This window comes from Quercus robur, chromosome 5 (genome assembly GCF_932294415.1).
Source record: "Quercus robur chromosome 5, dhQueRobu3.1, whole genome shotgun sequence".
In the NCBI taxonomy this organism is placed as follows: Eukaryota; Viridiplantae; Streptophyta; class Magnoliopsida; order Fagales; family Fagaceae; genus Quercus; species Quercus robur.
In genome coordinates this window covers 41144662-41216263 of record NC_065538.1, presented here as the reverse complement: position 1 = coordinate 41216263, position 71602 = coordinate 41144662, and the positions used below count along the sequence as shown (strand labels likewise).

General features: G+C 34.9%; 5 protein-coding genes and 2 non-coding genes across 10 annotated transcripts; 1 reads left to right on the top strand and 6 right to left on the bottom strand.

Annotated features, from left to right (window-relative positions):
* Positions 1-6573: 6573 nt before the first annotated feature.
* On the bottom strand, positions 6574-14523 carry LOC126725948 (putative nuclear RNA export factor SDE5). 3 transcript variants are annotated; one of them, XM_050430972.1, is made up of 12 exons: positions 14116-14523; positions 12824-13404; positions 12687-12712; positions 11417-11494; positions 9775-9839; positions 9341-9591; positions 8352-8434; positions 8213-8269; positions 7872-7939; positions 7649-7758; positions 7497-7567; positions 6574-7032 (listed from the first exon to the last, which is right to left on the bottom strand). In XM_050430972.1, the coding sequence occupies exons 2-12, from the start codon at positions 13392-13394 to the stop codon at positions 6916-6918; spliced, it is 1497 nt and encodes a 498-aa protein (XP_050286929.1). In that variant the 5' UTR covers positions 13395-13404; positions 14116-14523; the 3' UTR covers positions 6574-6915. The 3 variants fall into 3 exon arrangements, with proteins under 3 accessions (XP_050286929.1, XP_050286930.1, XP_050286931.1); XM_050430973.1 differs by having other exon boundaries at positions 7649-7755; positions 14116-14522; XM_050430974.1 differs by having other exon boundaries at positions 9775-9827; positions 14116-14522.
* Positions 14524-36260: 21737 nt separating this feature from the next.
* Positions 36261-43784, bottom strand: LOC126725946 (rRNA 2'-O-methyltransferase fibrillarin 2-like). Of its 2 annotated transcripts, XM_050430971.1 has the most exons (8): positions 43624-43784; positions 42799-43115; positions 42117-42212; positions 41923-42000; positions 41610-41786; positions 37234-37302; positions 36581-36762; positions 36261-36402 (listed from the first exon to the last, which is right to left on the bottom strand). In XM_050430971.1, the coding sequence occupies exons 1-7, from the start codon at positions 43637-43639 to the stop codon at positions 36586-36588; spliced, it is 930 nt and encodes a 309-aa protein (XP_050286928.1). In that variant the 5' UTR covers positions 43640-43784; the 3' UTR covers positions 36261-36402; positions 36581-36585. The 2 variants fall into 2 exon arrangements, with proteins under 2 accessions (XP_050286928.1, XP_050286927.1); XM_050430970.1 differs by having other exon boundaries at positions 36261-36762.
* On the bottom strand, positions 40576-40650 carry LOC126732026 (small nucleolar RNA snoR60). Its single transcript, XR_007659217.1, has one exon. It is a non-coding gene; the product is annotated as a small nucleolar RNA snoR60 (small nucleolar RNA).
* LOC126732025 (small nucleolar RNA snoR60) lies at positions 40745-40816 on the bottom strand. Its single transcript, XR_007659216.1, has one exon. It is a non-coding gene; the product is annotated as a small nucleolar RNA snoR60 (small nucleolar RNA).
* Positions 43785-48438: 4654 nt separating the features above from the next.
* On the top strand, positions 48439-49193 carry LOC126728182 (spore wall protein 1-like). Its single transcript, XM_050434047.1, has 3 exons — positions 48439-48455; positions 48631-48898; positions 49056-49193. Exons 1-3 carry the CDS (start codon positions 48439-48441, stop codon positions 49191-49193), a joined length of 423 nt encoding a protein of 140 aa, XP_050290004.1.
* Positions 49194-50234: 1041 nt separating this feature from the next.
* Positions 50235-53014, bottom strand: LOC126725945 (stem-specific protein TSJT1-like). The gene is made up of 4 exons (XM_050430969.1): positions 52707-53014; positions 51660-51900; positions 50860-50980; positions 50235-50623 (listed from the first exon to the last, which is right to left on the bottom strand). The coding sequence occupies exons 1-4, from the start codon at positions 52904-52906 to the stop codon at positions 50415-50417; spliced, it is 771 nt and encodes a 256-aa protein (XP_050286926.1). The 5' UTR covers positions 52907-53014; the 3' UTR covers positions 50235-50414.
* A 574-nt stretch (positions 53015-53588) lies between these two features.
* Positions 53589-62106, bottom strand: LOC126725944 (uncharacterized). Its single transcript, XM_050430968.1, has 5 exons — positions 61488-62106; positions 56899-57862; positions 56289-56813; positions 55197-55658; positions 53589-54025 (listed from the first exon to the last, which is right to left on the bottom strand). Exons 1-5 carry the CDS (start codon positions 61982-61984, stop codon positions 53714-53716), a joined length of 2760 nt encoding a protein of 919 aa, XP_050286925.1. The 5' UTR covers positions 61985-62106; the 3' UTR covers positions 53589-53713.
* Positions 62107-71602: the final 9496 nt, after the last annotated feature.

Below are 71602 nucleotides of genomic sequence, written 5' to 3'. Positions count from 1 at the left end.
TTGAATAGGGATAAGTGCATGGGATCATTAAGCTTAATTGCAATATGTTATGTTCAAGATCTTGGCATACAAAATATCTGAATGAAAATATTATTAAAAAATAAATAAATATATATATGCTCATTAGTTCAAAGAAAAAATAACAGTAAAATTCTAAACAATTTAATTTGTATGGAAAGCTGACAAAAGGGGAATCAGTTCGATGAACTAAATCATCTACGTGCTTCATTCTTCTCATATTCTCCTTCAACTCTTCCATGGCTCTCCTCATTTGATCCATTTCTCTCTCCAAGTGTGGCACCCTACATGAAGCAGTACCCCTTAAGTGGTTCTTGCGCTCAACATTTTCTTCTTCTCTAACTTCTTGACTCTAAGCTTGCCCTTCCGTGCATCGATCATGACGTTGCCTCCTCTGGTTGATCTCCCGAGTCAGTACTTGATTCTGACGGGTTAGCTCTGCCATAGCGGCTGCCATGGACTGTATTTGTTGGACGGAAGGTGGTTGCATGACAAGTGTTGACTGGTGAGCGCGGTTGGAGTGGCTAGAAGCATTCCCACTCTCTTGGTGGCCTGGACTAGTGGCCATTGACCTTGTCTAGACCATACAACCTTTTGTCTAAGAAAGATAAATTGCAAAATACAAATTTAACTTTTCCCACAGACCACGCCAACTAATGATACAAAGAAAATTAGTAGGCTGAATGCTCCGGGCTTCATTAGGCTAGTGATTGCTTGGAAGGCCTGAAAAGAAAGAAAGACAAGATCAAAGGTGACCGGGGTGAATCAGCCAAGAACCCTCCAATGCTTAAGTTAGTTTTCCTCTCTAGAACTCAAGAATTCCAACTTTAGGATTAGTGGAAACTTACTTTCATTTGATGTGGATGAGTCCTTATATAGTGAGCTTTGGAGTGGTTACTTGTTTAGTAACTTCCTCAACGTGTATGGAAGTTAGAAGATTTAGACTTAACTTCTACAACTGCTATAGAAGTTAGAAGGTTCAATCTTGTCTTCTACAACTGTCATTAGAAGTTAAGAACTTAGTGGGAAGTTATAGCGATGAACAAGGATTTTGCTCATACTTCAAAATAATAGAATATGGTCCGAATTATAAGCTTTCATACATAAATCCATTCTGGAAATTTTCTAAGTGTTGAGGGGTCGTCCAAGTGCTTCCCTAATGGACGAGCTCAATACCCATGGACGACCTTTCCACGGTAGACAACCTTGTTTTGTTGGGTTAACCTTTTTGGTCCTAGACGACTCTATGGACGAACTGGAGATAGTTCGATTTTTAGTCCACCATCACTTTGTAAAGCCATCTGTGGGGCCCAATGATTTGAGGCCCTGGCCCATTTATTCATTGGGGCCCAAGGCCCGAGCCGAGAAAGGTTATAGCTCAGGCTCGGTAATACGAGTACAAAATAGTCTTGGGGCACAGCTGAGGACGATTTAGTTCTCGGCATGTCCGAGGTCTCACTGAAAGGAAGGGCAAAAACGGTATAGGAGCAGCTTGGAAAAAATCTAAAAATATTTAGGTCAATAGAGAAGGATACGCTGGAAAGTGTAAACGACCAGGGAAAGCTGCCCTTACTGCCATTCAAAACTTTGCACCTGACAGAGCCATACTCTCCAGCTTTTACAACCACCTCCAACCACTCTGGATATGGGTTGATGGGACAAGTATCAGTCCTGGAAAAGTCGATCCTACACGTGGACGAAGGATAAGGAACATATGCTAATATAAAAGGAAAGGTGGGCAATCCAGAAGAGGGGCTGGGAAAAATGGCCAAAAACCAGAACCTCCCAGCCCGCCTCCAAGAGAAAGACTCCCAGGGCGAACACGATTTAAGCCATGTATGAACGCCACGAAAAACCCGCCGTCTGGTGACTAAGGCCTAGCCTTTCAAATCCACGCTCTACAAATGATATTGTTTAGGCCTTTTTACGTGCGAACCGAACACTATTAGGGGTCGTTCCAAATCATGTCCTTACACCATCAATTTGATATTTATTTTTTTAACAACTTTGACCTCAATTAAATTGGTTTCCTTGTACTAATATTACTATGATAATGCCAAAATCATGAAATATTAGCCATGTTATTGGCATGTTAAATGGTTTTTATGCAAAATATGACCACATTTCTATGAGAATTTTTCGTAGGTGTAGAGTATTTTAAATATAAAATAAAAAGTTTTCAAAACTTGTAAATTCTAAATCGTGTCATTTCTATTGAATGCTCAGTTTAAAATATATTATTTTCAAACCTCACTCAAATTCATGGTCCGTAAAAATAAGACCATTGGGAACAGCAGCATCAGAGTTAAATGTCTCAAGAGCAATTGTCACCACACCACCATTGCCTGTTTGGATTGAGCATCATCCATAACTCACCACTCATTACTCAAATCTCAGAACTCAAACTCAATTTCCATAACTCATTTCTCTAGCTCTATTTTTTCACTCACTCAAACTAAATCTTGTTTGGTTTTATATCTTGGACTTTATAACTCAAAATTTTGCATAAAGTGGTGGGACTCATTTACTGTGTTGGGTCAAAACAGGTAGTTACATACCCGTGTGCTCCTTCAAGCTCCAGCCACCTCATCAAAGAACTCACCATCAAAGAAACCCAAAAACAAGCTCCAAATCTGGAAATACAAAACCCATCAAACCCACTTCCTCACAAATATTAACACATTAGAGGAACCAACTCACTATTTTTATTAGCTTCATCCATGGCCCTAAATCTGGAAATATAGAACCCACAAATACCCATTTTGAAACAAACCCCAAAACCCAAAACAAAAATATTTTCTTTAGAATCAAAATCCCAACAAACCACAAAACCCAAAACAAAATTCTTTTCTTTAGAAACATCAAACCCAAATCAAACTCCATTTTTCAAACACCAACCCAAATCTAAATCAAACCCAAATCTTTTCTTTTGGCCCACCAATGGTGAGTGGTGGCGATGGGTGAGACTTGAAGATTTGGAGGGTCATGGTGGCAGCTCATGGTGGTGGCTTGTGGTGCTGCCAGTGTCTAGTTGTGGAGAAGCCTTGGAGATTTGATAATGGAGAGAGAGCAGTGGTAATGAAGGAGAACATTTCCTTTACCAAAAATATAGAAAAAGAAGGGGAAGAAGTTTGTTGGGAGAGTAAATACCATTCTAAATTGATGTGAACAACACAAAGAAGTGGGTCCCATATATTGCGAATAATTACAAAAATGACACCCTAACTCAATTCGCAGAAACAACCAAAATTTGTTTCCAATTTTCATCGCTCAAACTCAGTTTTTTGAGTTTGAGTGATTGAAATTGAGAGTCATGGAAACTTATCCAAACAACTTGAATTCTGGTGGGACCCATGGATTTTGAGAATTGAGTAATGGAAATTGAGTTTTGAGTTATTGAAACAGCTAAACCAAACACCCTCGAAGACAATATGTGTGTACATAGTGAGAGGGTTGTATATATATGGATTTTGTATGCTTAGTAGTGGCGGGTAGATAGTAGATTGTTAAAAAAAGTTATAGAGAGAGGCGATGATTGATTCATTGGGTCTGAATTCCTCTTGCTTAGCGGACAAGGACAATGTGAGTATGTATTGTATGGTCGGTCTTTGGTTTTAATAAAAATTGGACCCAACACATACAATTTGGCTTTTGCAAAATTACAATTCTTATTCGACAAAACATAAACAATAAACAATTAAACATAGAGAGAGAGAGTGATGAGATCAAAGAAGCACTTAATGGGCTGATTCAAGAGATTTGGGCTGATTCTAATGCAGGACATTCCAAGCTTGGCCCAAAAGAAGATGAAGGCGTAATAAATTTAATCCAAGCTATTGAGGGCTGATCTGGCTTAATTGGACGTGATTTATGGCGTGGATTAATGACTGATTGACTTTCCAGCTCCATATCAATTAATAGACATTTTTCCTATTTTGGAGCTTCTAATTTCAGACCAAATCTACCTTAATTTTAGGCTTTTATTATTTAGAACGTTTTTTTAGCTATTTTCCTATTTTGGATTTGCTAATTTCATATTAAATCAACTTTTATTTAGGGTTTTATTATTTAGTACTTTTTTTTTATATATATTTTCTATTTTTAGTCATATCTTATAATAGCATGCACTTGTTGTAATAGAGGATTATTGAATAAAAATTAGAAAAATGTGAGGCTTTGCTCTTCTTTTGGTTCTTCAAGAACTGTGAACTTATCAAGGATTCTTTCTTGCGGCGTTCAAACTTTATACCTTTGCTTCGTGATTCAATTATAATCATTGGGTCAAGGTCTGTTACTTATACTTTTGGTTTGTGTTTCACTTATAAATGTTGGGTCAGGGTTCTATCAAAATCTGAATTTTAGCTTTCTTGGGTAAATATTCCAATATTATTTGTTGGGTCTCAAAGCATGTCATTTGAGGTTCACATCAAGGAGAGAGAGAGAGAAATATGGAAGTACCTATAAATCTGTAATGTAAATGAATGTAGTGAAGGGAATTAGGATATAGGGAAATTCAAACAAGCAAGCACAAGCTAATACGCAAACACTAGAAGAATTGGGTAAGATGTAGCCAACTCTAAGTGTATTTCTTCTTCTTCTTCTATTAAGGGTGTCAGTGTTATCGCCATAGTGAGTGAACTAAGCTGTGTCTCCTCTCTTGTGCTCGTGGTTTGTGGGTTTGGGAATTTTTAGGGGAGAAGGAATTGCCACCGGGTAAAATTCAGACTTGACTGTATTACCTAGTTATTATTTAATTCTTTATTTTTAAATATATATTTCTCATAAATATCATTACTTATAAAACAATTATACATTTATTTATGTTTTTACTTTTATAATTATAACAAATTTATTTATGAAATTATTAATTCCATCATATATGAGTTCAACCCTATTCAAACCCAAAAAAAAAAAAAAAAAAAAAAAAAAAAAAAAAAAAAAACCTAATTATGAACCAATTTCCATTCAAATTTTATGTTTGATCCAATTCTTAAGATCATTCACTTTGTGTTACTTACCGAAAAAAATATTTTTTAAAAAACTATTGCTATATGGTATAATAAATATCAAATACTTTTTTATTTTATATGTGCCCTACAATTAAGCAATGGCTAGTTGAAATTTATTTATTTTATTTTTACCTTTTTACTGTTTTTAGTACCTGATTTTTTTTTTTTTTTTTTTTTGTGGGGGGGGGGGGGGGGGGGTGTTTAGTTTTTCTTTGAATTTTGTCAAGTGATGCTAAGATAGCTTATGTAAACCTAACAGAAATAGGAGAGCTCATTTAAAATGCTCATTAAGCTCCTATATAAATAAGGTGGTAGAGCAAGAAAACCCTAACCCTAGAATGCTTCATAAGGTTTTCTTTTTGAAACCCTAACCTCCTCCTACCAAAGAAAGAGATCTTGTTGTGATTCTTGTGCGCCCTTGAGTTTTGTAACCAAGCAAAGTCTCTAGCACCAACAATTGAAGTTCTTATTGGTGTTTTTATGTGAAACTGCTACAAATCAACTACAACAATTAAAAGGGTTGCTGTGAAATTTCAACCCAAAAACCAAACCCACAAAAACACCGTCAAAATATGGAGATTAACCCAAATACTCAAACAAAAATCAATTCTAAACATAACAAAAGAATAAGATAGAAAGAAAATCTCGAGCACATATGAAAACAAATAAAAAAGAAAGAACATTGCCTAGCCAAGTTAAGTTTAGGGTTCAAGGTGATAATTGCTAGGAGGGAAGAAAGTCTTAAAAGGAGTTTCTCTCTCTTTTTTTCTCAATCCTTACATTTTTTTTTTTACGTGAGTCTCTCTTCTTCTTCTTCTTTTCTTTTCTTTTTTTTTTTTTTTTTTTTTTGGATCCTAAAGTGAAGTTTAGTTTAGGGTTTTGAGATGGTAATTGCTAGGGTTTTGAGGAGGGAAGAGAGAGTCCTAACAAGACTCTCTCTCTCTCTCTCTCACTTAATCCTAAAGTTTTTTCTTTTTTTAAAACCTAATTTTTTTTTTTTTTAATTCTAACACGAGGTTTAATTAAAAAAAATTACAATTTTTTTTTTAATCTTCAGTTTTATATTATATATAGATAATAATAATGATGTGGCAAGCAAAGTCCTAACAAGAGTCCCTCTTTTTTCTTAATCTCAAAGTTTTTTTTTTTTTTTTTTTAAATTCTAACGTGAGGTCTAATTAAAAAAATTTATAATTATTTTTTTAATCTTCAGTTTTATATTATATATAGATAATAATAATGATATAACAAACTCTGGAAAAGTCAACAAAAAGTTAAAGGTTTCGATTATATATAAGGGAATCAGATGTCAAGGGATTTTTCAACATTTCCAAAAATCCTAAAACATTACTCCATACAACACCACCTTATTTCATTCCCCAATCATTTACTTACCAAACAAAACAAAAGCAACTGTTACAAAGAGTGAAGACTGAAGACATTAAACACTATCAAATATAGTTGAAATTATTTATTCCCTTTATCTTAAATAAATGTGATAATTAAATGAGAATAATAATAATAATAAAACTATAAACAGTAAAAAGAGCAGAAAGGTAAAATGATATATTAAATAATCCAGAAAAACACATTGAAACAAAGTCATTACATTTCAAAACTTTTTCTCGAGTCATTGTGTCCCACCCTCCTAAAGATCGTTTGTGCTTACTTATCAGGTTCTTTTGGTTCTTCAAATTCAACTCCTTCAGTTTAAATACAACAGAGACAAAATATGACATATGAAGAACTAGTCGGCAATAAACTTCTAAGCCTTCAAAATGTACCAAAATTTCTCATAATTTAACCTTTCTAGTGATTCTCAATTGATAATAATTTTTTTGTATCAATTGATAGTTTGTGAGAAATCAACTTGATTCTATAATGCATATTACTTTTTGACAAAACTCAGTTGTTTTCGGTTGATATTATCTAAGTGGATTAGTATCACTCCAGCATTTCCTTCTTCAGTCCACTTAATTGATTCCCTCTCCAATAGCTTCAAAACCTATCAAAATAAAATAAAATATAGTTACCAAATATTGCAATGAAAGCACAAGGCCCAGGAATGAGAACGATGAAATAGATAGATAGCACAGAATAATTTTTCTTAAAGGAGGATTCAAGGTGCTTCAAGATTCGAAAACATGCAGTTTATTATATTTTAAACACAAGTTGAATTATATGACTAGCATTAAAATATATACTTATGCGCAAGTTTAATTAGATTGAGGAGGTGACTTTGTTCTAGGGAGTAGCCTAGCATGAAAAAAGGTGAATGACAGAAAAAATAGGGTTCAAAAGCAATATTCTAATGCTGGACAGTTCAATCATCATTCTGAACTTCCATTTGAATTTGTCAGATTCAAAACTTGCTCTTCACATCATTACATTAGCCCAAGACAGTTACTAATTGGAGAAGCACTATCCCCACTAAGATGAACTAAGATTAAACAAATCAACCAATCTCACCTGACGTCTACGAGACCCTTTTGTGATATCTTCATCATTTGTCTCAATGATGACTTTAAGGTCCTTGATAGCTGAAAGGAAAGACAACGCAAATCATTCCAGTCAATGTAAAACAATTCACTAGTGAGTTATGACTGAGAACAATTACTTACATGGGATGCGTGAAAATGAAGAAATATGACACTTCAGAAGACGTAACGCCTCCTTGGCACCATGGTCATGCAAGTCAAGCAAAATTTCATCTTGTGAATCCACATTTCTGCTAATGAACAAAACAAAAAGAACACTATATCATATGGATGCTTATGAAAACCCCCCATCCCAAACAAATGATAGAAAAAAAAAAAACGCAGCCTAAATAAAAAGACAAATCACCTAGATTCTAAAATCTTTTTACTGGATTCTTCATCTGCTTCACGAACCTTTTTGTGAAAAAAATGTCCCTGCCATTCCAGGAGCATTCACAATAAAAACTATTTAAAATCCTGTTTAAAATTCTCATTTTTTGTTTCAGATGGAAGACACATATCTGAAACATCTTCATGTATATTAATGGTTCAATATGAGCCATAATGAAGAGCAGTGTGAAATTAAATCAATTTGTGATAGTATTTTAAGTCACAAGAGACTGGATGAACTAAGACAAATCAAACACTGTTGCTTAAGTCTCACCCAAACACATATATGACATAGTGACAGTAAGATGGAATTCTTACCTGTTCTAAAAGTTTTTCTGCTCGAACGTGATCCCCCTCAGCAAATGCATCAACAGCCTGACAAGGAATGATACCCTTAATTTATAGTGAAGAAAACTGGATAGAGAGCATAAACAGGAAAATGTAAAAGGTGACCTACAGCTGTATAATATTCCTTCATGACGCCCCTATACTCCTTGACAGCTTTACGAAGAATCTGGTAGTTTTCCTCTTCATCCACATCTACAATTCATAGCAACCTCTAAGTATCGAACGTAATTCAAACTCAGAAAAGACGTAAACATAAATTTAGAAGATAACTGAGTTATGCAACATCTAAACAACTGATATTTATAGATTTACGCAAAATCATTTATATGCCCAGATGACAGGAATAGACTTGTTTTTATGGCCTTCTACTTACAAACCATTGCCACCTTTTTCCCAAGACATATAAACTAGTAACCCGTAAGATCATTCCCTTTAAAGGAAGACAGACAAATGATTCAGCACGACAGCCTAGCTTTGTGAGAATGTATATGTGACATATAATCTAACTGAAGCAACAAAGCCACAGAAAAATCAAAAGACAAATGATTCAGCACGACAGCCTAGCTTTGTGAGAATGTATATGTGACATATAATCTAACTGAAGCAACAAAGCCACAGAAAAATCAAAAGACAAATGATTCAGCACGACAGCCTAGCTTTGTGAGAATGTATATGTGACATATAATCTAACTGAAGCAACAAAGCCACAGAAAAATCAAAAGTCTAAGGCCACATCGGAGGTCAGTGTGTAACCTTATTCAATTTCTTTTTCTTGATAATTAGTGACAATGTATTCTAACATAGAAAGATAATCCACAATTATTTCAGCATCATTCAAGAGATCACATAAACCTGCCAGTATTTCTAACCAGAGCTCATGTGAAAGGAATATCTACAGAAAGAACTTGACAATTTATTTTCATTACTACAGGAAAATATACCAACCAAGACCACAGTGAGCAAGCACACAAGTCCATTAACAGGTAGAACATCAGCTCCATTAGTTTTTAGAGCACCTGTTTCTAAATGTTCGGGACCTTCTACAAGCTCCATACAATATACTCAGGGCATCAAGTTCCCAGAAAACATAGTGCATACCATCTTCATGATCTCTCCGTAAGTATGTCACAGTTTTCTTGTGATCTACAAGAAAGTCCATTGGAGGTCCATCCACCAGTCGCCATGATGTTGCAGATCTCTTTGCTACATTTGTTGTTCTTCCAACTAATTTATTAGATCTCTCTGGAGCATTAAATAAGGCAACCAAAACTTCCTTTTGGAGATCATTTCTCTCTCTAAGTTGTCCAGGTGGTTCTATTCCATTTGTAGATGAAACTCTATTTCCATTTCTGCATGAATGCAAACAAAGTTTAAGAAAAGACCTAGAAGAGAATGTGTGAATTACCTAAAAAACTCCCACCACTTCCCTTTAAAAATGAAGTAATAATATTAATACCAAAACAGTATGTTCACTAGCTACTATAAAAGGGAAGTAACGGAAACAATCAAACCGTCCAGGATGATTTACATACTGTAGCTTTCTTTGATGTGAAAGTACTTCCACTTCTGGACTCACATCTCTAAACTGAAAGATGAACTCAAACGAGAAAGAAAAAAAATATCAAACTACAATAAATTGCTAACTTAATAGCAAATACATTTTTCTTTTCTTTTTACATAAAGGCAAACATTTGAATTTAAGACCTACCAAACCCCACTTTTTTCCACCCAAGAGAGAACACCTAGGGGCAGTTCTATTTCATTTTAAATTAAGCAAAAGTGATAGTCAATGTAAGGCAATGCAGGAAAAATTGTATACAAATAAAAAGAAGGAAATGTATGTTTTATGGGGATACTTATTGCAACAAACAGGACAAGCAAAAATACCTATTCTTAAACAATTACACTACAAAACAAGACAAAAAAATAAATAAATAAATAAGGGCAGACTGGCAGTTGATGATTCCATGTCTTTTCACAAAGATTCGTGTTCAAAGATGCAGCAGTTACACTCTTTATAATTACCTAAAACATAGAAAATGAACACATGCCCCTCAAAAATAAGGACCGAGAGTCTCTTTCCACTGATCCTCAAACAATGAAAATAAACAGCCTCTTCAGCATAATCTGACATTTCAACTAGCCAAATGATAAACCTATATATTCCAACCAAGATTATAGCTAAGTCATGTCCAACCAAAGGTTTACAGAAGACAAATTACATCCAATGAAAAACTTGTAGTTTATAGAACATGTTTCTTCACTAATTCATGTATCCATAATTCCATTAGATATCATATCATATAATATATATAATAGCAAAAGCTTTCTCCTACAATTAATGTTGTGTTGCCACAAAGGAAAAAAACCTATCTAACTTTCAGCCATGCTCACAATTAAAAAGTGATAAATTATAGTGTTTTACAACATCAAAACACTGTTTAATAGTTTCTCAATATATAAAAAACCAACCAGTTAAAATACGGAAAGGCATGAGATTCGAAGGTAGAGAGGGAGATAGACAGAGTTCGTAAGAGGGGCAACCGTTTCGGTACAACCCAAAAAAAAAAAGTGGGGGAGAGACCATTAGACTCCTATAACCCCCACCGGTAAAGTTTTATTTTTTTTCATGAATATAATAGTCATCATCTTTTCTCTCATCATCAAGGATAATATTGAGATGAACAGACCATTAACACTATAAAATCAACACAGTATGCAAAAATGAAGAATTTTCAACCTCTACAGAGTAAATATTTACATTAAGTTCACTTTGCATAAATCAAAGTCAAATGATAAGTATTAATCAAGATTTATTTTCTTTTTTAATTGGAAAGTTACACGAGCACCTGTTGAGTTCATTTTCTTTACTTATCAAAAAAAAAAGGGAGGGGGAGGAGGTACCATTTGAGCTAGAGTTCATTGGCAATCAAGTTGAAATCCCTACGGCTAAAGAAATGCATAATCAAATTTAATTTCAGATCATTTCATTATCAAATCACTTCATGAATTTCTCATGCCTCTGAATCTTATAAGCTTATAAAAGATTAGCTAGTTTCTTATAAAATATTAGAATGGATCCTTAGAGCATTCCATGAATTTCTATTTGAAAAAAGGAGGCATATATAATCTAATTGGCCACTGAATTCTATAAATATTGGCAATCACACTAACCTTTTCAGTACATTCACCAACAAAATTGTTCTTTTTGCCTACAGTCACTGCAGCAAGATCAAGTAGTTTCTCCATGCTCTGAATGGTTAGAGAAAAAACAGAAATTGTAGTTTAGAGATGCTTTTTACTTTTTATCTTAAACATATCATAACAATGACATGCAGATGAGAAAATGACATATATGTCATTAAAAAAAGTTAGAAACAACATGTATTTTCCCAGGAAAATTAATTCACTATCTATTTACTTCAAATGACACTCTGTCAAGTGTCAAGGATATATAACTGTCAGGTATTAGCAGAGAGAATATAAACATGCATTGTTTTAAAAGGAAAAATATAAATTGTAGTCCTTATTGATACCTTTTTTTTTTTTAATAAGCCATGGTCCTTATTGATACTAAAAGCTAATACATATAGAAAGGTAAAATGATGATGCCAAGCTTCCTTAATTACATAGAAAACATTTTCAAAGCATAGGTGAATTAATATGAAGCCAAACAAGATTAAAAGATGAAATTGAGGAAAACCTAAACCCACACCACCACCCTCAAGGAAGAAAGACGGCACTGGGAAGAGAGAACCTGCGGGAGGGGGAGTTGGGGGGGGGGGGGGGGGGGGGGGGGGGTTGTTCAAACTCCCATTTCTTAAATTATCTCTTCTACTGCAGAGAGAATTTCTTGTCCAGCAGTCTTCATTCGACATAGAATCACAAGCAATAGTTATTCTTACAAGGATACTTATCTCCTTTACCTAACAAAACGAAAACCCTTCTTACTTTTTAAATAACTAGTCTAGTAGTCTCTCTTTTTAATTCATGCCTGGTATTCCATAAAAGGCCATAGATAAACTGGGGGCTCTATCTGTATCATATGCTATACAAGGATCTTATGAGAATTGAGCAGTTTCTTAAAAAGGCCTAAGCTTTGTAGCTCTTGGTTCTGCATAGTTTTTTTCCAGGCCTTTGGCTCATTGGGGTCACCATGGAGCCCTTGGACCTTCTCGGTTTATCTAGTCTATCCAGTTCAACTATCCTTAAACTGCCAACAATATCAGCAAGATTATAAGGTAAAATAAGACATGTTTTAACATTAATTTTTCAAAGAGGAAAGAATCAGAAAATTATTGTCAACCAACTCTATAAAGCCCTCCAAAAGCAAGATAGTTCATTCTAATAAATTGTTATTGAGATGTGGCATCACAGAATCACAATTTACCAAAGAATGGATATTTCTTAAGTGAAAGCAATATAAACAGGACAACAAGCATACCTGCTGCATATCAAATCCACAATTATCTGCATATTCATTATGAAGCCTGATTAGTGGCTATGTAAAACACAGTAGGAACATCACTATTTCCAATTAACATCAATTAATTAGACTATTAGACAGAATGAATGGTCTACCAAGAACTTGTCGAATCACATCCCTATCCAGCTGGAACCCATCGCCAAGCATTTTGAAAAGAAAATCTTCCATTTCTTGGTGTAAGTGATCATACTTTGGAGAGCATGACTTAGATTCAACTTCCCAAAGTTCAGACATTGGCATCACCTTTGAGTCCAGTTTAAGCGGTTTCCTCACCATATAAGATCCATTTACTGGTGGTGTGGACTTGATATAATCTTTACCAAGTATGCTTGAAACCATGCCTGCACAAACTGGACGAGTTTTTGGCTTTGAAGCTCTGGAATTTCTTCCAGTCGCTTTATCCGACTTCTCAGAGAAGTTACCACAGGATGATTTTGGAGATTCTTCACCCTTCGCCTCACCATTAGATGCGTTAGTAGCAGCGCTAGAGGTGCTTCCCTGCATGTCATACAAAATCTCACCAGCCAAATCTGCATTCCGGCCTGCCTTGCAAAATGCAGTAGCTATATCATCAAGAGAAAATGTAGGACCAAATGCATCAAGCAAACCCTTCAACACTTGTTCCTCATCATCGTATTTTGGTTCATTTGAACCAGATGCTTCCATATCAGTAACCCTTCACAGCAAAAGAGGGAAAAAAAAACAAAGTAAAAATACAGAAGGCAAAAGTATGCTTTGATACATTATGTTTGAACTGGTAGATATAAGCCACAGTTGAAAGGTTCAAAATAGAAGCTCTTAATAGAAAAGTAATAAAAACAAAAGCAAAGCTGCAGCATCTATAACTTACATACAAAGCTAACTGCTCAAAGCAACAGACAAAACATGGTGACCTTTCTTCCACTTTGATTTTAATCAAGTGACAAATAGAAAAATATATAATGATCCAAAGGGCATACATTCATGTGGACTGGAAATAATGAATTGAAAGAAAGTAACCAAAGATAGGACAGTGAACAACAACAAAAAATAAAAAACAAAAAAAACGCTTAATTAATTGAAGTGTATCTAAGACAGCCTGCCTATTCTCTTATCTTTTCACCAAATAAGTTATAAATCCTAAACAGACACAGACACATACAGAGTCCAAAAATTTCAGGGCCGGGCCACATCACATGTACTCTCAAATTTATCATTTTTGCATTTATTTCATTTCGTTAATCAAGCATTGTCAAAGAACCTTAGCAGAAAGCAACCAACTTTATATATATAAATTATTGGGTTATGTTTTATTATAAAAATGAACTAAAAGCCCAAACTGAAAATGAGAAGCAAAACAAGGAATACAATAGTAATCGAATCCAAACTACCAAAAATCTTCACTTACCGGAATCAAATTGTGAGTTCAAAGACAGCGTTTGAAAGAAAATGTGATCCAATAATCGGAGTTTTCCTATGAATTTCAAAACTCTTGGTTACACTCAAGTACAGTATGAGAGAGAGAGATTACTAGTTGGGAATGAATGTGAGAGTTGAGAGTCAGGTCATGAGGTTTGTGATATATTTATAGGGGGGAAAAAAATGAATAATTGATGAATGAAACAAATAAATGATGAGTGGGTTTTTGTTTGAAGATATAGAGAGGTACTTTTGGCGCCTCTCTCAATTTCACAAATCACTCTCACTCACGCAATTTGCTTTATTGATTGTGGGAAATAAAATGTGAGAGAATTTGAGATTCCCCCACCCCCACGCTGCTTTCCGCTTTCCCCTTCGTTTATAAGTTTCCCAAATTGAGACTTTGACTTGAGAGTGGGACTTACTTTAATTGAGACCTAGGAGGTAGGGGTAATAGCGTTATTTCATTGCAAATTTTTTTAGAAACTATTTCAATGCAAAGTTTAGTGTTAGGCTAATCTTCTCCTTTTTTTAATAAGTAGGCTTAGGCTTAGCTTATTTTCCATGCCTATTTAGCTATAAATAAAAGATAAATACACAGTTATGGCAGGCTTGTTTCTTGCTTAAATAATATCCCTATCACCAAAAATAAAATAAAATAATGGTGAAAAGACTTTTATAATCCGTTTAAATTGAGAGAGAGTAGTGTCAAATTTCTTACCATTCTAATCCAACTATTGAATGGTAGATCAAGGAAGGAATGAGAGATTGGAGAGAGAGGCAAGGAAAGAATAAAGATGAGAGAGAGAGTAGCTATTCCTTACTTGGTTTGAATGTGTTGATGAAATAATGAAAGAATAAGAGAAGAAAGTTAATATATTTATAAATTGAGAATTGAAAAATAGAAGTAGGTTCCAGTTAACTCAACTGGTAAAGTCTCTGATGGTTGAATAAGAGACCTGGAGTTCAATCCCCACCTACACCAAAAACTAATTGGTGTTTTGGTCTGATAATAAAGAGCATCATCTGGAGCGGACACTATAAATTGAAACTCTCTAAAAAAAAGAGTTGAAAAAAAGAATGTTAAATGGTAAGATACCATGTGTATGGATAATTGTGGAAGATAGCTTCAGATGCATCGAGTAAGGGGAAATGGTGGGAGGAAAATGTAAAGGATTACCTTTTGCTTTGTGAGATTGAAAAAATAAATTAGAGAATTTTAAAATGTGAGTTTTTTTTTTTTTCCTAAATAAAGGGGGGGGGGGGGGGGGTTGGTGTGAACTTACTAACCCCACACCCTGTGATGCGATAATGGATAATACCACAAGTACCACTCAAGCAACAATGAGGCGTGCCACTACTTGAATCCCACAACTCATACAAGCACATGTGATGGGGGTAACAAGGGCTTCCTACCCTTGAACAACACCCCTTGAGTTTTTTCAAATCTATCAAATTATGATAAGTGGATGGTATACCAAAATTTTTTTTTTTTTAACACAATTTGGCTCCAAACATGTTTTATGCCTCAGGCTCCAACCACCAATAGAAAAATGTCATTTATTGCACATAATAGGGCACATGTCATCTATCTATTGGTGGTTGGAGCCCAAAGCTTTAAACATGTTTGGAACAAACATTTTCCCCTTTTTTTTATTATTTATTTTTAACTTTAACAATTTACTATATTCCATTTCTAAATTTTCTCAACAATCAAACTCAATTTTAATAAAGAATTCGCCACCATAAAATTTTCCTAGTAGGTAAACACATTCACCTCCAAAACAAGTATTAACCCCAAAATCTATGGGAATAAATTATAAAAAAAAAAAAAAAAAAAAAAAAAAAAAACCATTGTTTTCCACTAATTATGGTTTAGAAATGAAAAACCAAACCTCCCAAAATTAAAATTTACAAATCATTGCAAGTAAAATTCCTATTTGCAACACAAAACTTCAAATAAAAGCCTAAAATCAAATCAAACACACAAAGAAATGATCAAGATTAGGTCGTGATGGACATGGTGGACATCTTAGTGAAGACTCTTCTAAAGGAATCTTCAGCGCCAATCTCTTCCAGACAATCTCTAAAATTTTCCTTGACAAAATCCATCTTTACACATCAACGTCCTTTACAAAATTTTACATACAAAAATATATCTATCTAGAAAATTACAACATGTACAACCCAAATGACTAAATTACTGAATAATTATCTCTCTTTATAATCATAAAAATCATAATATACTAAAAACTCATTACCCATTAACCAAACACTTAAAAACCCCTCCCATTAACTAAAAACTTACCTTTAAGCCTTAGAAAAAAAAATAGTAAAAGAAACCATAGGCAGCTCAATTAAAAGCATATTCAATGCTAGAGAGATAGGGAGAGAAGGGGAGGAACATAGAGAATGATTCGTGTTGTGGTGATGGTGGTGGTGGGCAGGATGGTGAGGCCATAAGAGGGAGATGATAAGACAAGGTCAATGAAGACAAATTCATGGCAGTCATGGAACATCAGCTATAGGTGACTCAACCATGGGGTTTGCCATTTCTGAGAAAATCTAACTAGAGTCTAATTTTACGCCATGTGTACCATCTAATCTAAACTTTTAAATTTTTGTGTCAAGTGAGTAAATTCAATACAAAAATTGGATTTCAATTAAAATTTAATTTTGCATCACGTGTCTAATCTAATCTAAGTTTTTTTAATTTTTGTGTAAAGTGAGTTAATTCAGAGTAGAAAATGAGGAATCCAATATAAATAAATCATAAAAAAAACCTAATCATATATCTAATTTTATATATAAAATTAGAGGAAAAGAGAGTTTGAATGATTTTATATGTATGAGCCATTTTTTGTATACCTAAAAGTAATTCAAATTTATAAGTTATTTATGTAATATACAATGACTATATACAATCCATTACAAACTAGGTAATATATATATAAACCAAAGGTTAGAGAAAATTCAATTAGAATTAAAATTGGATTTAGCTTTTTTTAGCTTTTCATAAAAATTAAATTGTTTAGATTTTTGCTGTTATTTTTTCTCTAAACTAATGAGCATATTTTTTGTATTGTTTCTATTCATATATTTTGTATGCAAAGATCTTGAAACAAAAAAATTGTAATCGAACTAAACGGTCTCATGCACCTATCCCTATTCAATTTAGGAGATACTATTGGATCATTCTATTCTTTTTATTTTGTGTTGTATTTAGTAGAATTTCACGTACAATGATTGTAAATTGATATTATATATGTAGTATCGAATAGTGATTTTCAAAATTATATACATAACAGCAATGTAATGAGAAACTTGGCGTAACTAATATCATGAAAATTGCAAGGAAAAACCATTTTAATACCTCTAAATGTCCTGGTCGAACTATTATCCTATATGTTTAATAACTCGAGCTAACATCAATAGCACCACTTCAATTTATTAGTCATGTGCATAAACATGGGTCATATACTAATATATATAAAAGGATGTGAGTTATCACACTCACACGTTACACATTAGCAAATGTAATTTATAAAACAACGAGTACAATAACGCCAAGAGCTACCCTAAATTTGTATAGCATGAGGTAAATCATGATATGGGCCCGATTATTTGATGATTTTTCCCCCTAATAGGAGATTATTGGATAAATTTTTATATGAATAAGAAAGTGATAGAAACAAAATCATAGTTATTAAAAAATCACTTAACTCAAAATTTCCTTGCTATGGACCAAAGTCCATAGGTGATAAGGCGTGCATTCAAATAATTATTGATTCATGTTTTTCAAAATAATAATAATAATAATAATAATGACTCATTCCTTCATGTAAGACAAGAAGAGAAAAGCAAAGAAGCACAGCCAACTACCGCATACCCTTGGTGCAATGGTCACTCCACAAATATAAGTGCTTGTGGAGTGTGGGGGGTAAGGGTCGGAGTTCAAGTTTGCAAGAGAGGACTTTACACACATATATACTTAAATTAGGTTGAGTAAAATTTCTATCTTATATAAATAAAAAAATAAAAAAAGAAGCAGAACCAAACACACGGATTTCTCATCTTTTTTATGTTCCTTATTATTAATATTTTTATTATTTTAAACCTAAAACCCTATCTCTTTCGCAAGTCATGACTCCGGATTGTCTTCTTCTTCTTTTTTAATAGAGTTTACTTTTTTTTTAGAGAGAGTTTCAACTTATGGCATCCGCTCCTGATGATATCTCTTTATGATTAGACCAAGATACCAATCAGTTTTTTGTGTAAGCAGGGATTGAACTCAGGTCTCTTATTCAACCCCCAAAAATTTTACCCGTTGAGTTAACTAGAACCCACAAATATAGAGTTTACTTTAAAGTGAAATATACACATTTTCTTTGAGTAAATATGTTAGCAATCTAAGGGTAAGGGACACATTTATTTCCAACCTTCCATGTATGTTAGAAAGTGAAATTGTGCTCCATTTTGCAATGAAAATACAATTTTGAGCAATTTGCTTGATATTTAACCGGCAACCATTAAATTTGTATTGCTAGATAAGCAGCAAACCCGATTTTCAAATTAAGTTGGAGGGGGGAAGTGCTTAAGAGCCCTTGGAAACAAAATTGATGAATTGAACTTACAGCTGAATTTTCTTTGATGGATGAGAGCATCTAGTTAAACTCTCCACAAGAAAATGCAACCTCAAAAGGGTTAGATACTTATGAGCTTAATTGATTAGCAATAGCTACTTATTATATAAGGTTTTTTTTTTTTTTTTTTTTTTTTAAAGAAAAAAAATTAATTCCTCTTTTAAAGGCCAAAATTTGCGCATCACTTTCCTCAATATTCTTCTTATGATTTTTCTTTTGGATAAAATTATTCTTACGAATGTTAGTCATTTTAATTTACAGAAACTTTTATAAAATCTATGTTTTTCAAGGATAATCTATGCCACTTCAATAAATTTAAAGAGTTCAACATTATTATAAAAAAAAAAAGATTTTTCAATGAATATAATGGAGATTGAAGACTGAATGGTGGTTCCCTCAACATTTAAATCAATTATTTTCCTTCTCTCATTCATTAGGTGACCACTTGAGAGGGACTATTGATATGTCATATGCCGGTCAATTTTAACTTCCATTAGTGTTCCTTGCACAAGAAGTTTTTTCTTGTGAAAGTCCTTGCACAAGAAGTTGGCTACTCCTGACTTTTTCATCACTTTTGGAGTACTTCATGGATTATTTGACATGATTCTATCTTGGACCGATCTAATAATTTCAGTCTGTGGAAGATAAGCATCTTACCCTGGCTAAGAAATGAAATGATCAATAAAAACTAAAAGAAGATCTAGATCTAGATCATAAACCTTCTACTTTATACAGTCATCAAATATTTGAAAATAGAAAAAGAAAGAAAGATGATAAAGAAAGTAGTAAGAAATTATGGAATAATTGAAAGTATTAGACAATTATCTTATGTTGGAGAAATTACCAATAAAATGATAGTATTTTGGTTACAATAAAAATAGAAATATAAACGAACAATGTTGGATTGAGGCACGGAAATCTCACTCTCTTTAAGGAGATTTAAGCCATCTGCGATTGGCAAAGCCTAGAAACCAATGCAGCAGAAATTCACTTTTGATTTGTCCCCTCCAGGATACGACAGCCCAACAATTCGTTGTGTAGCTCAAACCAACTCTGCATAAGTGGTTGAGCTCAAAGCTCCACCAAAAGAAACACTTTTCTTTGGCCCAAAATCTTTCAAGTATTTTGGATTATTATTGAATTCACTCACTCTCACACAATACTCTTTGCTTTAACTATTTCTCTTCCTTCTCTCTTGATATGAAAATAGTCCATAGCATAACTATATATATAGTCTTCCAATCCTTCTTGTCGGACCGTGTGCCTTACCGATCCATCCAACAACCAATTGGTGAAGGATTAGGGGGCACAAATCTTTTATAGCATTCGATCGCAGACCAAGCCCATTGGTATTAAAGCGAATTGTGAAATCCCTCACAATGCGGCTCCAACGACTTGAACCTATGACCGGGCTCTGATACCACTTGTCGGACTGTGTGCCTTACCGATCCATCCAACGACCAATTGGTGAAGGATAAGGGGGCACGAATCTTTTATAGCATTCGATCGCAAACCAAGCCCATTGATATTGGAGCGAATTGTGAAATCCCTCTCACTTCTCATAACCTACATGTTATTTATTAGTTTAGATTACTCCTCTTAATTAATTTAATTTAACTTACATACAAGTTAACTCTTTCTTTAACAAATTCCACTATAACTCATATCTTTAATAATCTTCAATTAATTTAAGTTTTAACGTAATTTAATTTAAAATGCACTAACATTGCCCCACTCATTTTAATATTAAATTAGGAAAATGAGAGATTACCGGTCAAAGAGGGATTATTATGCATCATGAATGTGTGCTCTGCATTGAACCTTCACTTAGCGAAACAACAATCTCTACTCTAGAGTTAGTAGTGGTCTCCAACTTGAATTATGACTGTCTAGGGGAAATAAAGTATTACTGCTCACACATAACAATCCAGGTGTTGACATAAGCTTTACTAGCTAGCACATTATGGCCCTGTGCTGATCCCAGTTTTCATAAGCGTCTTTGAGAATAAGCCCAATTCTCATAAAGAGTGGCCCCACTCCCACGCTCACATAGGTGAAATCTGTCTAGGGTGTTCCTGTAACTTTGACACCCCACTCATAAGAGCTATAGATTGTTCATTAAGAGTTTTAAAAAACTCGACCTCCTACACGTTACAAGATAAATGCATTTACACCATAGGGATGGCTTTTTTATTTTTTCAAATAAAATTAAAATTAATAATGCATTTTCTTACGACCATCATATGATTCGTTTTTCCCATTGAACTCATTTCTCAAAATCTCTGGTCCCCAAGTTGGGTATCCTCATACATGGCTCGTGATTGTATGGGCTTCAATCCCATCCTCCTTGTTATATTCCAAACCCTTTCTCTTGTTAAGGCCTTAGTTAATGGATCTGCAAGATTATCACAAGATTTAACATATTCTATAATAATGATGCCATTACTCAAATAAGATCTCACAGTACTGTGTTTTCTTCTTATGAGTCTGGATTTTCTGTTATAAAAACGGTTATATACTCTACCAATTGTAGCAATGCTATCACGATGAATTAAAATAGGTGGTATTGGTTTTTCCCAAAGGGGAATTTCATGCAACAAATCTCTCAACCAGTTTTGCTTCCTCACTTGCTGAAGCTAAAGCTATAAGCTCAGCCTCCATAGTAGGGTTAGCAATAATGGTTTGTTTTTTAGATTTCCAACATGTTGCACCACCACTCAAAGTAAAAATGTAACCAGTGGTAGATAGAGGATTACCTGACAAAGTGTTCTAGTCAGTATCATTAAAACCTTCAAGTATAGAAGGATATTTTTTAAAAAACAAACCATGTGATTTGATACCAAATAGATATTTCATAACTCGCTCAATGGCATGCCAATGATTTCAACTAGGCTTGCTAGTAAACCTGCTAAGTACTCCAACTGTATAGGCAATGTCAGGTCTAGTACAATTAGTCACATAGTGCAAACTACCGATTATGCTAGCATATTCCTTTTGATTAACAACATCATTATCATCATTAACAGGAAACAAATGAACATTAGAATCAAAAGGAGTAACAACATGTTTGCAATCATGATAGTTATATTTTCTCAAAATTTTCTCAATATTTTGAGGCTCAAGATAAATTCCATCACATGTTTTTGTAATTTTCATACCCAAAATAAAATTAGCCTCACCAAGAGCTTTCATATCAAACTAGCTTCTAAGCATATTTTTTGTTTCATATATAAACATGCAAATTAGAGCAAAATATTAGTTAGTCCTCCACATAGAGGCTAATAATGACATCTGAGTTTTCCCAAGTTTAATAATAGATGCATTTGTCACATTCATTTGACTTATAGCCACTTTCAATCATGCAAGAATCAAATTTTTCATGCCAATGTTTAGGAGCTTACTTTAAGCCATATAAGATTTAGTTAGCTTACACACCTTACTTTCTTGACCATACTTTACAAAGTTTTCAGGTTGGTCCATATAAATTTCCTCATCTAGGTCCCCATTCAAAAAAGCTATTTCTACATTCATTTGATGAATTTTCAAATCATGTATTGCTGCAACAGCAATTAGCAATCTAATAGATGTAATTCTAGTAACAAGAGAAAAAGTGTCAAAAAAAAAAAAAAAATCAGCTTTTTGCTTAAAACCTTTTGCAACAAGTCTAGCTTTAAATTTGTCTATTGTGCCATCAAATTTAAGTTTTTTCATAAGGACCCATTTACAACCTTTTTTTTTTTTACAACTAGGTGGTAAATCTACTAACTTCCATGTTTTTATTAGAAATTAGTGAATCCATTTTATTATTCACAGCCTCTTTCGAAAATATACCATCAGGTGATAACAAAACTTCTTTTAAAGTAAGAGGATTTTCATCAACATTAAAAACATAATAGTCAGGGCCAAAATCTTTTTCAACTCTAGCTCTTTTACTCCTTCTAAGTTCAACATCAAGATTTTCTTGATTTTGTGAATGACTAGTAGAAGAACTATGCTAAGATAACACATTTTCTCTAACTTATTTGCCCCTACTATTTTTAGATTTAAAAGGAAATTTTTCCTCACAAAAGATAGCATCACTTGATTCAAAAATCACATTATTTTCAACATTTTAAAAATATATAGGTTGTACTGTTTACTGCATATTCAAGAAAAGCACAAGTGGTAGCTCTAACACCTAATTTAGGTATTTTGGGATCCGTTAACCTTACAAAGGCTAAGCAACCCTAAACTTTAAAATATCTCAAACTTGGCTTATGCCCCTTCCGCAACTCAAAAGGTGTAAGTTTAGTCTTTTTATGTGGCACCCTATTTAGAACATGGCAAGCTGTTAAAATTGCTTCCCCCGATAGATTTAGTGGAGCACCTGACTCAATAAACATGGCATTTGTTAAAATTAATCAAAGTTCTATTTTTTTCTTTCAGCCACACCATTAGATGCAGGTGAGAATGGAGGAGTAGTTTCATGGATAATTCCCAAAGACTAAACAAATAAGTTGAACTCAATAGATTCATACTTTCGACCTCTATCATTTCTAAATCTTTTTATTTTTCTATTGAATTGGTTCTCAACTTCTCTAAGAAATTCTTTGAATTTCTCAAAAGCATCACTTTTATTTTTTAATAGATAAACATATGCATATTTTGAGAAATTGTCGATAAAAGTGATGAAATACTTATTTCCTCCACGAGTTAATTTTCCTTCAAATTCACAAAGATCTATGTGAATTAGTTCTGCCAATTCGGTATTTCTTTCAACATTTTTATGAGACTATTTAGTAATTTTAGCTTGACTACAAGTTTCACATTTTTAAATTCTTCTTTTAGTCTTGGAATTAATCCTATGTTACTCATAATTCCCACATATCTACTGTTTATATGACACAAGTGAGTATACCAAAAATTCAAAAAAAGACAACATATAAATAGAACTAGTAGATGATATATTATTTTCAATATTTAGTTTGAACATTCCATCACAAGCATACCCTTTGCCCACAAATAATCATTTCTTAGAGATTACGTATTGATCAGATTTCATTGTTTATTTGAGGCCAGCCTTATTCATCAAATAGCTTGACATTAGATTTTTCCTCATGGACGAAGTGTATAGCACATCTTTCAAAGTGAGCACACGTTTAGAGGTAAATTTCAGCTCAACCTCACCACCCCCAAGTACTTTGATTTTACTAGAGTCACAAAGCATAATTGTTTTTTTTTTTTTCTTCAAAAGGAGTGTATATTTTGAACCAGTTTTTATCATAGCAGACATGCCTATTGGCACCAGAGTCTGCCCACCACCCTTCAACATATTGGATCATATAAATGTCTATAATCATAGCCACTAAAAGCTCTTTGGTAACATTAGCCTGTGGGACAGGCCCATGTTTTTGAAATTTGCAAAATCGAGCAATATGTCCACTCTTGCTACAGATAAAACATGCAATAACTTGTTGGTTATTTGAAGGGGGTCCTTCGTTCTTTTTCCTTTGACTAGGGTTGCCCCTATTTGTGAGGTCTACCACAATTGTTTATATTTTTCTTTCTTGGCCCCAATTAAAATTTTTTAGGAAAATGATCTTTGGGCTAGTTATTGCTTACAGAAATTAAATTTATCTTGGTGGTAGAATGTCCATTACCCTCTTGTGTTATAAGTGCATCTTGTCATCTAGCTTCCTCCTTTACGCGAATGTGAATGATCAAGGATTCTAGGGACGTCTCCTTTTGCTTGTGGCGCATTGATTTTTGGAATTCTTTCCATGATGGTGGTAGCTTTTCAATGATATAGGCCACAACAAGGTTGTCCTCAATCTTTATACTTCCAAATCTAACTTCTGCCACGATCATTAGAAAATCTTGAACCTGTTCGACAACAGATTTGCTATCATTTGATAGCAAAAGAAATGACTAGCTGCATATTTCTTCACACCAACCTCTTCGGTGTCATATTTGCTTTGTAAAGCTTTCCAAATTTTCTTTGCAAAAGTGTATGTAGTATTATAATAATCATAGAAATAATTTGCAAGACAATTTAAAAAATAATGATGACATTTATACTCATCTTGTTCATACTTATCTATTTTTTCTTGGTGGTCATAAAGTTCATCTTCGGTGATATCATCAGTAGAGACCTTATTTGGATTTTTCTCAGTGAGGATGTAGGCTACCTTAAGAAGGCTTAGATAGAAAAGGACCTTGGCTTTCCATCTTTTAAAATGGGCTCCCTTAAAACGGTAGGGCTTGTTGAGATCTTCGACATTGTCATTTGGCTTCTCAATTGTTGGCTCCATTATGAGTCTCCTTAAAATTGTTGGGGAAATTGCCAATAAAATGATATTTTGGTTACAATAAAAATAGAAATATAAACGAATAATGTTGGACTGAGGTATGGAAATCTCGTTCTTTTAAGGAGATTCAAGCCCTCTGTGGTTGGCAAAGCCTAGAAACCGATGTAGCAGACATTCACTTTTGACCTGTCCCCTCTAGGATACAATAGCCCAACATATTGTTGCGTAGCTCAAACCAACTCTGCATATGTGGTTGAGCTCAAAGCTCCACCAAAAGAAACACCTTTCTTTGGCCCAAAATCTCTCAAGTATTTAGGATTATTATTGAATTCACTCACTCTCACACAATACTCTTTACTTTAACTATTTCTCTTCCTTCTCTCTTGATTTGAAAATAGTCTATAGCATAGCTATATTTATAGTCTTCCAATCCTTCTCATAACCTACATGTTATTTATTAGTTTAGACTAGCATGTAGCCCGTGCTTATGCATGGAAACGTTAACAATTGTGATGATAAGATGTTCATCTTGGTAGATTCGGTTTCCACATTGAGCATTATGAATGGAGGTAACTTGACACCAACATTTAAAAATCAAATTGGACACATAGCACAAAATTAAACTAAAATTAGAAATTAATTTGATTCGATTTGAATTCTAAAATTATACTTCAACTTAATATAATATATATGATTATATTTTTGTTCACTTATAACAAATTAACAAAATCTTAATCCAAACACACTAAAAACTATTAAAAAATAAGATTCAAAGAAATCTTGGTTTATTTTTAATTTCTTATTTTGTAGTTTTTTTTTTTTTTTTTTTTTTTTTTTTTTTTTTTTTTTTTTTTTGTAATTTGAGATATTACTATAAGATATAGTTTATAGAATACTTCATCAACATATGAGATTATCGTTGCTGTGGTTATTTCAATTTTGATAGTTAAAAACCCAATTTCAATTATTGGGATGGCAAGCTATAGGCTCACGGTTGTTGGAGTTGTAATGTATAGTGAAGCCAAGAACAAATTCAAATGAAACTTGTGTGTGTTATCATCAAGCTAGCACATTCAATCATCCTTTTACTTGGCATAGGGGACACTATCAAGATTTTGATACCATGGTTCAACCTCTTGCTAAGCTAATGCCTTTAATTTGCATGCATAACTTTTACTATTTGGAAGCTAAAAGATAGTTTCCATTATTATACACCATCAAAATTTAATAGGAAGCAAGTTCTGTACAAAACCATTGATCTCCACTCATTAGGTTGCATTATTAGCTTTTGTTTCAGGGTATTGCTAGACCTAATGGATTCAGTCATTTCTTTTTAACCTTAAGATTCCTTTGTGTCGTGGGTTTCAGTTAGCTCAACTGGTAAAATCTGTGATAGTTGAATAAGAGATCTGGAGTTCATTCTTCACCTAAACGAAAAACTGATCTGTGTCTTGGTCTGATGATACTAAGCACAATCATCAAAAGTTAACGTCATAGGTTGAAACTCTAAAAAAAAAAAAAAAAAAAAAAAAAAAAAAAAAAAAAAAAAAAACCCTCATTGATGTCATACCTTGATTAATTACTAAAATATTTTTCAATATTTTTTTTTAACAAATTCATCGTTAGAATCTAAGTTATAGTGTTGTATGGGAGCTGTACAATGTTTATTAATCTTCCAGACGTGTTTAATAATTATTTGTGCCTTTCACAGAAATTAGGACTTAACATGTTTGATAATTTTTTTTTTTTTTTTTCATGTCGATACTTTTTAAAAATAAATTTGTAACAAAAAGAATACAATTTACATCCAAAATACAAATAGAAAAAAGAAAAAAGCAATATGAATCAAACATCTCTAACTACAAAATTTAATGTAAACAGCCAAAAATTGTTCTTTCTCTGTCCAATGTGAACTTGATGTGGCTGTGATAATAATGATAGAAATAAATTACAGTAAATTATTCCACAGGGTTTTATCCATTTGAACTTTTCATCTATTTAAATGATATCCACATGAAAAACCATGGTTACATCAAATAAATACAAAATAGCTCTTGTTAAGACGCATTTTAATGATTCTCAAAGCACCAAAATAGCCCTTGATATGTGCACAATTTTTTTAATAAAAAAGTCTTACTTCTAATGGACTCTAGATTGTGTGCCTATGTGTGTTTGTAGAAGTGGGATATACAATACATAACTTAAAGCATTTTGGCTCGCTTGGAGTAACCTGAAAAGTCTCATTCAGAGCATGTTATAGCTCTTAAGAGAACTAAAACTAAAATTTTATCTTTTTTTGGCGATTCATGCAGCACAGGAAGTCCAAGACAAAGGCAACGTCATCGGGTTAACGACAAGAACTAATCATTGAGATTGGAATCTTCTTGGAGGCACCAATGAAGCGGTAACGTATGAGAATGTGATGCAAGGACGAGTGGGATTGAACATTGGGTTTGAACCCGGGCTTGCTTTGAGAAATCCAAAAGGAGGAGGAGAGGGCGGTGTGTGGATCTAGTTGGTAGAGTTTGAGAGAGAAGAAGGAAGAGACATGGGATGACGATATGGAATTAGGAGGAGGAGATGAGGTTTTACTTTTAAACTCTTTCTCGTTGGACTTGTCAATTCTGGTAATGGTATTATAAGAGCTCCAGACTCTATGAGTTCACCAATAAAAGCATGCAAGTGAGATGTTCTTGCTTAGGCCAATGAGCATTATCATTGTGGCTTTCTTGGCTTCCGTGTTAAAATGTTAATGTATAGTTTATTTTGGCACAAAAATTAGAAAATTTAGATCAGATACATGGCACAAAATTGGACTCCAATTTATAATTTAATTATATATTTTTTGAGTTTTAGCTAGAACAAGTGGCACAAAATTGAGAATCCAATTGAAATCTAATTGGATTTTCTCTTAGCTTTACTCATTAATATATATGTATATAACTCCTCTTAATTAATTTAATTTAACTTACATATAAGTTAACTCTCTCTTTAACAAATTCCACTATAACTCATCTCTTTAATAATCTTCGGTTAATTTAAGTTTTAACGTAATTTAATTTAAAATGCACTAACATCATATAATAAGCATGTTATGTTTGTTTGAGATCGTGGAATCCATTGATTTTGTAGTCTGTCTTATATAATAAGCATGTTATATTTGGACAAACGCTCACTATTCTTTATTCCTAGGCACCATCGAAATTTTGAAGTTTGTTGTAAACTAGTTATAATTTGGGTGTCAATGAAGATAGCTGGGTCAATTTTTTAATTAATTTTTTTTTCAAAAAGTTGGGTCACTGAGCTTGAGTAGAAAAAGAAAAAGAAGATTTAGCTTGATTTTATTCATTACTGGGTCACAGAGTTAGCAAATCAAATGAAAGACACCCAAGTGCTCTCATGCTCTGTGCATGTGGAGGCAGAGGTAGTCTTGCTTTTCCTTATGCAAGAGTTTTAGTGGCCTCCACCGCGCAGTGAGGCTAGTGTAGGTGACCTCTTTCAAGGCTTTGAGAGTGGGTCTTGATCTGGAAGAATGGCAGACGAGTTGGAAGAACTCTGGAGTAAATTAACTGTCACGGAAGAAGAGGGTGAGGATATAGAACTAGGAAGCGAGAGTACAAGGGCGGCGAAGGAGATTGGGAAAAATTGTCTAGTGATGAAGATACTCACGCAGCGATTCATTGTCCTGGAAGCACTCCGTAAAAACCTGAAGATGCTGTGGAAACCGAACAAGGGCTTATGGATATCGGAGATAGAAGGGGAAATGTTCCTGGTGGAGTTTGGGGATGGTAGGGATAAGAAACGTGTTCTGGAGATGTGCCCGTGGAACTATGAGAAGCAACTTGTACTGTTACAGGAGTTTGAGGGGGAAAGAGTGCCAAAGGAAATCGTTATGAAATGGGTCCCCTTTTGGGTGCAAATATACAACCTTCCCCTAATGAGTATGACTCGTGAATCTGGTCTGGAGATAGGGGGAAAAATTGGGAAGGTGCTTGATGTGGACGTGCCTGAGAAAGGCGTTCAGTGGGGTAAGTATCTTCGAGTGAGGGTTAGTGTTGATGTCACGAAGAAGCTGGTCAGGGGGAAGAAGGTAACCATTGAAGGAGGAGAAGCCAAATGGGTTTTCTTCAAATATGAAAGGTTGCCGAACTTCTGCTACCAATGTGGGAGATTGGACCATGGAGTGAAGGAGTGTAAGGAAAGAACAAATACAGAAAACAGAGCAGGTGATGAGGGAATGCAATACGGTGCTTGGCTCAGAGGTGAACCGGGGAGAAGAGGAGGCTGGGAGCAAGGACGAATGGGGGATGAAAATGATGGAGGAAGCAGGCAGTATAAGGAGGCGACGATGAAAAAGAAGCATGTAGATGACACGCTCCGGCGACAAGGAAATGGGGAAAAAAGCGACGCCCACGTGAGTGGTTCAACCCACTGGCAGGGGGAAGATCCAGTTGGGTGTCCAGAGGAGCGTAGGGGGATGGGACAGAGTGAAGAGACTTGTCACAGTGGAGGTATGGTCAACCTGACATCAGAAAAGGTAACTTGTATCCTTACTCCAAATGCGAAAGTGGGCGTGCCTCCCTTACTGCCCATAGCAGACCTGGAAGGCAACATGCACTGGGAAAGTTCAAAATACGAGGACGCTAAGGAAAAGTCTGGGGCAGGAATGGATAAGGAGAATTCGTGTGTGGAAAGGGAAAAGGAGGCGGGCTTCAAAACAAACACAAGTGGGGCTTGGGCCGAGGATAATTCTAACCCACTTGCTATGACATTTAACCAAGAGAAAGGCTGGGTTACTGAGCCTTTAGGCCCAACTAGCGGCCACTGGAAACATTTGGCAAGGAAAACAACAACGCCAAGCCCAGTTAAGGTGGACTGTACAAGCAAAACAAAACGTAAGGGCCCGGTGCCTTTGCAGGAGCTGGATCCGAACATATTAAACTCAAAACGCAGGAAAGGCAAAGCACAGGTTAGTGAGTTAGTCAGTGAGAATATTGCTGCGGATGGGAATACGGTTGGCGGTGAGGCGGTGGCTGCGATGCAGCACCGCCGAGCCTCATGAGTGTTTTAGCTTGGAATTGCCGGGGTTTGGGGACTCCCCCGGCAATTCATACACTCACCGAGGAGGTGAAGAACCAAAACCCCGTGGTGGTTTTCCTGACAGAGACGAAGGCGAACACCGAGAGGATGAAGGGTTTCCAACAGAAAATTGGGCTTACTTAGGGGATTATAGTACCAAGTGACGGTATGAGTGGTGGGCTTGCGATGCTTTGGAGGGAAGGTACGGATATTAGGTTCAAGAGCTGTTCTCACTCGCATATAGATGTCGTAGTCCATGGAGAGAGCAAGGGGGGTCCGTGGAGAATTTCCGGGTTCTATGGGCACCCGGACACGAGTAAAAGGCAGAGCTCTTGGCAGCTGCTTGAAGCTCTCCATGCCCAAAGTGAGATGCCGTGGGTAGTTTGTGGAGACTTTAATGAAATTTTGCATCCTCATGAGAAGCTAGGATGGAAGGACAGAGATGCAAATCAGATATGGAGGTTCCGAGATGTTCTTAGCAAATGTGGTCTGGTGGACTTAGGCTTTGTGGGGCCGAAATTTACCTGGTGTAATGGGAGGCATGGGGAGCAACGTACTCTGCTCCGTTTAGACAGAATGGTGGCGAATGATGCGTGGCTCCTTCTCTTTCCAGAGGCTAAAGTTTTCCATACTTCAATGTCAGCATCGGACCATTGTCTTCTGGCGCTATCCCTGAACAAGGTGCAGCAGCAAAAGAAAAAAAAGAAAAGGTTCATGTTTGAAGCAATGTGGGTGAGAGAGGCTGAGTGCAAAGAAGTTGTTGACTTGGCTTGGAATTCGTATACAGGGGAATCAGATATGCCTATCCAAGAAAGAATTGAAAGGTGTCAAAGAAATCTAAGAGGGTGGAATCAGAATAAATTTGGGAATGTGGCAAAGAATTTAAAGCAAAAACAAGACCGCCTCCATCAGCTCGAGTCTCTTAATTTGCTTCATGAGACAGCAGCGGAGATTAGTGAAGTCCGAAAGGAGTTAAATGAACTATATATCAGGGAAGAAATAATGTGGAACCAGCGGTCTCGGGTTCTTTGGCTGCAACACGGGGACAGAAACACTAAGTTTTTTCATGCGTCTGCCAGCCAAAGACAGCGGAAAAACAGAATTGGAGGCTTGATGGATGAGGGAGGTATATGGCAGGAGGAGCAGGGGGCGACTGAGAAGATAATCCTGGATTACTTCTCTTCAATTTTCAGTACAGACCACCCTTCGAATTTTGCAGCAAGTTTGGAGGCAGTGAACGTAAGGGTGACCCCTGAGATGAATACGGTGTTGCTGGGAAGCTTTAAAGCAGAGGAAGTGTGGCGTGCGCTCCAACAAATGCACCCCACTAAATCCCCCGGGCCTGATGGTATGTCTCCCATTTTCTACCAAAACTATTGGAATATTGTTGGTAGTAGTGTTTCCAATTTTGTTTTGCAAACTCTTAACACAGGGGTGATGCCTAGGGATATTAATAGCACTTATATCTGTCTAATTCCGAAGAACAAAAACCCACAAAAAATAACGGACTATCGGCCAATTAGTTTATGTAACGTGATCTATAAGTTAATCTCGAAAGTGTTAGCTAATAGATTGAAGAAAATTTTACATGAGGTGATTAATGAAGCACAAAGTGCCTTCGTTCCAGGGCGACACATAACTGATAATGTGGTGGTAGCTTTCGAAACCATGCATTCTATTGGTAGAAGGAAAAAGGGGAAGGAAGGCTTAATGGCCATTAAATTGGACATGAGCAAAGCCTATGACCGGGTGGAGTGGAAGTACCTTGAGGTCGTTATGAGGAAGTTGGGGTTTTGTGAGAGATGGATATCCCTAGTTATGATGTGCGTTACCACGGTGACGTATGAGGTACTCATTAATGGGGAACCTAAAGGGAAAATCACACCTACAAGGGGTTTGCGTCAAGGCGACCCTATTTCTCCCTATTTATTCCTCCTGTGTGCGGAGGGGCTGTCTGCACTGATCAGAAAAAAGGAAGACTTGGGGCTGTTAAGAGGGGTAGGTGTGAGCAAAGTTGCTCCATCGATCTCACATCTTTTCTTTGCGGATGACAGCATTATTTTTTGTAGAGCTACAATGGAGGAGTGCAAGCAGGTGGCTGAGGTCTTAGACATCTATGAGAAGGAGTCGGGGCAAAAGATTAATAAGGATAAAACATCCTTGTTTTTTAGTAAGAATACAAGGGCGGACATCCAAAGTGGGGTGAAGGATATGTTTGGGGCTCAAGTTGTTCAACATCATGAGAAATACTTGGGCTTGCCTCCGATGGTGGGTAGGGAAAAGAAAAAGGCTTTCAACCGTATCAAAGACCAAATAGGCAAGAAAATAGCGGGGTGGAAGGGGAAACTCTTGTCTAATGCCGGTAGAGAAGTTCTAATAAAGGCGGTGGCACAAGCAACCCCTACTTACACCATGAATTGCTTCAAGCTGCCTGATTCCTTATGCTCGGAATTAAATTCTTTGGTTGGAAGTTTCTGGTGGGGAAAGAAAGAAAAGGCCCGGAAGATTGCTTGGGTTTCGTGGGACAACATGTGCAAACCTAAAAAGGAGGGCGGCATGGGGTTTCGTGACTTGAAAGCCTTCAATCTTGCACTCCTTGCTAAACAAGGGTGGCGAATTCAGCAAAATCCTGGCTCCCTTCTCCATAGAGTGCTGAAGGCGAAGTATTTTGTAAAGTCCTCTTTCTTGGAGGCACAGGTGGGGAAGAGACCCTCCTATATTTGGAGAAGCTTGATGGCAGCCATCCCTGTGCTAAGGAATGGAATTAGGTGGTGTATGGGTGACGGAAAGAGCATCAAAATATGGAATGACGCTTGGCTTCCTTCTACGGGGACAGGCAGAATTATCTCTCCCAAGTCTGCTTTAGTCTGTGGGGAGAATGTAGAAAACCTCATGGACCACGACAATGCTGTTTGGAATGAGAGTTTGGTTAGGAATCTCTTTGTTCCTTTTGAGGCGGAGTCCATTCTGAGCATCCCTATTAGCTCTATGAAACCAGCTGACTCCCAGATTTGGGCAAAAACCCCCAATGGCCTTTTTTCCGTCAAGAGTGCTTATAGGGTGGCTGTCCAACACCTGAAGATTTCTAAGAGCAACAATGGAGGTCCGTGCTGCTCCGATACATCAAGAATGGATGCTATTTGGAAGCTGGTTTGGAGTTTAAAATGCCCAAACAAAGTTAAGCATTTCTTTTGGCGGGCTTGCAAAAATGCTCTTCCCACGAAACAATGCCTAGTGCACCGGAAGGTCATTGAAGAGGATAAATGTGATTTTTGTGGAGAGGGTGAGTCATCGAGCCATGTTTTGTGGGGGTGCAATGTCGCAAAAGAAGCTTGGAGCGAGACATGCTTCAAGCTGGACAGTGTTGACAGCCCCCTAAAAGAGTTCCTTGATGTGGTTTGGTTGCTAATGGCTTCGCCAGGCGAGAAGGATTGGGAGAAGTTTGCGGTTACAGCGTGGCTGCTTTGGAACAACAGAAATGCTGTCAGGTATGGGGGCAAATGCAAGAATGGGAGGATCATTGAAGGGGAAGCAAGGAGGTATATGGAAGAATACCGTGCGGCTTGTCTGAATATGAGCAACAAAACCCAGCCAACCACTCGGGGCAAACATTGGTCCCCGCCTCCTCAAGGTATGTATAAAGTGAACGTTGATGCAGCGGTGTTTAAGGAGCAGGGGTGTTGTGGTCTTGGAGTGGTCATTAGAAATGACAGAGGCCAGTTAATGGGGGCTTTATGCAAGAAGGTGGCTGCTCCCTGGGGAGCCTTAGAGGCCGAAGCAAAGGCTGCTGAAGCAGGAATTTTGTTTGCTTGGGACCTGGGTTTGAGGGACATTATGATGGAAGGGGACTCTCAGCTGGTTATGTTGGCGCTAAGGGGCTCCAGTCTCCCTGCTTCGGTCATCCAAAAAGTGGTTGAAGGCTCTCAGCGATGCCTTAGCCTCTTCAAGTCTTGGAGGGCTGATCACACCAACAGGAATAATAATAGGGCTGCCCATGTTCTTGCTAGGAATGCTTTAAATGTTGATGATTGTGTCATATGGGTGGAGGACACTCCCCCTATTATTGAACTCCAAATTCAAAATGATGTACTTTTAATGGACCTTGGTCCGAATCAATGAACTCTGTTATATGTTTGGAAATCAAAAAAAAAAAAAAAAAATGAAAGACACCCTGTACAGCATTATACTTCTTCTTTTTCTTTTTCTTTTTTAATTTAAGGTAGGGTTACTTCTTTTTTCTTTTTCTTTTTTTTCCTGGAGCAATCCAAGGCTCACGGATTACATAACACTTCCAGATTAGGTTCACATGGAAAATTATAAGAAATGGTAACTCAGCAGTTAAGGTTGAGTTCAGGCAATGTCATATCCTCATGGTCATGGTCTTGGTCATGGTGGTACAATTTTATTATATAGCACGAATGACTCACACCAGCACCATGATGCTGAAGCCAGAAGTAGTATAATTGAATCACTTACTATAATCCTATGCACCATCCTCAAATCTTTTGGGGAAATCATTTTTTAAACACTAGTTTAAGTCTTTAATTAAGATTGTAAAAAATTAAGCTCTATAGTTATAAAAGTAACAAATTAAATTCAAAGATTTCAAAAAGTAACAAATTAAATCCCATAGTTTCAAAAGTAACCAATTAAATATTGAGATTTCAAAAAAAAAAAAAAAAAACTTTTGTTTATTTAAGTGGAATGATTGTTTTGGATTTTGAAAAAAGATTTTGATTTTTTTAAAAGGATAGAAAATTTAACATTTTTCATAGAAGACGAGAATTTTAAAGTTTAAGAGTGGAAAAAGAAATTTAGTATAAACTTTAGTGTAAAACAATATTTTAATTATTTTTTTTTTAAATCTTGAATAGCTTTTTTTTTTTTTTTTTAATCAATCTAAACAAAATTTTGGTTTTTCGTTATTGAAAAACTATTTGTTTTCCCTAACTTACCAAATGCGTTTTTTACTTTTGAAAAACAATAAGGCAAACTTAAATACAGTACCTTATGTATTGTTCTTTAAGTACTCTTTTTAAAAATCAGCAACCTATCTAATTACTTAAGTTTACAAATGGCGTTAACAGTCATCTGTATCTCTCTTTTTTCCCTGATAAACCTGATTGAGTTTGGATCTTCCTCACAGAAACTTGCATATAGTTGTGGATTGAAAGGAATTAATTTCCAGATTTCCTCATTTGTATAAGCACATATACAATAAAGCAAAGCAAACAGGTGTTTAGTGCTATCACAGAATTTTATTTTGTACTACAATCACTGGATGATGTGTTGTTATGTTTGGTCTGGACTATTAAGGTTGAGGTTTATACTAGAGACCGGTCAGATTTTTCGGCTTCTTAATGAATCCTTCTTGCTAGAAAAAAAAAAAAAAAAAAAAAAAAAAAAAAAAAAAAAAAAAAAACCAACAAGGTATAGACCTGCCAATACCACAAACAAAGTGAGTTTCTACGACAGGTACCAAAAGGATTAAGCTTAATTTATGGATGAAAACAAAGTTTTTCTCTAAACTAATTTAGAAAGAAACTCTTTTTACTCTTCGTATATCTTTATATTAAGTGTAAAATTTGAAAATCTAATCATTAGATTGAATTTTCTTATTATATATTTCATGCTTGCAAAATTTTAAGAAAATCAAAAATTAATTGTTATATCATCAATCAAATGTTAAAATTTTAAGTTTTTGTAATCTAAAAATGTGTATAAAAAATAAGTTCATTGATCGAATAGTAAATGATATCTAATTTGAACAAAATTTGATATGCATCTTAAGAATATAAGAAACATGAAATTCAATGGTTAGATTTTTAAAATTCACACCCAAAAAAGAGATATATGAAAAGTTTGAAGAACTTCTCTCTAAACTAGTTTAGATAGAAACTTTGTTTTATGCATGAGGTATATCATCATAAAAATAATTTAAAAAAAAAAAAAAAAAGAAAAAAAAAAGGCCAACAGATTCATTGAGCAGCCCTTATCAAAGGGCTACTAGAGTTCAATTTCTCATTCTGCATTGAGATCAACAAGAATTACTTCATTGTAATTCATTCATGCCAATAACAAACAAACAAACTTGCAGAATCAATGAAGCAAGAGAATTTGTAAAATGGCTCAACTGAGGTTCACATCACTTGAAAAGCCAAGCAAGCAAAGAGGCCTGAAATGTGATACAGAACATAAATAATTACTTCCCCTGAAATATGATTATCCTCACCTCACATCAGCTTTTAACGAAAACACCAACAATTCCTATAGGAAAATAGGAGAGAAGAGCAAAACAAATTAATAAAAGAGTATACCCCAAATTGAGCGTCCAAGAAAAGAGTAGATAGAACCAAAAAAGAAACCATCAAAAGACCAGTCAGCTAAACATAGAGTTAAGATTCAACTTATAGGCATCAGCTTTTGATTCTTTTAGATGGCCTACATTTTCTAGGCGGAAGGTTTTGATTTTTTGGGGACACGGTAGCCACCAACCACACAAGCATGGTCACGCTCATAAGGTTCAAGGGTAACTTGTTCAAATGGTTTGAACTGATCCTGCTTTAGCTTATTCACTTCGCTCTGAAAAACGGCCACAGCAGGTTGTGTGGAATCTATGCAGTTGGCCTGAAATGTTCAAGCAGATAACATCAATGTGAAAATTGTTACAGAAGGAAAACTTCTACTAATTTCTTAATACTGTTTCTTTGAAATTGCAAAGTATGCTTTAAAATATTAAGCTATAGACAGATCTAAAAAAATAAAAAAGGTGGTAAACTCTAATTAATCTATTGAGGATCCATAGCTGACCCCAAAAATTGGGACTAGGGGCTTGGTGTTGGCAGCGGTTGTTGTAGACAAAGATCATACAAATAAATAAACATATGTCAATTATGTCATTATAAGTCCAATTAGATCATTAGGCAACCCCCATCACTAGTCTCAAAAATGTGCTTATTATTAGTCCCATCAAATTCTTTGGCAACTTCGATTACAAAAAGGAATACAAGTTCCCATCAGTTTTTCCCAATCATTTTTACATAAGTGAGCTGACACTTAAATTTCAAGGTGACACATGGGAAAAAGGCATATACAAACCTTGATGGAAATTACAAAATGACCTCCAGCTTTCAGAAAATATGATGCATTCAAAGCGAGAATTCTTGCCTGCAAAGTGAAATATAAAGCAAACTAATTCAGATAAAGCCAACAAAGGGGCAGGCGGTAGATAACAGTCCCAGCATCTTGGCCAGAGCCATCTCCCTAAACAAGTGATCCCACAGAGAACCAGGCAAAGAAACATAACCAAACTAAAATGGTTTTACACTGTAAAAACATGTATGGGCAGATGGAACCCAATTATTGAAGCCCCACACTGAATAGCTATCATCCAGCAAAAATTTGAGGAACCAAAGCTCCAGTTCATGTACGAACTATCCATGATCAACTTGAGTGGGAGTGTGAGGGAGTCCGTCTTTCGCCACATATAACTAAGTTAGCTCTCTATATACATACATAAAAGGTACTGAGGTGTAATGTAACCCTGGCAATCCAAAATTTTAAATTCAACTTTAATGTGGACAGAATCTTCAAATTAATTTATGTAATTTATTATTTTTGGTATTTTTATGTAATTTTCGCTATTTTAAGTTTAGGGCATTTATTTCCTCATTTTAAGGTGCTTTTAATGCTTTTTAGGTCAAATTTGATTCATGTTATGGTTAGGTATCAATTAGTAGTTATTTTATAATATATTTTCTTGTCTGTTAAATTTTATAGAGCCATAAAATAGGCCCCTAAGTCTGTACACGTTTTTTAACAAATATTCAATCAATAAAATTCAGACTTTTGTCCTTCTTATTTTCTGATGGATTCCAAACCCTTTCTCTTTGTGGATTCAAGGAAACCTTGTGAATTCAAGGAACCCTCATGGATTCAAGGTTATTTTCAGAAGCAAACGTGTTTGCTTCTTGACGCTTCCGCATCCTGCATTAGTTGGTATCAGAGCCTTGACTTTATCCTAGTTTGGTGGCTGACGTATGAGACAGTAGCAATTCTAGTGACAAAAAACTTAGCAAATATTACATGACATACATCTAGCACTCACAAATATCTATGCTAAGATGCCATCGTTAGAACATGGAAACAATAGGGATAATTGTCACAAAGACATAACTCACGAGCAATCTATTGATAAGCAAATTTCATATAAACCCAATAAAAGAATTGCAAGTTTTAATCTTTATTTTTATAAAGAAGATTTTCTTGATTGGTTACTTGATTTAGACGATTTATTTGACTTCGGGAATATTTATTATAAGAGAAAAGTTGGACTCGCTTTGTATAAACTTAGTGAGTATGCCTTACGTTGGTGGGAATGAGTACAATCTGATAGAATCCGACAAGGTAAAGATAAGATTTGTTTGTGGCCAAGGATGAAAAAGATGCTTGCTATCAAATTTTATCCTTTGGATTGTGAAGAAATCTTGTTGTATACAATACAAGATTATTATTGGCTAAGAAGTTCATATTTAAATTATTTTGAAGAACCATATATTCCACTATTAAAGGAAGAATTATATGTTGAAGAAAATACTTTTCTTGAAGAATATGTAGAAGTCAAAGAAGAAAATATAGAGATTTTTGAGGAAATTAATGAAGGCCTTGTTATAGAAGAAGAACTTGAAATCAAGATTGTGGAGGAAATTAATGAAGACCCTATTATAGAGAAAGATCTTGAGATCGAGATAGTAGAGACCATTAAAAAAGAAATTATAGAGAAAGTTGTCAATGATCTCAATAAAGTCAAGTTAGATGATTGCAACGTTTAAGCTCCTATTATATTGGTGGGAGGCATCGAAACAAAGTATATTGATTTTATTGGGGTGGAAAGATTTGATTTGATCATTGACTTTTATTTGGTGAATATTTTCAGTTGCATGAAGATCAAGGGACAAGAAGTTCAAGTTGCTCAATTGATCACTTTCAAGTTTGGTAAGAAGTTTGGTAAGAATACAAAGAAGTTGAAGTATTCAAAGTATTTGTTCTCTTGGCATTGAAAGATTTCAGATTTCAACTATCAACTCGAAAACGAGTTTGTTTCAAGTGGAGGGGTCTAATGTAGGACAGAATCTTCAAATTAATTTATGTAATTTGTTATTTTTGGTATTTTTATGTAATTTTCGTTATTTTAGGTTTAGGGCATTTATTTCCTTGTTTTTAGGTGTTTTTAATACTTTTTAGATCAAATTTGGTTCATGTTATGGTTAGGTATCAATTAGGAGTCATTTTAGAATATATTTTCTTGTCTGTCAAATTTTACGAAGCCCTTAAAAAGGTCCCTAAGTCTGTACACGTTTTTTAACAATTATTCAATCAACAAAATTCAGACTTTCTTCTTTCTATTTCTTAGTGGATTCCAAACCCTTTTTCCTTGTGGATTCAAGGAACCCTCGTGGATTCGAGGTTATTTTCAGAAGCAAACGTGTTTTGTTTCTTGTTTTCTAGAAGTAGACATATTCTACTTCTTGACGCTTCCGCATCCCGCATCAAACTTTGATTTTTAGCATTAAATTTACAAGATATAAGAGAGAACAAAACACAACTCTGATAGTTAATATATAGACATAAGAAAAGCATTTAATAACTCTCTTTTTTAAAGTGACAATCATTTAATTACTCTCGAACAAGAAAAAGAACCACAAACATAAAGTATTCATAATATCAGATTCAGAAAAAAGAACCATACAGGGAAATGAGAAAAAAATAGTATGCTAACAACAATTCAATACAATGGAGTTGGCTACCAATGTGAAATGAGAAGACACACAAGAATTTATGGGCAAAACTTATGTATAGTTCCTTAGGTGTTTTACTCTAGGTTCCCCAATTAAATCTAACCATTTGCCTTACTGGCCAATGCACATCCTTGTGTATCAGCTTCCAAGGCCAAACGTTCAATTTAATTATAGAACCTAAGCTACATCACTAAGAAGTTGTACTAAGTTTACCCATTAGTTATATATTTAGTGATGTTAGGGCTACCACAAATTTTACACCCTACAAATTGATGTCTCAACTTTTTAGCACAAGACCAAAAAGTAACTAAAAAATTATATTTCATATGTGGTCGATGTAGCACCAATCACAATCACTGTCATGTTTCAGTTTGTAAGCAATTTGTAGTAAAATTGGTAGTAGTTTTAGCATTTTCCTATTATATAAACGCATTTTCCTATTATATAAACGATGTGGACTCTGACACCACTGAGTTTGACTAGTACAAGGAAATTTAGCCATAAATGCATCTTTGAGCCCAGTAAGAAACATGCAATTAAAATATAAGAACATAAAATGAGAAATATATATATATATATATAGAGAGAGAGAGAGAGAGAGAGAGAGAGAATTTCTATCAAAAAAAAAAAAAAAAATTATAGGAGCATCTGAACTTGAGCTTGCATCACCCATAACATCATCATGAAGGGGAATGGCCAAGTAACTCATCATTTGCTCATGATAGTATACTAGATTAAAAAAAGAAAAAGAAAAAGAAAAAGCTATATATTTGAGCAGATATGATAACAATAAATAAAAAAGACTTCATAACAGCATCAGAAACTCGAGCTGACATCACCCTATTATGTCTTGAAGGGGAATCCGAGTAACTCATCATATGCATCATAATATAAAACAAGATACAAAATTTGAAAAATGAAAATAGCAATTGTAACACAATCATAAAGCTTAGGTTTCTTAAATGCCTTTTTAATTTTCCAGAAGAGAACAAAAAGGAAGTATCATTGGGATACCAATAAATAAAGGTGGAGGTGAGGATGTGGGTTCAAGTCTCATGGATGTGTGTATAACTTAGTAATAAAAAAATACCATTCAAATAAGATCTCCCAAGGTCCCATTAAGAAGTTAGTATGATTGAGATCCCCCATTAAAGAATGAAGACAGAAAAAACAAATACAAAACACATGCATCCCAACCCCAAACAGCATATAAAGTAGTTCTAAAAAAGTTCCAAACAAGAACCATACATACATATATATATATATATATAAATCAATAGAAACTCTATCAAAAAGAGAAGAAACTCAAGTACACAGGGACTCATGCAGTATACTATAAAGAACTACAATCTAAAATTCATATAGAAATAAGGACCATCTTCTGCTAAGACAAAATTTAATTTTTTCTTAAATGCATGAAAAGCAATTGAAAAGATAGTTGATCAAGGAACTAGAGCAGTAGTTATTAACAGAAACATAGAACCCAGCAAAAAAAATAGATGACAGAAACAAGGAACAAAGCACATGCACTGATGCATGTCCATGGGAAATTTCACATGCATTACTAAAGAAAGTGCTCTTGCCACCACTTTAACATTATGGTGCTATCCCCTTTTATCAATTTGAATATTAGAGGACGAATTGAACATGAAACATGCAAGGAAGTGATGAATAAACCTGATCTGGTTGAGCAACATCAGAAAATATCACATCCACCATGCCTACCAACATTCGGTACTTTGAAGGATGTCTAGCATCTTCAATGATTGGGATAACATTTGTACGCTTCTTTGCCATGTTAACCAAGTCTCTACCACTTCTATGAGAAAACTCCACAGCATAAACAACTCCAGACTACAGGTAAGGAGCAAAAGTTCTAATCAAGTCTTTTCAATTAATAAACTTTTTCTTCTGAGAAAGAATTATTTTGATGGCAATCTAAGAGACCCAATAAATAAAAATATACTACTATTTTATATAGATCACTTACAGGGCCAACAATGTCAGACACATGAGAGACGGTGGTTCCAGAAGCAGCCCCAAGATAGAGAACCCGAGCACCGGGTTTCTTCATTTTAGATATTAAAACGTAGAGAAAAGAGTTTGGTTATGGACAGATTTAAAATCATTATATCATTGAAGCACAAAAGTGAAATAAAATTAAGAAATCAAGGAGAAACTCACAATCCATATTTCATCAATACCACCAAGAATGGCAGCAGCCAACTTTGAACGAAATGGGTTCCAAATCCTGTATTCAACTTTTGTTCCGTCTTCATTCTGTGAAGGAAAGTAAAATTCTTAAAGTCCATAGATCTATACTAACAAATATTTAACAACTATGAACACAAAATTTAATGGTTGGCATAAAAGCAATAGTCTAGAGATGCTGCAAGGTATGATTTCATGATTAACCAATAAATTACAGACAAAACACTTTTTCAAGTACATTATATAAATTTCCTTTCACACAGCCAGGGGTTGACATTGAACCAACTTATTTTCTTTCTTTCTGTGCAAATATGGTGCTTTCTGCATATTCTTAGCATCACCCAGCATATATTTAAGTTCCAGCCCACCTTTCCTAGAAAAGGTTAGTTAAAACTAAGAGTTATACTCAATAAAACACTAGCCCCATTACTTATACAAAACTTAATTATTACTAAGCACTTGATATTCTCAAAAACGCATATACAAGAAATTCTGCACTACATTGATGTAACTGCAAACCTATTAAGAAAACGCTTTATGCTTTGAAAAACAAGCAAACTTACAATATAATTGCAGCAAGTCAAACATTTGATGATCACAAGAATAATTAATTAATCAAAAGCACATGAAAAGATAAGTGTTGCACTAAATTGACCTGCAGAGATATCCTTTTCTCATTGTAGACAGCTTCACCAGGGACCAAATTCTTAGTAATAATAGCATCTTCTTTACCCTTTGCAATGAATACTCCTTCATGTCTATGAGGCTCAACGATAACCTTGCTTCCACCTTTCATTCCACCTCTACCTCCTCCCCGGCCTCTTCCACCACCTCGGCCACCACGTCCACCACCACGGCCTCTCATGGCACCACCTTTATCAAAGCCTCTTCCACCTCCACCTCCACCACCTCTGCCTCTACCTCTCCCTCCATCACTCCTACCCCTGAATCCACCACCACCACCACCACGACCTGCACAAGATCACCCAAAATCCAGCTCAAAGTTAACAATGCCTCGTATATGGTGAAAACTAAAAGCAATCAAGATGTTAAAAAATGAAAGCTTTCCCTTTTTCTGATGAAAAAATGGACAATAATATATATAAATTATGTTAAAGAAAAAGAATTTTAATGCCATCCTCTCAGCCATAGTTGTCAAAACAAAAATCATCTAATGAATTGATTCTTTTTTCTTTTTTATTATTAGTACTGTGTATCTCAACACGTTTCTTACTTTGTACAACGCATGAAAATCTAAAAAAATTAAAAATATAAATCAATATTTGGGTTTTTTTGCCCATGACTCTGTTTTCACAAACTCATTCGTTATATAGCCCTCATGTTAATAAGAAAGCGTAATAACAGACAAACTGGGTCTAACATTTTTTTGTTGTTTTAGGCAAATGTATAAGCTTTCTCAGAAAAGAAAAAGTACAGGGAAAATAAGAAGAAGATAGGATTTATGGGTTTTGTTTGTTACCTCGAGGGGGTCTCATTTCTGCTGTGACTTTGAAGGAAATGTGAGACAGTTGGGGGTTAAGGAAACTTATGTCAGCGGACCTCTTACTCTTACAATGGAAACATATACGTGAGGTTTTTCTTAGGCGTTTGACGCGCTGTATTTTGCAGTGGATTCACTTTTTATTTTTTTAAGTAGTTATCGTACACAAAAAAAAAAAATTTCATGGAAATAAAAATAGGAAATACTTATTGCGACACAGATTGTTTTGGACAAATTACAGTAAATTCACTTATGATTAGACCTGTATTTAATTTTATCTGTACAAATTTACAATAAACTCACTAGTTGTTAGACTTGTTTTTTACTTTGCATACCAGTGTTTAAAACTTAACACTTTACCCACCTGAGCAGAGCCGGCCCAACCTAATTTGGGACCTATGGCAAAAGATTTATGTAGGGCCTTTTATATATAAATATTAATTAAATAAAATTATTTAATATTAATCAAATTAAGGTTAATTTGATGTATTAAATACATAATTTAATGAATAATACTAACTAAAACTCAGGTTAATTTCATATAGAGTGTTGAATATCATAGTTGAAAAATTAATTTAACAAAAAGAAAAAAAAATTAAAAAGAAAATTAATTTATCTAGATATATAACGATACATAGTTAATTACATTTATAATCTAATTTATAATCTATGTTATTAATTGATGTGCGGTTTTGTAGTAGATTAGTTTACAAATATTAAAGTTTCAAACTATTAGGAGAGATTAATCATCTGATTCAATCCAAAAAAAAAAAAAAATCATCTGATGATTTAACACATTTGCAAATTTTTTTAAAAGCCTTGTTAGAAATATAAAAGGAAAATGCTAAAGGTACTATAAAATGTTCACAATATAATGTGACAATAACAATGATTGATAAGTTTTAATAATGTAATTAATGAATATTTAAAATACTTTTTTGTGATTGGTAACGTGTCAATTTGTAAATTTATAGTAAAATTTGTGATATCCCTAACATCACTAATAATAAAAAGTGCACAACAATTTGAAAAAATTCATATTTTTTATAAAAATTGAGGCATTTTACAATGGGATGAGAGCCTTTTTTGTAAAGGGTAAATTTTTTTTTTTGTGGTGGGGCCCTAGGCCTAAGTTGCCTAGGCCTTTTGCTAGCCCTGCACTTGAGGTTTGCTCGGTTAGAACTTCATTATCTACTTTTATTAAAAATAAGGGTAAATATATATATTTTTACTTTTCTTTTATATTTCTCTCCTCCCAAAACAAAATATCACATAAAAAAAAAAAAAAAAAAAAAAGATCTAAAAGCAAATTTGCGAAATTGTAAAGTTCTGGTTGAAGAACACACCATCTCTTGGTATGAACATTCTTGAGTAATCCAAATAAAAATTCCATATTCACACATATCCAAAAAACAATTTGCAAACTACACTTATATACATAAAATAACCTTAAATTAAAAAAAAAATCCTACACCTTTAGAAACTCACACACAAACAACTATCACCACCACACCAATCTCAAATCCATGGCCAATCCACTGCCGATCTCAGTTTCCACCTCTCTCTCTTCAATCTCAACCAAGGAACCCATGGCCAAAGCTTCACTTGGTTTGTTGTCTTCTCTCTCTCTCTCTCTCTCTCCTCATCTCACACACACACACACACACACACCCAAATAGTAGCCACTACTGATCTTAGATTGGACTACGATGACTTCATTTTTGTTTTGTGGGTCTCTTCTTTTCTTTTTTTTTCTTTTTTCTTTTTGTAGTTTTTTTTGGGTTATGGGCTTATCTGATTTTGGCGTGGTAGTGGTGGTTGATTTGATTTTGGCGGTGGTTGTGTGTTGTCGTTTGCAATTGGTTATGGGTTTTGAAGGTGGTTATGGTGACTATTGGTGGACGAGAGCGAGAGAGAGAGAGAGAGACAACAGAGAAAGACAAATTTGGGCATTTTGATAAAGATGTCAAATGATGAAGAAATTTTTTTGGATCTTTGGTTAATAGTTTCTACGAATTAGAGCCAACTTATGCAAACTATATTAGAAAGGAGATGGGAAAGAAGGCTAGGCTTAACTTTACTTTCATTCAATTAAGTTACAAATTTATTCAATTCAGGTCTTTTGTCTAATTTTGTTAAAAATTTACCATTAAAAAAAATATTTTTCTTACATGAAAAAAAATCTATAAAAATAATGAAATAATTTATAGATTTTTTATGTTAGTAAAAAAAATCTTTTTTCATTAGTTAATTGCATACTTAATGGTGATTTTTTTTTAATAAAAAATTTAGATGAAATCTCAAAATTCTTAGATAATTAAAATAATACAACAAAAAGATAATAAATGAAAATTATCATCATCATGTTTGATGTAATATAGCATATATTATTGTTTGTATATGAAGGCTAGTTCTTTTCTCAAATGCATGTATTGCTTACTAAATTTCTCACAATGCATATTATTGTTGTTTCTATAGAACAATTTTTAAAAAAATTAAAATTGATGAAATCCTACTTAAGATTAATTATGTAACAAAAAATCAAGTAATTAACTATTATCAATTGTAAAAGAGATGCGAATAAAACTTAAATACAAGAACTTAATTAGTAACTTTGCATCTCAAAGGGTAATAAGAACGATTTTTAAACAAAAAATTTTAATAACTATTATATAATTGATATTTAAACATTAAAAATTTCACTTAAATTTATTGCCTTATCCCTAGGCATTAATTAAAAATATTGAGCCAACCTTCTACGCATGCGCGTGTCATGTGTGTGTGTGTGTGTGTGTGTGTGTGTGGGGGGGGGGGGGGGGGGGGGGGGGGGGGGGGGGGGGGGGGGGGGGGGGGGGTGGTGGTTCTTTGTATTATGTAAAGCAACAAGGCTTTGAGGGTATCTAAGAATGGGTTTTGGCTTGGATCCAATGCTCTAGTATACTAGATCCGAGACAATTTGGATACATGTCTAAAATTAACCACAAGTCTATATTGTGTTTTATCTAATTCTCTGAAGTAGAATACCGTAGATTTACTCTCCAAGTGCAAAAAACCATATATGATATATTCTTGAGTTATGAAAATTGGACCATATATAAAATTGGGCCAACGTTGAAGGGAGGAGAAAATAACACAATCAAAGAAAATCTTATTTGGCTAAGTGAAAATTTTCCGGGCTTGATTGTTGGCTATATTTTCTACTCTAGGAATACAAAAACAAGTGGAGGATAAGGTTGACTCAATACAATTGTAAGACCTAAGGTTTTTTTTTTTTTTTTTTTTGAGAATCTATTGTAAGACCTAAGGTGATAAACTGATAATTGATAACTTTAAATGATCATTTTTTATATTTAAATATCACTTAAATAATACCAAAAAAAAAAAAATAGAGGAAGACTCAAAATAACATTAGTAGAGGTAATTAGAAATGACTTGTTAATTAAGGAAATAACAAAAAGTAGGACTTCAAATATAATAGAATGAGGGAAAACAATACATGTGGCCTATCTTAACTTATCTGTCAAGGATCCCCAACAATTTGAGATTTTTAAGGCCAAAATAACATTAGTTGTTGTTATTGTTGTAAAATGCATTATTATTACTTTTTTAAAAATTCTATTATTATTACTTTTTAATATCACCAATTCACTTGCCATAATATTTTTTTAGAATGAAGTTACTACAAATTTGACTGCAAAAAACTTACAAATTAATGTAACAATGAGTGTGATTGGTGACATATTAACAAGCTAATAAATTATTATTTCAATTACTTCTTGTGATTAGTGAAATATCAATTTGTAAGATATATATAGCCAAATTTGTAATATTTCTAGCACTACTCAATCTTTTGGGCATTAAAAATGTTGGAGGAAAAACTGTATAACTCCTTTTTTTTTTTTTTTTTTTTTTTTTAATAAAAAAAATCACTTGTTATCCCATACATTTAGAGGCAAACTTTAGTAGGAGCCCTACCCCAAGAACTAAAGCCTAGGACCGGCTGGAGCATAACAAAGCCAGTCTTTATGGTTACTTTAGTAAAATTACTCCTAAAATGGAAGCCAAGGCAACGATCTTGCACTCACTAAGACTGTGTTGGTTTGAAGGAAGTCAATGCCCCATACTCTACACGTAAGCGTATTTGGGATGTAGATGGAAAGATAAAGGAGAGAAAGATAACTAAAAATAATAATAATAACAAAATATTATTTTACTATTTTTGTTATAAATTATAAATTAATAATTAATTACGAGAATATAAAAATAATTTCAAAAAAAAATTCAATAAATTTCAAGGATATAAGAGTAATTAAATAATTTTATGGTGTTGGAGCTTTTTTTTTTTTTTTTTTTTTTTTTTTTTTTTTTTTTTTTTTAATTTGTGGTATCACTCGAAACCATTTCATTTCGATTTAGAATCCACATTTCCTTTATCTCTCCTCTTTAATTTACTTCTAACCAAACGAAGAAAAAAGAATTATTTTTTTTTTCTCCTCCCTTCTCTCCCATTCCCTCCAACCAAACATAAACTAAAAAAAATAGTGCAATTAACAACACGTAATTCTTGAGTCACTCAACACAAACACCATGAGTGATACCTGATTCCCATTACAAAATGCATGATGTATACATATGATCTCATTATTTGCCCTATCTCACTCTACCACAGCCAACTTCATTCTTTAAGTGCGCCTTGTTCACTCAAAGCAAATCAACCACCCTTGCATACCAGTCACTATATAATACCCTTCACGAGCACGAGCCATAGCAGTTTGAGCAAGGAATTAGTTAAAAATGGCAGCGATTAGATCGTATGCTTATCTAGCCTACTTTCTAGTTTTTCTAAGCTGGGGATTTTGCAGTGCTCATAGACCAGTTCTCACTTTCAAGGATGAACCAGTAGCTGATAAACCAGGGGGTCTTGGCATCCAAAAAAGATTTGAAGGAATATGGTCAATGGTCATGGGGAAATGGTGGTGGTGGCAGCATTGGGTTTAGTCCAAGTGGGATTAGTGGTACTATCTTTAGTCCTCGTAGTGGTCAGGGTTCTGGGGTTGGTGTAGATGCTGGACCTGGTGGTTCTGGGGGTCAAGCTAGTGGTTCAGCTGGAGGTGGAACTAGTAGTACTGGTTCTGGTTCTAGTTCTGACAGTGGAAAAGTTAAAGGTCATGAAGGTTCTAGCAATGGTGCAGACAGTGGTTCTGGTTCTTCTGGTAGTGGTTTTGACACTGGGTCTAGAAGTGGTGGTGGTTATGTGAGTTGGGGGGACAATCCCATTGGTAGGTCTTCCTGGTTATGGCTCTGGATTGGATGGCCCACCGCTATGCACATTAGTGAGTCTTCTTGAATTTGGTTCAATTAAACTGTACGTTGATTGTGGGAACTATACACCTGTGTTTGGTTCAATTAAGGTCCATGATGGTGAGGATCTTAGTGGCCCAAAGGGTTCACTCATGGAAGCACTGGCAAGGATTCAGGACATAATTAATCATCATGATGATCAAAAGCACACTACTACTGAGGATGCCATAGCCCCAGAGTCAGGGTAGTCGGACCGGGGCTAGCTAGCTAGGCCTCTCAGCAAATAATTTAACCAAAATAAGTGTGTTAGCTAAACATAACCATTTACTATTGTAAGCACTAACCGCTGTTTATCTCTTAAAAAAATCTTCAAACCATGTTTTTACTATACATCCAACAGATGATTGAATATTATAGTTTCTGAAATCTATTTAAAAATGAAATATTGTAAATCCTTATAAATTACAGTACGTTTGAAAAAAAAAACAAAAAAACCAATAAATTTCTGAATTAAATTAAAGCAAACATCTGAGTCGATTGTTGGATGAATTACAACATGCTTTGTAACATCCCAGTCAGTCAGACAAAAAAAAAAAAAACAAAAAAAAAATGAAAGTCAGATTTTTAATGGGTCTCACGTTCCACCTACTCCACAGTCCACCCATTCCCACCACACATTTCACTCCACCTTATCTTCCCTCTTTGGCCGGCTCACTCTTCCTTTCTTTTCATTTTTTTTTTTTTTTTTTGTCTAACTGACTGGGACGTTACATACTTTCCCCTAGATATTTAGACCTATGTCACTTGAAATCCGAAATTTTAAATCACATGTTTCTTAAGGTAAGGTGTAATCCTAAAAGCATGTTGTAAGATAACAGGACAACAGTCAATATGCCCACACCTACATTTACGCTATGTGTAAATTGTTTGTTCCTCTTAAATCAATTGCCACTTAAATTACTTTAATTAGTAACCATTTAGCCTAGGATCATAAAGATTAGCTTTAGAAGAAAAAGAAATAGTACAAGAAGTAGTCCTTTCCTTCTTGAAAAAGGGTGTCTAGTGTAAACTTCTGTATCAGGTATGAATTATTGGACGCAGGTGAAACTACCAAACAATTTAAAGAGAGCCTTTTGAAGTTCTAAATATTCATTTGGTGGAAAGAGCAAAAAAAGATGTAATAAGTCTACTTACACAATAAATTTTGCAACTTTTTCATAATTGTTAAGTTGGCAAGTTGTCTGGTGTATAATAATCATGATGTTAGAGGTGAATTCATGTAAAAGTGATATTGTACCAATTGCAATTTTCCACCTTAACAAGTTGTGAAATTTATTGGGTCTCTAGCATTACTTCAATGAAAACTAACATGCTGTACTCCTTCCTTTTTTCATCAAACATGAACCATTAACACATTTCTAGAACATTGGCCTTATTACAACACAGTTTGATTACCAGCTTGCAAAATCTCAGATATTTTCTTTCCCAGGGACAGCAGCATTTTCTGCCCAATTTGCTGCACTTCCAGTGCGTGGAATGCTAGGGAGCCTTGTGTACAAGTCCACCTGAAACATTACTCTACAAATGAGGCCATTGTCATCTTCACGAGCAATTGCTCTAACCTTGTAAAGTGGATGATCAAAGCTTTTAAGCCCACTTCCATTCATGAAAATGCACCCTGTTATGCCATGCATTAGCCATTAGGAAAAACCACTTTTCAGCATATCAAAATAGCACATGTAGCTTATAGCTGTAGAGGAAAGAACTTTACAAAACTTAAGAATTCATGAAATGACTGTTACAAGATATCATTTAAGTTTGGTTGAGATTATTTTTTTAGTAATTTCCTTGAGTTTTTAATTGCTAGGAGCTACCAAAGAGAGCAATATGCAAAAAAGAGTGAGCTGAACTAACCAGGAGGAAAAGGTGCACAAGATTTTCCACAGGCCTCTCTTGTAATATTGAGATCATTGCAGCAAACCAAGGATCCATCACCGGTTATTCCCCAATGAAGTTCTATGCATCCTTCACGATCCTAAAAATGGTAGCAACAATTACTAGCATTGTCACATAATATTTTTCTCTTTAGTATCTAGCATTTCTTATTACAAAGGGTGTGCTGCCTTGGACATCTCATGCGAAGCTAAGGACTCCAATGTGAATTAACATTCCGACCCCCAAAAAAGTGATTCAAGCGTCATACAATGGCATTTAATAGAAATTATAGCATAGCATCCATCATCGCAAACGATGATAAGTCATTATTGTTCCCTTTGCATTTAAAATTTGGTGATGACCATGTTTTTTATGGTCTGTCTTTGTCAGAGATTAACTTTCATTTCATTGTTCAAGTACAATGCAGTGATTCAATTTTATCTCTACTAGAGAAATTATTCTATACTTTGGAGAAACACTCCTCTCACGTAATAGAAGATCTCACTAATAAAATTCATGATAGGATCCATCATTCATGTAAGAGAAGAGGAAACATCACTCGAAAGTGTTGTACAAGCATATACATGCTAGGTCCAAAACATTGACAATGTCATGTTCAGAGTTAAACAAAGTTGAATAGAAAACAAGGTAAGTTGATATTGTAGAAAAATTCCAAAATGAATCGCTATATATAAATATAATTTATGTAACCTAGTTCTAGTGTTGTTAAAGTTAATCTACAAACCAATACAAAATAAGTATTATAGGCTTGAACTCACCCGGGCTATAAAAAGTGTTCCAGATCTAGCATCAAAGAGAATGAATGCAAATTTTCCTTCAAGATCTTTAATGACTTGATCAGATGGGTAGGGTGCTCGATCTCTTAGAACCTTATAAACTTCAACTATAACCATGGCATCTGTGGCTTGTCTTGAAAGACCATAATGTCGTCTTAGTTCAGTTGTGTTCTCTAGAGCCCCAGTAATAACGCAGAAGATATCATCTGTGACTACAATAGACCTTATAACATAGAAATGAGCCAGTTAATTTAGTGCACTTAAATTTATTTTATACTTTTTTTTTTTTTTAAATAATTCAATAGTTACAATGGGTATAGGAAATTTGAACTTAGATATCTCCATTGAAAACACCAAAAGTTATCAGTTCAGCTATAAAATTTTTGGCATACTTATTTTTAAAGTTTCAGATAATTTGACAATCTCTAGCAAAACTTCAAGCTTGCTTTTATAAGGTTAACTCTTTTTTTTTTTTTTTTTTTTTTTTGAGAAGCTTACAAGGTTAACTTCTATTTTCAAAAGCAAGAAAAGCACTCTATCATTGTTTTGTATAAGCATTTTCCATTAACTACGTCACCGTGTAATTTTAATTGAATTGAAAGGTTTTCAAAAGTATATAGTTTAATTTGAAATCAGCCTTAAGTTATGAGGTTGAAAATGTAACTTTCTCAATCTAATTTTTCAAAACTCCTTATAAAATTGATAATTTGATGTGATAAGGTGACACTGTTGGTCCTATAAAGATTTAAATAAAGCCTCTTCCATGGATTTTACTATCCCAATTTGGTAGCAACTATATTTGTAAAATAATAAATCTAGTGACATAAAATTTTTATAATTTTTTTTCATAATGATGACAAATTAAGTTAGTGTAAAATAAAAGTAGTGTCGATGGTGAGCTTTTATAAAAGTGATTTACAGCCATCAATCATAATTTACCAAACTTACCACCTTAGCAAATGTTGAATGTTGAATTTTTTTTTTTTTTTTTTTTTGGTTGATAATAATAGCAATATTGTTATGTAATACCTGGGCTGTGATGGACTTTCATTTTCATGTGATGAAGCCATAAAATTCCAATTTGCAAGGCTGTAAACCGTGGAGTCTGGCCACAATGACCGAACAATATCAACTATATCTTGCCGGGATTTCATAGTTTCTAACCCCATTGAAGGAAGCTTCAGCTCCTCTGGTGGGTTCCCTATTGCTTTCTCAAAAACAGCCAACATTTTCAAGCAAAATTTCAAAAACAGCTATTGCTCTGAATAGAAACTAATACATATACTTCGGTGAATTAAATAGAGGTGAGCTTCATAGATGCTTTTATATTTCTTCTTATTATTTTTACTTTTTTATACTTATCATTATTTGTTGTAGTACTTGAATCAAAGTTTGCTACCTCAGGCTCACAAGAGTGCTGTGTTGGTAGTAATCCATGTGGCAGCTGTAAGGTTTGCTCGAGTGATACGTGTAACGTGCACGTGTCTAACCAAGGTTGCTGTGCCTGTGACACGCAGCATGCATAGTGCCAAAACCAAAAGTCTCTTGTTTATGCTTCAGGATCAGGAGGTGTCTGTTAAATTCAACAGTCAAATGTTCATCGGATAAATAAAGACAAAACTCAATTAACGGTTTGGAATAATAGTAAAATGAATGAACTATTCTGGAAAACAAAAGGATAGGTACATATATTTTTGGTCCTTTTTCCTTTGCCTTCTTATTCTTCCCATCTTTTTACCTACAAATATAACATCAAAGAATGACCTGTGTATCATCCAAACATAACATTCTTTCGGGACCAGAGTTGTACTAGATACTGATTAAATATATTGTGGTGATCATATATTGGCTTTAATTCTAGATTGAACAAGTTCATGAAGGTTGTGGAGACAAAAGGTAGAGAATTGGAAGTGGCACGAAGCAATCAAACTCAATGAACTATGATTACTGACTGTGAGTCATTCAACCCATGTATATATACAATTCAAAACTGGTCACAAGTATGACATACTTCATTGGACCAAGCAACTGAGGTTTCACTTAATATAAGCAACTGTACATCCATAATTCATTGGACTTTCTTGTTCATACTTGACTATACGTGGATGATTGTTTAATATCTCAAGTGCACGCTCCTTAACAGCCCCAGTGCCCATCCCATGTATGACAAATAGAACCGAATATGGTCCACTTGCAGAGATGGCCATTTCGAGGTGGTACGAAGCTTCTTCCACTCGTTTACCACGTAAATCCACTGTGTTCTTTGATGTCTGCACCAATGGGCCATATGAAACCTCCTCGCCCTTTTTTGGCTCTGGAAGAGCCTGGAGCTTTTTGCTCTGCTGACCCTACAGTATTGATGTAAACAATCAGATTCATGTCTGTTAAATGTCAATGAAGATGACTAGTTCAAACAATTGCCACACAATCCCAACCAATGTTCAAGGATAAATCTTTTTTTTTTTTCTTTTTTCAAGTTTCAGAATAAACAGTTAAAGAAGGATTATGTGTTTACATCATGATTAAGATCTGTCTCAACTAAAAGGAATAGGATCCAACAAGTTGAAGTGCAATATGTGTACTTGTATAAAACATACTGCCATATTCTGGGGTTAGAACTTGAAGAGAACTAAATGCGATGATTAAATGTCACATTGTACTCAATTACGTGAACTGAAGTTAAAACTTTAACTTGGCTTGTGAAAGGAATTTATCTTTCAGGTTTCACCAATAAAGTAAAAATGGTAGGAATAACTTGAAAACAAATGTCTACAAGAACAGAAACTGACTGCCGTTAATATTATAGAGTGCGGTGTGCAGGGAAGAGACTTCCTTCATGTAAAAGGCATTAGAGGGACAAGAACACCCGAGAAGAAATGTATAATAATAACAGTGAAAAAAAAAATCATTTCCAAGGCCTTATATACATTGCTCTAGAAAAAACAGGATTGCACGAAGGGTTTCACATAGGAGAACTCATGCAGTCTGGATTGTGGTGAGTTGAGTGGTATTGAGAGTATGAAATTGATGGGTACTTAGAAGTGTGACTATAAATACGAGAAGATTATACTCCAATGAAACAAGAGCCTGGAACAAACTTGAAAAAGCTTATGCAAAGTAGTAAACTCATCGAGAGAAAGAGACAGTCAAGTGTTACAGTTTCATAGAGCTTCAACTGATGCAAATGCAATACACATAATTCATTATAAACAAGTGGAAAATGACTGTAGTGGCATGCCACCGATGACATGAGGATGGTATGTGAAAGTAAGCTTAGATGGAAACACTTGATGTCAAGGTGGAACCATGGAAGAATGTGCTTGTGTACAAAGGGGCCTAACTTCCTCAGGCAAAGTCAAATTAATCAAATTCATTGGGATCATTTCGCCTAATGCCCCTACTTGCTTAGCCAAATCCTTTTATGTGCAAAAGGGATTAGGCCCTACAATTTATGGTCAGTTAACAACTAATCTAGATGAGAAATGTCTTAACTTCTGCAAAGCACTACTTAGTACATACCTGCCTTCTCAAACGTGGGGCATATCTAGTTTCAGTATTCCTTTCGCTACTTGCAATAGATCTGATGTTGCTTTTCTTTACACGGACCTTTATTTGACCATGTTGTACTAGGACAGTTTCATCATCTTCAGGTGCTTCAACCACAGTAGCTAACTTACGTCCCAATCCCGTCACCTGGACTTGCTCTCCAATTTGAGGTGTATAAGATTTGGAATCTGTATCATTGACAGAATAAGCATCACGAGGACAGTGAGCTTCAACTATAGAGGCAATTTCTGATTCTGATTTCTTGATCAGTGAATTAAACTGATCAGCACTGGCAATTCTGAGTCCATTTTCAAACTCCTGTATCACAACATCCAGCTGAGATTTTGCAGTCTTTAATTCTTTCTGGACCTGTTGGGTTTCCTTCACCCTAAGAGCTGTCTCACGCCCACCAAGATCCTCTGCTTCATTTTGGATCTACACCCATAAAATTATTTGGGGGGTGGGGGGAAGCAGAAAATATTATCAAACAACTATCACAATAATTAATTCAAGAATGGCAAATCATTCAAAATCCAAGTTGCTGCGATTAGAAACAAAAGAGTTACGTTTGAATTTTGACATGTAGTCTAACTTTGACAATACCACTAAGTTCTATTAAAAATTCAAATTTTCTTTTTTTAGAAATATGAAAAAGTTAATAATGGAATAAAATAGCCTTGATTTGACAATTTTTAAAAAATGCAAGTTCTTAAAAAATAACCCAATTACTTCATCCTAGTTTCTCCTCACTGTAGTTTGGCACCCTACTTAAATTAACTCTCAACCATTTAAATGGGAACTTACAGATAATTTGACAACCACAAGAAACACCAAAACAAAAACTTGGTCCTGGGTTCAATGCCCGCACAAAGAGGCACAGCAGATGGCCCTACCATGGGCCATCAGTGCTAATATTAGCAAAGCATTGGTGCACCCAATAAATTATTTGATTCCCACTGTCAGTGCTCAGAACCTTGCTAGGACTAGGTTGGACTTCAAAACATTAACCTTGACCCTATATAGAAATTTAAGCATTCTCTGACAGATATGAACTTATAAAAATACCTCATGATATAGATCCAAAATTTCTGCATGAAGAGATCCAGCTCTTCTGGCCTGAGCTTCTAATCTGTTTCTTTCCTCTACTAGTGATTGATATAACAAACCTTTCCGCTCTTGCTGATTTTCAGGCTTTAATTGTTCCACCCATTGTTGTGCACGTTCAATTATATTTAGATCAAAACCAATTGATTTAGCAATACTCAAGGCATTTGAATTCCCAGTGCTTCCCCAGAGGACCTGATAAGTAGGTTGTAAGGTTTCTAGTGAAAATTCCATGGCTGCATTCTCGAACTGACTATCCTTTTCTTTCAGGAGACTCAAATCCGCATAATGAGTGGTCACAACGGCCAAGTTAACACGGTCTTTGAGATACTGCAAGATGCTGGTGGAAAGGGCCACACCTTCTGAAGGATCTGTTCCACTACCAATTTCATCAATGAGGACAAGTGATTCTCTTGAGGCCACTTCTAAGATGTTACAGATCCGTGTTATGTGACCACTAAAAGTTGAGAGACTTTGTTCCAAAGACTAAAATAAAAAACCAGAGTAAGACTAAGCAGGAACAACTAAAAGAACTAAGAATTTATATGCCATAAACAAGGTAAACAACTACCTGGTGATCTCCAATATCAGCTAGAACAAGATCGAACCACGGAATTTGTGGGCGGTTCTTAGCAGGTAAAAACATGCCAGCCTTTGACATAAGAGATGCCACACCTAAGGTTTTCATGGAAGCAGTTTTCCCTCCTGTATTTGGCCCTGATATCACAACCACCCTGGTTCCACATTTAATTTTAATGTCTATTGGCACAGGATAAGCAGATGCACCTCTTAACATACTTAAAGAAGTCATTGTGCCATTTCCATCACCCAAGTGAACTGAATTGCCAGAGTTGGATGTGATGACATCTGAAGAACTTCTCAGAGAGGACTCAAGGAGCAGAGGATGTTGTATACCATCAATATCTACTGACAGAGCACAATCTTCTTCTTCATTAAAATTTATTGCCTCACAACCCTGTGAAGTGATAATTGGACAGACCCCATTCATCCACTGAGCATAGGCAGCCCTTGCAAAAGCAAGATCAACTTCTAAAATTCTATCCAACAAATACCTTATCTCTATTTCTGATTCCGCTATTTCAGATGTAAGTAAGCTCAAAATTGCTATCTCCTCAGCTTTCTCAGAGTTTGAAAGCTTCACTTCCATGTTGTTCAACTCTATAGCTTCTTTGGGTTCCATAAAGTATGTTGCACCAGAACCACTAACATTTAATATTACACCATCTGGAAGTAGATGTCGGTGGGAAGCCCTAATACCAACACACATTCTAGACCGACGCTTGGTTATGAGAGGTCTGTCAATTGCCCCAGCCTGAAAAATCTGAGATGACACTCCCTTCAACAAAGAATCCAAACTTTCCAAGTTCCTCTTCCTTTCTGACCTAATGATCTCCAAATCTTCACTAGCTCTATCAAGGATTATTAACAAATTGCAATCAATGCAAAATCCTATTTTATGCTCTAACTCCACTTGGAAATTGCAGTGCTTAAGTATTTCAAGCAGAGGCAAGTACCTGTTTGAATACAAATAGAAACATAAATTTTCATTTCCTTATTATAACATCAAAATCATGCAGGAAGCTCCTGCTTTCAGTTGTATGAAAATGTAGAAAAAGAAGCACAGCACTCTATATGTGACAGTCCCCTTAAAACAAATTTTTATACTGACACCCTTACTGTGACATGAGAACTCATTACCTTATGATAAATGCTTCTCCCCGACTGCCAACCAATAAGGACAACCTATCCAGGGATGTAGCAAAGAAAATTGCTTAACATAGAAGCAGCAGCTTTCAGAGCCTGGTGACACCTATTTTGGAAAAAAAACAATATCCTCTTTATTGTCTTGAACCAAGTCAAAAAAAGAACTGTGAAGATTCAAACTCACGAACCATTTTAAAATAAAGGCTAACTCTAGGCACAGTTTGATGCAGCAAACCATGTCAATGCAGGAGCTCCTAACCTCTAAGACTCTACCCCTAGGCTTTCTGGAATATATCTAGCAGAAAAAGATTAACGATCAACATATAGCATTCTTTTACCATATCTCTTTCCAAAATCTATTACCTTTTAGATCAACAGCTTGGTTACTAATAAATTCTCAAAATGCATCTATTTGTTATAATCAGAATGCAAACCATAACACCCAAAGAACAAAACAAAGACACATCAACAAAACCCAAAAGCCAACTAAAGAAGACCAATAAAACCGAGACTTCCCACTTAAACCAAAATTAACTCCAATCAGTTTTTACCTACACATCAAAAAGATCAGAAAAATTTATAAAAATTTATAATTAAAAAAAAGAAAAAAAAAAAGCATCCATACATCAGGAATACAATACTCATTATGAACTTGCAACACCACAAATAGCTCTCCTAATAATCTCCACCATTACCCCCTCCCCCTCTCACCACTCTCAAAGTCCCACTTCTTATAAAGCTTATAAGTTATATCACTTATCTATTTATTTTCTTACATTTGCACTCTTCTTCATCATATTCTCATATTCCATCTTTCGCAAAATTAAAGTTTTTCAACTTTTAGAATAATTACTCTAATCACCATTGCTTCTGCATTTTGTTTCTCTAATATATGACACGCCATACAAACTCATCAGACCAAAATATCAATTCCAACTACAAATATATTGATGATAATAGTCAATAGACTCAATACAATTATTGGATAAAGTTCAAGTTCCAAATGATGTAACTCTTTGTTAATGCCAAGAGCCTTGTAAGATTAACTGACACCTCTTGATGTTTCCAACAAAGATATCCAAGATCCAAATCCCCCACCCCCAACTATTGAATTACCCACAAAAATGACATTATTGCTTAATAGCATTTTATAGGATTTTCAAAATCTCACACTTGGATTATATGTTCTCTCAAATTTCAAGTCAATTGATTTTTTTTTTTTTTTTTTGATAATTAATAAGACTTATATTCATCATGAAAGAACGGAAACAGCAAATACAGGTGTTCATGATGGTGAAAAAAAAAAACAACAAAAAAAAAAAAAAAAAAAAAAAAAAAAAAGAAAGAATAAGAAGAGCAACTTAAGGGGCACTTCTAAGGGAAGAAAAAAACTCCAAAATAGAAGAACAGTTTGAAGAACCCCAGAACCTAGTCCATTCAAAAAGAGTATTTTGGCTGAGAGCTTGTAACTGATCAAGCGTTCTCTCCAGAGCCTCAAAAGAGCACCGATTTCTTTCCAACCAAACAACCCACATCAAACAGCCAGGAACCATATTCCATATGTCCAAAGCAAATTTCCCCAACCAATTACTCCAACAAGACACCAAACTCTCCACAGAACCTAGCATGACCCATTGAATCCCAAAGCTTGTAACATTTGCACCCACAAAGAATAAGCTATAGGACAGTGAATGAGAAGATGGTCCACAAATTCCGTAGAACAGCAGCACATACAGCACCTATTCGCCAAAGGGAGGCCTTGTAGCATCAAATTATCCAAGGTAAGAATTTGACCATGGGCTGCGGTCCACAAGAAGAAAGCCACCCTCTTAGGAACCTTGACTTTCCAAATCCCCTTCCATGGGAAGCAAGAAAGAGATGTACCCTAATCTTATAATAGAAAAACCGAGTATCAAACTTACCATTCCCATTAAGACACCAATGGGGTCTATCACACCCAATACCTCTTGGGATCCAAGACTGAATGAGTTCTAGTAAAGAGAAGGCAACCTCAAATTCCCTCTCATGAAAATTCCTATAAAATCTCACGTTCCAAAATCTACTACTCCCATCCTCCTGATGATCCAACAAGTTAGAAATACAAGCTTCCTTGTCACTAGAACACGCATATAGCTGAGGATAGAGCATTTTAAGTGAGGTATCCCCAACCCACCTATCATGCCAAAAACATATGCGGGAACCATCACCCACCACAAAAGCCAAGTGTTTGGAGAACCTCTCCCAATTAAAATATAAAATCTATGAATATACCGCAAACTATCAAAACTAAGTGTGTGTTTGGCATTGGCTTAAAAATCCAACTTTTTTTACTATTTAGCTTATTTTTATTACTATTCATGGGTTTCATTGCACTTTTTGGTACTATTCCTGAGCCTCACTATACTATTTCAACTACTTTTTAGCTTTATCTACAGTACTTTCAATAAAAAAATTTCAGTTTCAACTAAATAAGCTGTTTCCAAACAGACACTAAGTATGTGTTTGGCTCCAAATTAAAAAACCAGCTTATTTTACTATTCAGCTTATTTTTGCTACTATTCATGGGTCCCACTGCACTTTTTGGTACTATTCATGGGTCTTACTGTACTATTTTAGCTAACTTTTACATTTATCTACAGTACTTTCAGCAAAAAGTTTTCAATTTCAGCAAAATAAGTAGATCTCAAACAGACTCTAAGAATAGTGCATGCCCTTACTATAACATCTAAAATCAAAATGAATTTTTAAGCACCATGCGTATTTTAAGTCAGGCAAACCAAAATGTATAAATGATTTGGTTTGACTTTGAGCTGAAAATCCAAACAAATACCCCCCCCCCCCCCCACACACACACACACACACACAATGGAGACAAAAAAAGGAAAAAAAAATAGAATTTGAACCTATGGTGTAGTCGATCCTAGTTTTGTTATTCGATGATATCCTAGTTATGTTATTAGGATAATATTCATTGGAAATTTTGCAAAACAATATCATTTTAGTAATAATTATGTAAATTAGCATTGCTTTTAAACTATTTGGAAATCTAGCCTTTTTATTAAAATCATGTTTCATGTTGAAATTGTGTTTTTGACACTTATAATTCAGCTCAGTTAAGTCAGTTGAAATCGTAGAAATATGATTCTAAAGAAAAGGCCATATTCCCAAATAACTGTTTTGCCAATTTAAATAATTATCATTAATTAATTAAGACATTATTATTTTGCAAATTTTCCCTAATATTCAGTATGAAGCTGTTTATGCTATAAGTTGTAAAAATTGAAGTGGCAAAATTGTAATTAGAATTAGATGGTGTAAAGCTAGGGTTTCATTAAAGCTAAATTAAATTAAATCCTTCTCTTTTTTCTTTTTTTGAGAAACAAATTAAATCCTTCTCTAATTCTAATAATAATAATAACAGTAGTAGTAAAGTACCTTTCAGTTTCAGAGCAATCTCCGGTATTAACCAACTGTTTCAAGTTCTCGAACAAGAGCTTCGCGGCTCGGAGCGTTCGCCGAATCGCGCAGAGCTCCGAAATCGAGAGCAACTCGCGCGAAACAGCCGAGTTCAAAATCCCCGAGACATCCTCGATCCCCGAGAAATCCAATGGCGGAGAATCCATCATCATCATCATCGCCGACGCTGCCGCCGCCGCCGCCGTCTGATCGAGAAGCTTGTGGCTCTCCTCCGGAGTTTGGCCCAAGGGGATCTTGGCTTTCTGCGCGGCCGAGAATCCCATGGTGGTGGACGTGAACGATGAGAGTTGTTTGCAGAGTGACGGCCATTCTAGGGTTTCGAGGGTTTCGGATTGGAGGGTCTGGGAGAGAGTGACTGACTCGGGCGAGTTGGAATTGAGCGCTTTCACTTTGGGGAAGAGAACTGGAGGGGCTTTGTGGGCGACGGAGGTGAATAGGAGATTGGTGAGTTGCATGGGGAACGAGTTGACTCGGTGCGTTGGGATTGAGTTTGGGTCGAGTCGGCGTGAGAGAAATTTTACTTACATTTGCATTTTTTGAATCTTATCCTTTTGAATTATGGAGGCAAAAGGCCACGTTGAAGTGGAAACCACGATATACACAGCGTTTTTTTTTTTTTTTTTTTTCTTCACTCCCCGTATCATTTGAAAAAATAAAAAATAAAAAAAATGTTTTACTGAAATTCATTTTAGATTTTAATTTATTTTGGTTCAACTAGTTCTTTAACTTTTAAATTTATTCAAATCATATCTTTTGTGTAAAGCAAAGATATTGTTACATACATGATTATGTAGTAGCAAAAAGAAAGCAACATATACCCAAGGGTCATGTGCAATACACATGATCAAGTGAACATTTGTCACTTTTCTTTTTGTAGTCACATAATATGTAGCAAAACTTTTCCCTTTGTCTAATTCTATTTAAAAAAAAAATTATGCAATTAACTAATAATAAAAAAATTAAAAATTCTCCCATTAAATATTTTTATTAATTTTATATATTTTTTAGGTGAAAATAATATTTTTTTAATGCCAATTTTTAAAAAATAAAATTGGATAAAAAACCTTAATTAAATAAATTTGAAACTTAAAGGACTAATTGAACAAAAGTAAGTTTAAAGACTAAAATGAATTTCAACTAAACTTGGAGAATGCATTTTACATTTTAGCCTAAAATAAAAAAATCACATTTTAGCTAATTAAACTCAAAATTCACCCACATATGTTCATATAAAGTTGTGTAAAAATATAAAGTCACCCTGTAATATTTACAATAACATTATTCATTTTTTTTTCTTTACATATCCCAAGAATGAAAGAAGACATTAAACGGTAGTTGTTATGTTTAAATCCATCCTTGCTTGAACAAGTTGATGCTTCTATATGATTCTATCATTAACTAAAATTCTCTAATAGTGACTTTGATGATTTAAAAATATAATTGAAATCCAAAACTATAACCAAAAATTTTTTTTTTTTGATGTAAGTATATTGAATCATCACTAATAATCAATTTCCAATAGTTTCTCAAAAAAAAAAAAAAAAATCCAATAAATTTAATGTTTCAAGTTTTATAGACAAGTCTTCCACACAACTTACCATATGACCACATACCAAACAATCTCTTTCTCTCCACCAAAATCAAAATAGGAAATTAGAATTTAGCTTTCCTTCACTATGCATAGCCTTAACTAAGGTAAATTAAAAGTCTTTTTTTTTTATATATATATATAAAAATTATACTTTTCATCATTTTTTTTTTTTGTAAAGTAATAGTGATTTTGATTTTATATGTAAAATTCATCTTTGTTTTATTAATATTAATTCGTCTTTATTTGGGTAGATTGACATTATTGGGAAATTTTTATTTGGATAGGTTGACATTGTTGGGAAATTCTATTATTAAGTGAAGTCGTGATAAAATAGATTCTAATATTTTGTATAATTTATTTTAATCTTATCATATCATAATTTTATATCATAGATCAGGTTCATTTTATTAGTAACTATTTTAATTACGAATTCTTACTTAAAAAAATCAATTTGGATATGAAAAATTTAAGAAAAATAAGAGAAGAAATAAAAGTTTAATTGAATCTCCAATAGAATCTCCTAATAAAGTTATTATTACTATATATATATATATATAATCTCACAAACAATTAGAAATTCATAAAAAAAAACTTTAAAATATATTGAAATAGTACAACAGAAAGATAGAAATAAATATAATCATAATAATGTTTAAAGATGTAAAATAAAAATTTGTGATTATAAATAAATAATAAATCCTTTTATAAATACATATATTTCTTATAATATTCTAATGACAAAATTTATTGTAGTTTTTTTTTTTTTTTTTTTTTTTTTTTTGAGAATCAACACCGAACGCTTTTATTAAGTAGTTGAAGAATCAAAAATAACAAGCTGATGTATGTCAAATGGAACATGCTCCCTCCACACCAATAAAGGAAAAGAAACTATTGCTCTCTTAGCCAAAGCATGGGCTACACAATTACCCTACTGCCTAGTATGAGAGAAAGAAAAGGTTCTAAGCAAACGAACAATAGACCAAGTGTCTTTTACAATCTGACCGATAGACGGGTGGCTCCAATTTGCTACCTGCAACGCCCTGCACACCACCTTCGAATCACCCTCAAATTCAGATAAAGAGATACCTAATTCAACAATAAATTTTGCAGCCCTTCTTGCAGCTAAGGCTTCCAACATCTCCACTGACCCTGGATATGTGATGTTTTCAGCAAGGGCCACAATTACCTCACCATTTGCATCCTGAACTACAACCCCAATACCTGTCTCTCTCGATTCACTGAACACAGCCCCATCATAGTCTGTTTTGTACAATTCACCCAAAGGAGGTCTCCATTTTATGCTTCCTCTGTATGGTTCGTCTATGGTCTTCAAAAGCTTCAGCTGAAAGTCCAAGAGGTACAATTTTGCCACTTGAAAAATTATGTCAGAAGCCAGCCCCTTTTCGTTCAATCTCAATCGGTTTCTGTGGTTCCAAATAAACCATGCCACAACTGCAAACAGCTCTGAATTATCATTCCGCTGCACAACCAAGTGGGTTAGCTCCTGTACATCTTGAATTTGGGGATGCTCTGTTTAGATCCAGTTGAAACAGGGGATCCAAATATGATGAAGCCATGCGCAACTCCAAATGGCATGGAATTTGCTCTCCTGGGCCGAGAGGCAAGCACTGCATGTGGCATCGTCTAATATCTTTCTCCTCTTCAAATTTTCCTTTGTTGGCAAAGCATTTGTAGCAGACCCGCCATAGGAACATTTTAATTTTATTTGGAATGCGTAACTTCCAAATATGTTTCCAGAAAAGATCCTGCTTTGATCTGTCTGAGCTCGAAGCGGCACTAGCATTTTCTACCTCACAAAGGAGCTTATAACCCGTTTTAACTGAGTACTCACCATTATTGCATGCCGGCCATATTAGACAATCCTTCTAGTCTGTCCAACACAGTGGGATGGTTTTGATACAATTAGCCTCAAAACTTAAGAAATGTTGTTGTAACATGTTCTGATTCCAGGTCCTTGTGTCTGAGTTGATAAGGGCAGCAACCTGTGCACCTTCCAATGCAAGCACATGTGGAGAAACTACCTTGGCAGATCCCTTCCCTGGCATCCAGTTGTCATTATAAATATTTATTCTTTTTTCGTCACCTGTCCTCCATCACATACCCATCGAGATCACATTCCTGGCTTTGAGAATACTCTGCAGGCATATGACCCCCAATTGCTTTAGCATAAAAAATCAAACCCGTAGGAAAATATTTTGCTTTAAAAACCCGAAAAAATAGGGAATTTTAGTCCTTCAGTAGTCTCCAAACTTGCTTTGCCAACAATGCATCTTTAAATTTTGCCGAGTCTTTGAATCCCAACCCCCCTTCGGACTTAGGCTTACATAACACCTCCCATTTTTTCCAATGAATTTTCCTTTGCTCACCCTTTTGTCCCCAAAAGAATTTCCGGATTGGCGCTTCAATTTCATCACAAAGGCCACCTGGTAGTTTGAAACAACTCATCGCAAAAGTGGGAATTGCTTGCATCACTGCTTTGAGCAAAATCTCTCTACCCACTTGGGATAAAAGCTTCTCTTTCTACCCTTGGAGTTTTCACCATACTCTTTCTTTTATATAGCCAAGGCTCGCTTTCTTTTTCCTACCCACCACAGCCGGTAAGCCAAGATATTTTTCATATTCTTTTACCTCAGGTACTGCTAAATAATTGGAGATTTAGGTCTTGGTGTCTTCATTTACTACTTTACTGAAAAAGAGGGTAGTCTTCTCTTGGTTTAGCTTTTGGCCTGATGCTTTCTCATACAATGATAGAATATTCTGAATAACCTGTAAATCTAACAAAGAGGCTCTGCAAAATAACAGACTATCATCTGCAAAAAATAAAAGTGAGATTTTTGGCCCCCTCTTACATAAAGAGAAGCCCCTTATAGAATCATCAGTAACTACCCTTTGAAGCATCCTATTCAACCTTTCTGAACATAACAGGAAAAGATATGGAGACAAAGGGTCCCCTTGCCTTAGACCTCTTGAAGGTCTAATATCTCCCCTCGGTTCTCCATTCACCAAGATTGAGTATGACATAGTGCTAATACACTCAAAGACAAGACACACCCACTTCTCACAAAAACCCAGTTTCTCCATGATTTTCACCAGATAAATCCACTCCACCGGTCATATGTCTTACTCATATCTAGCTTCATAGCCATAAACACCCCCCCCCCTTAGTTTTTTGGTTCTTCATATGGTGCAAAGTCTCAAAGGTGACTAGAATATTATTAGAAATAGCTTTACTAGACTAAAAAGCACTTTGAAATTCAAAAATAACACAAGGTAAAATTTTCTTAAGTCTATTTGCTAGAATCTTAGAAATAAGCTTATAGAGAATATTACATAGAGAAATAGAGTGGTATTCTGAAACTCTTACCGGGCTTTTAACCTTTGGGATAAGAGTGATAAAGGTCTGGTTTATTGATGAAGGTATAGAGCCCATGTTGAGACAAGTGAGGACAATTTTTGCCACTTCATCACCAATGGCAACCAAAAGTGCTGGAAAAATAGTGGAGGCATACAATCTGGTCCAGGTGCTTTTAAAGGATCCATCTGTTTTAAGGCAAAATCCACTTCCGCTCTCTCAAAAGGTGCCACAAGTTCTTGGTTCATCTCCTCCGTTACCAACGTAGGAGTGGCTTTTAAAGCTTCCTCAATCTAGTATGGTAAGGAAGAAGCAAATAGATTTTGATAAAAAATCAACCAAAATATTTGCTATTCCATTTTCATCCACATGCCTTTTGCCTAAAGAATTTTCCAAAGCCTCAATCCTGTTTCTCCTGAACCTGTAAGTGGCTCGACTATGGAAATAACGAGTATTACTATCACCTTCATGCAGCCACAATGCTCGAGATCGTTGTTTCCACATTTTTTCTTCTTTTGTTAAAAGATCATTTATTTCTTTTTTTAGCCTAAGCACCTGATTCATGGACCTACTCGCTATTGCAGCATCCTCTGCCTTTCGTAATAATTCTTTTTTTTTTCCCTTAGTAAACGGGTAACATTTCCAATTGCCACCCGACTCCACCACTTGAGTTTTGCTTGGCAATGACTAATCTTCCCTTCAACCTAAGACATGGCTTGACTAGGAGCATCAAAAAGCCATGCTGACTCCACCGTATCCCTACACCCCTCTTCCTCTAACCACATATGCTCAAATCTCCATGGTTTTTTCCTAAGCTTAGGTATACCATTTAGGCAAATGAGAATAGGTTTATGGTCGGAGAAGCCACACTCTAAATGAATTACCTTAGTTACCAGAAATTTTCCTAGCCATTCTATTGTAGCAACTACTCTATCCAACCTCTCCCAAATTGTGAAACCATTTGGATGCCCATTGCACCATGTAAATTTTCCCCCCACAAAACCAAGGTCTCTAAACCCACAGTCATCCAACACATCTCTAAAATCTTCCATCTGCCTTGCTGGTCTTTGTCAGCCCCCACTTTTCTCATGACTTCTTGTGATCTCATTGAAATCCCCAGCACAAAGCCAAGGAATAGAAGTTCTACTCTTTAAACGTCGCAGACAAGACCATGATAAGCGGTGATTTGTTGTTTCTGACTCTCCATAAAAACCAGTGAACCTTCATTCATCCTTCCTACCTTTATTCACAATACCATCTATATGATTTGGAGAAAAGGTGCCTAAAGAGAAATCAATTTCCTTCTTCCAAAATATGACAATCCCTTCCCCTCTCGTTTCACGACAAACTTCAATTATACCACCAAAATTTAATCTAATCCGAATATCTTCTAGCCTTGTTTTATCCAGTCATGTTTTAGCTAGGAACAACTGAGGGATTTTGTGCCCGAATCAAATCACTAAGCTCTTGTTCTGTCGGTAGGTTCCCAAGCCCCCGACAGTGCCAACATAGGAGATTCATTGCTCTTAGCGGGGTTGCCCAGCAGCCTCCACAATTGAAGAATTATTCTGATTATTTTGGGCAACCAACTCTCTTTTTTTTGGATCACAGTTGTCAACCTCCATAAGAGTTCATTTAGAGGAGAGAACCACTTCACCTTTACTGCATTCATCAGAACTTTGAGCCACCCTTGCTACCCTTGTCCATGTTCTCATTAAGGATCTCCCTTTGCATGCACAGTCAGTTGAGGAAACTTGAGTATCGGGCTGGAGATTTTCCTTTGTGCCTGAGATTTGTGAATTTAAGTACTCCATGTGACCAACACCTGCCTCATGACCCGTATCAGCCACACTGGTTAAGTTAGGAGTTGTTTCTCTACAAGGAATGACTACGTGTACCTCCTTTTGATTGGCTGGCGCTCCCCTTAAATTACTCCCTAAGATATCAAAATTATTTAATTCCCTGTCAATCTCCCTAATCTGCTTCTCAATAAAATCTCCTTCTCAATAAAATCTCCTTTATTTTCGTTAATATCTCCCTTTAAAGATTCTGCCAGTTTCAAACTTGATTTCTCAGGTGCATTGAATGTTTCCGCAATTTGCGCTTCAACCGCTTCCATTTCTTTCTCCATCCGTAGGTTTTCTTGGCTATCCTTAACCCTAACCTCCCTCGATGGCGGCGCTGCTTTCTTAGCCACCGGACTGGACATCCTTAAGCCACCTTTTTTCCTAGCTTCATAAAATCCAGGTACCACAACCACCGGTTTTCGCCTTCCTTGGGGTGTAGGAGCCTAAATCCATGGTTCGTATTTTTTGTCACTGCTGTCTAGGGTTCCCTCACTTTCAATACACTTTTCACAGTCCTTATCAGAGTGGTCTAAGCATCCACACTAGTAGCAAATTCTGGGAAGTTGTTCATATTTGAAAGACACCCAAAACTCCTCCTCATCCTTTATTGAAAGCACCCGACCCCTGTACAGAGTTACTAAGATATCCACCCTTACTCGAACTCTAATGTAGCTTCCTCCATCCACTTCTTCATCCTTAGAGCTTCAGTCTACGACTCCAATAGCCTCACACAGATCTTCGGCTACCTCTCTGTTCAAGAAGCTGACCGGGATATCGTGTACTTGGACCCAAATAGATATAGTATTGAAAGCCACTTCCTACACTGGTACTACGTTTGCTAACTTGTGAAGGATGACCAGATGCCTGTCAAAGCTCCAAGGTTCACTAGCCATGATTTTGTCTACCTCTTCTACATTATCGAATACAAAATGCCTTATATGATCTTCTGCCTCTCTGACCTTAAATCCATTCCTGGCTTGCCACAAAGGGCTAAAAGTCCTAACAATCACCTCCGTGTTTAAAACTCGTGTCATTAGAAATTTTGCTGCAATGGTATACTCTTGATTTGCTCTATTTCTTTTTACTGACAACTTACCTCCCTCCCTATCGATGAGAGATAGATTACGCCAATGATTTGTAAGACTCTCCATTCCTCGTACTAGTGTTTCCCAAACCCCACCCAAAAAAAAAAAAACCCCACAAGCCCTACTGATAACTGTATTACCCTAGGGGACACAAAGCCTTACAGGTAGGGACAGTCACTTCTATAGTCTAAGGGAAGAGAGTCAGAGACCTCTTTCTTAGTGTCTGAGAAACTTGAAATTCCCCTTGTTATTGCAGTTCTTTATGCAAAAAATAAATAAAAGATTTTCAAATTTAAAATTAATAAGATCTTACTTAAAATAATCAATTATAATATGTAGTAGGATAAACATTGGGCCTTATTATAACGGGATAAATGCTGGACCCATTTCAAGCATTGGCCTAAACGCAGAAAACAAATCCAACATAGACTAGCCCATTCTAATAATAGGTACAAAACCTCAGACTATTGATCAGGCCCAATCCCCTTCCTGGCCTAGTGCTGAGGTCATGTCCAAACTACCAAGGTAAGTCCTAGAAAAGATCAACTTCATTGAGGTAGCTGTCTGAGATTTCCAGATGATTTCACAATAACCCCCGCATTAATGAAGGTCACCTACCTATCATTACTGCATTTAATGTAGAAGGATGAGCTTGAACAGTAAAAAAGGCACTAGAAGTCTACATTCATAATGAATAACCAAAAAATGAGAGTCTGATAAAATCAAAAGTTATCTAGGTGCATGCCTAAACAGTAAAAAGAAGCCCTAGAAAGCTTCATTCATGATGAAAAACCAAGAAAAAAGAGCCCGATAAGATTAGAAGTTATCCAGTTGAACAAGGACAAAACGTGAAAAAAAGAAAAGAAATGACTCATATAAAAGGGAAGAAAGAAGAAAGAGAAAGAAGGGACACAAAAGAAAAAGAGAGAAATACATAGAGTGAGAATTGTATCAAAAAAAGAGGATATGAATAAAAGCTTTTTTACATACTTTTACAAGAGGGAAACCGTCTTTGGTTTCTTGTTCAAATTTCCCATTACGGATTGATTTTAGTCCATAATCTAAATTAATTGTGTTCTTAAGCAAGTAATTAAGCACTGGTTAATTTCTTACTTCCATATGATACAATAACATTCTGTAGATTTCTTATATAGTTATATTATCAATTGAAAATTAGATGTTAGCAAAGCCGAAATACAAAAAAAATTAACATTTTTTATTTAAAAAAACAAGAAAAAAATATTTTTTTAAAAAAATTGTAATGAATTTTAACTATGAAAGCAGGTCATACATTAGGATCAAAATGGTAATTAATCCTATATTTTATTATTCAATTTTAATTATATTGTTAGAAATATTTTCTTTGATATACGTGTGTGTCTATATATATATATATATATATATATTTGAGATACTTTAATTTAGATACATAACTCTTATATGTGCTTAGCACTAGTTTCCTTCCTCTAACATTGTTTACAATCTTAGGAGCTATTATTACTATTTTCATGTATGTTCTAATAAGCATTACTATTTACTCAAAAAAATAGGGATGTTTATCCTACATTAGTTATATGTATCTAGTGTCCGTTATTTATAACCCCGGTCTACAATTACAAAGGTTAAGCCCTTTTGTAGTTATACTCTGGTTATGTAATGTATTATAAACCCTGTTTAAAAAACACTATTATTGCTATTTTCGTGTGTGTTCTAATAAGTATTACTGTTTACTAAAAAAAAAAACCTTAGGAGCTACTACTAGTAGACTATTAGTCACAGGCCACTCAAAGATAGGTGCTCTCGTAACTCAACTCCATCTCCTTTGCTACAAAATTCACATAAAAAATTAACTTCCTTTGTAGTCCCACTCACAAGCCTATATCTAGTCATGGATAAAGTAATAAACCCATGTTTTGGTATATAGCTTTGAAAATTGAAACCTAAGGAATTTCGACCATCTTATATATACCTCAGGTCAGGTTTGTTATGATCTGTAATGACTTCCCAAGCATATGTAGTGAAACTTGCCATTTGTCTGTTCATTGAGCATATGTTAATAACAAAGTTTGTAGGTAGATTTCATTCCAAAAGAAGAGCCTTTAAAAAATTATTAAAAACAAAAACGGAGCAATCCTTTAATTAAACAATAAATATCAAAGTAGTTTTTTCTTTTCTTT

What these genes read in the sequence shown, in the direction of transcription:
- LOC126725944 (XM_050430968.1), bottom strand. Translation starts at nt 61,984, where the DNA reads ATGCAACTCACCAATCTCCTATTCACCTCCGTCGCCCACAAAGCCCCT. An exon ending in GATTGCTCTGAAACTGAAAG is followed by an intron (nt 57,863 to 61,487) that starts GTACTTTACTAC and finishes GTATTCAAACAG; the next exon opens with GTACTTGCCTCTGCTTGAAA. An exon ending in TTTTGGATCTATATCATGAG is followed by an intron (nt 55,659 to 56,288) that starts GTATTTTTATAA and finishes TTATGGGTGTAG; the next exon opens with ATCCAAAATGAAGCAGAGGA.
- LOC126725945 (XM_050430969.1), bottom strand. Translation starts at nt 52,906, where the DNA reads ATGTTGGCTGTTTTTGAGAAAGCAATAGGGAACCCACCAGAGGAGCTG. An exon ending in GAAAGTCCATCACAGCCCAG is followed by an intron (nt 51,901 to 52,706) that starts GTATTACATAAC and finishes CTATGTTATAAG; the next exon opens with GTCTATTGTAGTCACAGATG. An exon ending in TTGTGCACCTTTTCCTCCTG is followed by an intron (nt 50,624 to 50,859) that starts GTTAGTTCAGCT and finishes ATGGCATAACAG; the next exon opens with GGTGCATTTTCATGAATGGA.
- LOC126725946 (XM_050430970.1), bottom strand. An exon ending in GTATTGATGAAATATGGATT is followed by an intron (nt 42,001 to 42,116) that starts GTGAGTTTCTCC and finishes TCTAAAATGAAG; the next exon opens with AAACCCGGTGCTCGGGTTCT. An exon ending in ATTTTGTAATTTCCATCAAG is followed by an intron (nt 36,763 to 37,233) that starts GTTTGTATATGC and finishes TGAACATTTCAG; the next exon opens with GCCAACTGCATAGATTCCAC.
- LOC126728182 (XM_050434047.1), top strand. An exon ending in CTAGAAGTGGTGGTGGTTAT is followed by an intron (nt 48,899 to 49,055) that starts GTGAGTTGGGGG and finishes GGTTCAATTAAG; the next exon opens with GTCCATGATGGTGAGGATCT.
- LOC126725948 (XM_050430972.1), bottom strand. Translation starts at nt 13,394, where the DNA reads ATGGAAGCATCTGGTTCAAATGAACCAAAATACGATGATGAGGAACAA. An exon ending in TTGGTGAATGTACTGAAAAG is followed by an intron (nt 9,840 to 11,416) that starts GTTAGTGTGATT and finishes TTCTCGTTTGAG; the next exon opens with TTCATCTTTCAGTTTAGAGA. An exon ending in AAAAAGATTTTAGAATCTAG is followed by an intron (nt 7,759 to 7,871) that starts GTGATTTGTCTT and finishes TTTGTTCATTAG; the next exon opens with CAGAAATGTGGATTCACAAG.